Source organism: Microcebus murinus, chromosome 14 (genome assembly GCF_040939455.1).
Source record: "Microcebus murinus isolate Inina chromosome 14, M.murinus_Inina_mat1.0, whole genome shotgun sequence".
NCBI lineage: Eukaryota > Metazoa > Chordata > Mammalia > Primates > Cheirogaleidae > Microcebus > Microcebus murinus.
This window is the reverse complement of record NC_134117.1, coordinates 26,173,305-26,245,393: the sequence shown is the minus strand read 5'-3', so window position 1 is coordinate 26,245,393 and position 72,089 is coordinate 26,173,305. Positions and strand designations below refer to the sequence as shown.

Here is a 72,089-nt window from a genome sequence, read left to right as displayed (position 1 = left end):
AGGACTCCCGCAGGTCAGCAGAAACAAGCACCGCCCCTGAGGGCTTTTTCTGGGCTGCTGCCACCTACCCCTCGCTGGCTCCAGGCTCCTGCTTCTCAGGTGAAGCAGCTACATCCCACCTGCAGCGGGGCCTGATGGGGTGGGGTGAAGGGTGCAGGGAGCGTGTGGGAAGGGAAGAGAATGAAGGGAGGGGAAAGAAAGACCCACGAAAGGAAGGGTCATGGGGCAGATCATTGAGTGGTGAGGGGAGGAATGAGAGAAAGTGGAAAAATAAAGTCTGTATAAATAGTGGAATTTAACTTCTGGGAGGAGGGAGAGGATTGAAGTTTGTTTAGGCATCTGCCCAGGGGGGATGTTTCCTCATCATTTAATAGCCAGAAGGAGTTAGTGTTGAAGTAGACGGGCTATTCCAGGCAGAGGTGGGCGTGATGGATGCAGGGCGTGCGTAGGGACGGCGTGAGTGAGACAGAGGGTTCTCGAATGCGAAGATGATGCTCACGACGCAGGAACTGTGGCTTCTCCAGTTCTGATGGCAGACTCGTCCCAAGCTGCGCTGTCCCACTTTTTAGATCCTTGCTTTCGAGATGGCTGCTTGGGTTTAGGGGTGTTTTCTGTGGCCATGGAAAAAATGAATCTCATAGGCTTACTCATGACTAGACTCAATGTGGTTTGGATGCTATGCTGCCTTGGGTCTATGCTGAGTTACACTTCTAGCATGTTTAGATCATAAAATTGGGAAACTAAGTGCACACACACACACACACCCTTATGTCCAAAACATGCAGCCACTAGAACCAGCCAGGCTCTTCCCTGCTGCACAGCTCTTGGGCTTGCTTTTCCTGGAACTTTCACTCCTATTCGTTGTAAGCCTTCCTTCTTCTTACCCTTCACATCTCAGCCCAAATATCACCTCTCAGATAAATCTTCCCTAATTGTACGACCCCAAAATTCTCCTAGCATTTCCTATCTCAGCACCTCTTCCCAGATACTAATTTTCAAAAATGTATTTGTGCATTATATTAACTTGTTTATTCTTCGACTCTCCCTCCAAATCCCTCCAACTACAAAAAGGTGGGAACCATGTCTCTCTGGTTCCCCCACTTTCTCCCCGAATCTTAACACAGGGTCTGATTCACAAATGGGACTCAACTATTGGTCAGAAATAAAGAAAGAAGAAAATTCACTGCTCTGTGCTACTGCTGTGATCCCTTTCTACCCACAGAGCACTCCTGACACCAAATGTGCGTGTTTTTTCCACACCAACAACCAATTCTCCAACTTTCCAGACACTGAGTGTCTAGCAATTCAATTTAACTGACACTACGGACGACAGTCACAAGTCTAGGCCTCTCATACTTCTGACAAACTAGCAATAATGTGAGGGGTCGAGTCATTGCACACCTACAAGGCCCCGCACCCCCCGTGAAGCCGGAAGCAACATCCGGCTTCTAGAAACTGTTGCTTGCTTGCCTGTGCCATGGAAACTGTTGCTTGCTTGTGCCAACTTTGCATTGTTCGAACCCCTGTATAGTGGGGCTACCAGCCAACCAATCATATTAAAGGTCAATGCATGATCCATGCGTGATCACCCACTGCATAGCGTATGCACCATAGGGATAAAAGGCACGCTGCAATCCCGGTCGGGGTCCTTGCCTACCAGAATGGCCACTGCGTTGGTGCTCAAGGCTTGGACCCTGGCTAGCCAGAAAATAAACTCCTCTTGTGTGTTTGCATCCTCGGTGTCTCTGTCTCTCTGTTGGGTAGGGTGGTGAGAAGTAGTCGACTCCCAACAATAAATTGGGGCTTTTAGGCCTCCTTGGGTTTGATAATTTGCTACAATGGCTCACAAAACTCAGGGAAGTGCTTCACTGTTACCAACCTGTTAATTATAGTGAAAATAAGCAATTCAAAATCTAAGCTATTGGAACTCTAAATTATTTTGAACTTTAAAGGAATGTGATTATGGGGCCTGAGTCATGTGACAGGCAGCACTAACCTGTGTTTCTCTAATTATAGATTGGCCTTCTTTCTTATCTGCATTGTTTTGTAAAATGTTGTAAACACCGGGGAAGACCCCTTCCCTATCCAGTGTTGATCTTTAGAGATTAACCTTCCTTTTAACTTTCTCACACAGACTTCATGGTGATAGATCACATTGTCTTAAAATGGAATGTTAAATACACTCTTTTAAATTGGAAAGAAAATGAAAACCAGCTATGAAGAAAAGAAAACTAATTCGTTGTAACTCTTAAACCAGCGTTGTATTGAAGATGTTGTAATCTTGTTAAATTTCTTTGTTAAAGTCTTTTCCCCCTATAAGCTAGAATTTAATCCATTTCTCTGGAGTCTGTATGCCCTAGAATGGCCATTCCCAGCTTTTTGCCTAAATAAATTTTTTAAAACAGGATTCTGATCCTTTCGATTATTTCAGGTTGACGTTATCAAGGATGCAAATGAACAGCCAGAGGAAAAGGCACGTAGGGTGGGGTCCAGAAGGGTTCAGAGCACAGGGGCGTCTGGCCCTGCAGAGTCGGGGGGTGCCACTCTGCAGGCATGTGGCCAAAGTCACCAACCTGGAGGCTCTCCCAACCCTTTCTTTTAGGATTTTTTATGTAGGCTTCATTATGTAGGCGTGATTGAATAAATCATTGGCCATTGGTGATTAAGTCGATCTCCAGCCCTTCTCCCCTTCCTAGAGGTAGAGGGAAAAGTGAAGTATCCAACCGTCTAATCATAGGATTGGATCCTCAGGCAACCAGCCCCATCCTGAGGCTGTTTAGGGGCATGTGTAATTGAAAGTCAGGAGCTTGCTATGAACAACAAAAGATGATCCTATTGTCCCATCACTCAAGGATTTAGGAGGGTTTTAGAAGCTTTATGCCAGAAGACAACCAAATACATATTTCTTATTAGGTCACAATATCACACTCTGAATTCATTTCCTGGATCTTTAACAGAAACAAGCTTGACACCATTCTATTGGGATCTTATTGTTTTAAAATAAATGTTCAAATTGTGGGTGACTGTGTTTGGCTATTTGAGAAGGCTCCTGCTCTACTTTTTCTTCAAAGTGTTCTAAAGGTGGACAGCAGAGGTTAGGATGTTACACATTGCTTGTTGATTTTGATCCTTTGGGAAAGGGATTCGATCCCCCATTGGAAGAAGAGCCCTCCTGTCTAAAGAGTGTCTGGGCACCCTACTGTTCCTCTTGCTTTAGGGTGTGTGCCAATGCTGCACGTCCGCTGAAGGAGCACAGGGAACCTCACCCCAGGGTGCGGCTCCCTGGTACACTGAGTATTTTAAGTTAAAGCCCCTTAGAGATCAACAGATGCTAGAAGAGTCATCTACTGGGTAAAGTTGACTGCACCTGCCCTCTCATTTAAAAAGTGTTGTACGTTGTGTCGTTTTCTCATGTTTTGTTTTATGTGTATTCACTTGAGATGGGAGCATGGCAGCTATGCCACTCTTTGATATTCTACCTAATTTACCAAAAGAAAATTGAAATAGTTTATAAACGGTTTTCTATTGCAGTGTAATAAATTAGCGCACATTTATAGGCTTGAAACCACACAAATGTATCATCTCATCATCTCCGTTGCTCAGGACTCCGGATCCTCCGCTTAGGTCTCACACGGCTCCCCTCAAGGTGTTGACCCAAACTCACTCAGATTGTTGGCAGAGTTCATTTCCGTGTGGCCGTATGACTGTGGTCCTTGTGTTCTTGCCAGCTGTTGATCGGGGACCTCCCTCAGCTCCTAGAGGCTGCTCCTCTTCATAGGCAGTTCATACCCCAGCTATCCGCTTTCCTCCCCCGGGGGCCAGCCAGAGAAAAAGCTCTGCTTCTAAAGGGCTCACCTGATTAGGCCAGGCCCACCTGAGATCATGTGTCTGTAGATTTACTCAAAATCAACTGGGTTGAGGCCTTAATTACACCTACAAAATCCTTTTGTCTTATAACAGATGATAAGAGTGATATCTCATCATATTTACAGATTTCATCCACATGCAAGGGAAAAGGATTATACAAGGTTATTGGGAGTCATGTGAGAATTCTATCATGGTTTCTAATAAAAAATAGATGTGAAAAACTATTAATACTATGTAAAAGAAGAAAAATAATGAAAGAGGCAAGAAGGAGAAAAAATGTGAAAGTGATCTTGGAGATGACTCACTCAGCAAACACACGTGATGTGTTTATATGTGCCGGCCACTATTGTGAGGGCCGGGCACACAAAGGTGCGAAGACAGGGTGGTCACAACTGCCAGAGCAGAAACCTCTGTGGGAACCAGTACCAGGGCCAGAAGTCAGTAGGTGTCATCCTGTCTGAAAACTGGAAATTCTCCTCTTTCAAGTGAGGAGGGGAGTTACTGGGTCACAAAATCTTCAACTTGGAAGGAAAAATACCAGGAAGAACAAGGAACTAATAAAGCTCTTCCAGTATATGAGGTTAGAAAAAAAAAGAAAAGAAATGGAAAAGACAGGGAGGGTGGGCTTGGTCCAGCCTCTCAGGAGAGTGCTTCACTTCCAAACGCCTCTTCGCATGCCTAACTCAGACTCCCTGGCTTACCGCGGGCCAGCCTGAGGGATGATCCTCTGGGAGAGTGTGGGGCAGGAGCTGCCTTCCCTTCCCTAATGATTTATAAAGTTACCACCTTCAATCTCCACAAACTCCAAGTAAGGTATATATTGTTTCTATTTTTTCCCAGGTGAGTACCTATGACTCAGAGAAGCTAATGTATTTGCTCAAGGTCACACAGCAAATGAGGAACAGAGTCAGAGTCTAAAACCTGTGCCCTTAATGATGGTGTTCTACCCCTTCAGCATGGCATTCTCTGCAGAAGATTTCCTCCTTAAAATAAAATTCTAGATATAAAATAGAAAGGGCACCAGCCAGGAAAATGCTGAGCCCACAGTCGGAGGACCTTCTTTCTTGCCTTGTTGTCCCTGCCCACCCTCCCACCGCCACCCTGCTGGTTCTGATTCCACAGCCCTGCTTGGTTGGCAGTGAGGAATTTTCATATGGTCACAACCAGACCATGTATATTCTGTCTAATATTCTGTCTGTATAATGGATCGCCTCCAGCTTGAGTGAACTGTACTCAGGATAGTCTTTGGGGTTTGGTTTGAAAACCTGCATCTCCTTTAATGCTTAAAACCCTCAGAGGGCGGGCAGGAGGGATCTGACCGAGAACACTGAAGGCTCAAAGAAGGCAGAGGAGCGGCCGGAGCTGACGGGACTTACTCTGGAGTTGCCTGGTGTCTCCCCACCGCCGTCGCCATGCCTGGGCTCAGGCCCCCTTCTCGCCTGGCTGTCAGCAGTCTCCTCACTGACCCTCCAGCCTCAGTCTCCCCCTGCCCCAGCCAGCTCTTCAGGCAGCAGCTGGAGCCATCATTCCAAATCCGATTCTGCACTCCCCTCAGAAGAACCCTTCAATGGCTTTGTTTTCCTCAGGATAAAGTCCAAACTCTGCGATATAGTTCAAAGGTCTTTCATGATTTGGTCCCTCCCCACCCACTGGCCTTGGCTTCTGGCTCCTCACTTGGCTACCGCCACACTGAATTTCTTGCAGCTCCCTCAGCAAGCCACAAAGCTTCCAAGAGCCCCGATACTTGCAGTGTCCTCAGCCTAACTATTGTCTCCCCGTTTCTTTCCACCTGGCCAATTCCTCTACTGACCTCACTATGTCTCACCTTAGACTCCACTAGTTCTGGGATCCCTTTCCTGACCTTGCCAAGACAGCCCTTCCCACTGGCTCTGGCCCCCTACCCCAGAGTGCTGGGATGACAGGTGTCAGCCACCCCACCGTGCCTGGCCTTCACCTCTTATTTTTCGACGAGTATAAGAATACAGTTAGCCCTCCGTATCTGCGGGTTCTCATTCAACCAACCACAGACCAAAAATATTCAGAAAAAATACAATTAAAAAAATACACATTTTAAAATATTGTATAACAGCATAGTTATTACATAGCTTTTATGCTGAATTAGGTGTGATAAGTAATTTGGAGATGATTTAAAGCATATGGCAGGATATGTATAGGTTATATGCAAATACTATCCCATTCTATAAAAGGAACTTGAGCAAGCTCAGATTTTGGTGTCCACGTGGTACGCGAGGTGGGTCCTGGACCCAGTGTCCCGTGGATACCGAGGGATGGCTATACAGTCATGAGGCACTTAACAGCGGGGATGCGTTCTGAGAAATGTGTCGTTAGGCGGCTTTGCTGTGCGAGCATCTGAGAGTGCACTTACACGCACCTAGATGGCGTAGCCTACTACACACCTAGGCTCTGTGGTGTCGCCTACTGCTCCTGGGCTACAAACCTGTACTGTACATTACTGTTCTGAATACTGTAGGCGATCGTAACACCATGGTAAGTTTGTGTGTATCTAAACATAGAAAAGGCACAGTAAAAACACAGTATTGTAATCTTATGGGACCACCATCATACACGCAGTCTGCCGTTGACTGAAGTGTCATTATGCCGTGCACCGCTGTATTATTAGAGGAGCTAAACTGCTCAGTGGCAAGAAAGGGCTGTGCTAATTAGAGGTCCTGGTGGCAGGGGAGCAGGCGGGGGAGACTGGAGCCTGCCCTGTCTAACGGAGGCTGAGCCCTGAAATGGGGTGCATGGTAAAGAACCCCCACCATGCCCTGGGGAGAGGGGACTCAGGAACCCCCATGTGCCCAATGAGGATTTATGAACTTGTGTGCTGCGAAGGGTGTGATGAAAGACTACACATCCCTTTAAAATCTTTAGTAACATCTACTTTGCTCAATAACGCACTTTTCATACAAATGGGTTCTTTCTGGGCAGCTCAGCGAGGTGGAGAGTGCCATTCCACACAGGCGTCTGCATCATACTTACACATCCAGAAAATGCCTTGAAAGACGCATATTGTTTAAAATGCCCATGTGCAGAGACGGGTAGCCATGGACTAGGTATTTGCGGGTCAAGTCTTTCTCTTCCCGAGACGCCGTTGGCTACTGCTGAAGTGATCCTGGATGGTGGGTCTCCTCAGCATTTCAGTCGTCGTTCAGAAATCTGCCCTGAGCACTTACCATGTCGCAAGCTCTGTGCTCTCCCGGAGAAGGAGGGGCCGACCAGCCAGAGCCCGTCCCTGGATGCGGTGCGGCCTGGCACGGAGCCTCCACCGCTCCCAGAATGGGAGAACCTGCCAGAACACTGCTGGACGCGGGCACCCCTGCATCGGTTTTCATAGACTCTGATTCCCTAACGATGGCCTAGAGAGGGCTCACCCCTGGGACAGACGGACACCATTCTGAATTGTTCTGAATATGTTTATATTTAAATATGTCCCAGATAATAAAATAGATAGAATGCTCCACCGGACCTGAGAGCAGGAGCGAGGGCTGCCCGGCACAGCGGGGTTCAGGCAGGGCCTCTGCGGGGCTGCTTCACCTCCATTTCTTTCTTTCTGGCACCCCTGGGCTGCACCTTCACTCTGACCCTACGTCCCCCGCTGGGTGCTCTCTTCACAGGGCTTGCTTGAGCCATGCTCCTCTTGAGGTGGAAGTTAACCTGGGAGGGAAAAAGCAGAAGCTAGGAGACCAGTTTGGCCCCTCTTTCACCACAGTTCTGGGATCCAACGGCAGGAAACTAGGGAGAATTATTACAGCAATGACCCAGAGCAGTGCCAGTGGTGTCATATAGACTGGCTAATACTCCCCCCCAAATTAGTACTCGACTGACTACCGGTGATACAAGGGGTGCAGCTGGATGAACTTAATCTACGTTAATTTTATATGTATTTGAAAAAAGTTATATATGTACACATCAAGATTTCACCAATATTACTGCTTAGGACAAGAGCTGTGATTGATGGTGCTGTAATGACCCCTTTATGCTGCCAGGGTGACTCCCAGGTGCCGTGTTCAGGCATGTCAATGGGTGTCTCAGCCCTTCAGAACCAAACCTTCTGCCATAATTGTTTGGCAATATAGATAGCAGAGATGATATAGTATGGATTCAAACTCAAACTCTAAATTTCCACGTGCATTAATGCTTTCTCTCTGTGTCTGTCTGTCTGTCTCTCTCTCTGACTGGCCTCTCCCTAATGAATCCTTTCCATTCTGCATTGCAACTTCCTCCCTTCGGGCCATGGCATGCAGATGGAAGGATGCTTGACTGGGATATTCTGGGCGTGGAGGAGCTGCAGGGCCGTCCTGGCAGAGAAAGGAGAGGGAGCAGCAGAGGCCTAACCTCACTCCCCTGGGGCAGCCCTGGCTCTCCCCGCCCTTGGAGCAGCTGGAGTAGCTGGGAGTTAGAAATCATGCCGCTGCCTGAGAGGCCTCTCTGTGGGGTTGTTTCCTGCCCCTTCCACAAAAAGCCAACAGCTAGTTTTTCTGCTAGTTCCCCAAAGCAGGCAGGGGAGAATCAGAGGCAACTGCACCGTGTCGTTTCCTATTTCCTATTTAGTAATGTAGGAACCTAGGAAAGGAAAAAAAGACAGAGAGAAAGAAGACAGACAACAAAATGAGACAAGGACAGAGGAAAATGGAAGGAGCAGCAGCATCTAGAAGGCCATGGGGAAAGCAAAGAGAACACTGGGCCCTGGGAGATATTGTAAAGCACCTTAATTGTAACATGAAAACCCTATAGTAAACAATCCTGTTTTCTTTTTTCCTTCCCAAGCCAGATGGATACCTGCTTTAGAATGGGAAGGACCTAGACTCCTCTGTGATCCATAAACAGATTCTTAGTTGTTACTGTATCTGGGAATTGTATCCAAATAACAGATATTTCCCCTCTGAGTTATATTTGACATAATGATGGGTTACGTTAATTTATTTAAAGGATATATGAAAAAGGAGATAAAATTCTTTGAAACAGAGTGTCTTTGTTACTCAGGAGGATGTGCAGTTGATTGAATTTGGCATGGACTAGACATGCTTGTAATGCAAGACTTATGTATACAGCTTCTTACCGGTCATTTGATTTTAGGATATAACAAGCAAATAGGGGAACAGGATACCTCAATTGGAAAATTGGGATCAGCTAACAGGCTACAATGGAAGATTTATTTTTTGCTTTCTGCATCTGCAAGTAGAAGTAATTTATAACATTCAGGAGTTGGGTGTAGAGGAACTGGGGGAGGGGGAGCAGGAACCATCTAGAAATTTCAAAGGAATTTTCAAAGGACTTAAAAAATAACTCTTTACCCTGATCCTTGTGTTAAAATAAGGAATTATGAACATGGGCTGTAAGCTGAGCATGAGGCCCTGCAACACCCTGGCTAAGGAGGCAGCCCGAGAGCCTGACACAGGTTCAAATCCTGGCTGCCACCACTCACTGAGTGACACTGTACAAGTTTCTCATCTCTAAATTTCAGTTTCTGCAGCCACAAATGGGGATACTTACAGGGCTGTTGTGAAGGTTAAATGATATAATTCTAGAAAGCTCTCATATAGTGTCTGATACATAATGGTTATTCAATAAGTAGTACCTATTACCATATTTAAAAAGACAAGCCATATGACTTGACTGCATTGTACATTAGCTTTAAGGATTGTGTAGAGAAGGAAGTAGACAGAGTGGAGAGGCCCTAGGAAAGAGCTTACTTGTGGGAAATAAGGTCTGCAGATGCTCATTAAATAGACTGCCTCATTATTTTGTTCTCCTTTGAGAAATCTGAGGATTATGTCCATAGTATCTGAGCCCCTTTATCTTTGGGTTCCCAACCTAATATGACCCAAACTGAAAAGGTCCAGGCTGTAAATTAAAGTTCTTTGCTTCTCATTCCATCTTTAAAAGAAAACCCCGGAGAGGAGCAGACAGCAAGGCTGTCCAGGCACACTGGGCGCCAGAAGGGGTGGCAAAGCGCCCCCTGGTGGCTGCTCTTGCTGATGGCACAGAAGAGTGCAAGCCGTGGGAACTGAGCCCATGTATCTGGGCAAGGTCTCTGGGATTTATAAACTAACATTTGTTGAATGCTTTCTATGTGGCAGTCATTGTACTAAATGCTTCATGTACACCTTATGATTTCAACCTCTTGTGAAGGAGGCACAGTTATCACCAATTTACAGCGGAAGAAACCAAGGATGAGAGAGATTAGGTAATTTGTCCAATGTCTGTGGGCAAACGAGCTGGATTTAGAACTAGACAGTGCTTTAAATCACTACACTATGTTAAACAGGAGAAAGAGAAAAAGCCAAAAGGCAGTGGGGAAGGATATAATAGGAGAGTGACAGAAGAAAAATTAGGATATGAAAGCAATGATTTTTTTTAAATAAAATAGTCGAAGGGTAAGCCAGGCAAAGATTAGAAGTATGCAAGCAGTTGTTTAAGACGTCATATAAGAGATCGTCACAGTGCTCTGCAATGCTCAGCCTCACTCACCAGTATTGGTTCCCCAGGACCCACGGTCACACTCACTGTCTCTGGGTCAAACCCAGGTGCTGTGGCAGTGACAATGTAGGTACCTGGAAGCAGCAGCCGGAAGTAATCACCGTGGTCACCTAAAAGTCACAGGGATTTTTAACTCAGCTTTGTAACTTAAAACTTGCCCCAAATGGAAACTTGATTTTAAAAATGATCTGGGAGTTTTAGCTGACCACAACCTTGGTTTTTCTTAATAGTGTAATGAAACTGGAAAATATCTAAGTCATTTGTAGGCCATTTTAATAGAATTATAGGCCTCAGTTCCTAGGAAGTAAGGGTTTTACTGGGCAGTGCACTGAAAGTATTGGGTTTAATTCTAGACCCTGTATTTTAATGCAAACTCACATCCAGTAAAGGATCACTAGGAGAGAAGAAAGGTTGAAAGATCTGTGAGTGTTCTGCCTGATATACTACATGAGATCTCTGTTTTGATGTTTGAAAGGCCACTATGAAGAAATAATGTCTATCTAAAGAAATAAGAATGAGAGCTATGGGTTTAAGTTGCAGGGAAGCATATTTTGCTAGACAGAAGTAAAAACTATTGTGATAAACATTGCTGTAAAAAAAAAAGAAACGGACTGCTTTATGAAATTATGAGCACTCAAGCAGAGACCGACTGAGTCAGGGGCTCTGGAAAAGCTACACAGTTGTGCAGTGCACAATCCGCACTAAGGGACATAGAGGCCTTGCGTTGGGTAAACAGCTGTTAGTGGTGCTGTGTGTGTGTACTCCTATATCCAGTGGGAAGGCTGGACTAGATGATCTGGTCCTGAGAATCCTATTTTTAGTTTTTTGAGACAGAGTCTTGCTCTGTTGCCCAGGCTAGAGTGCAGTGGTGTCATCATAGCTCACTGCAGCCTCAAACTCCTGGGCTCAAGTGATCCTATTGCCTCAGTCCCTCAGTAGCTGGGACTACAGGCACGTGCCACCATGCCCAGCTAATTTTTTAATTTTTTTGTAGAGATGGAGTCTGGCTATTGCCTGGGCTTGTCTTGAACTCCAGACCCCAAGCAATCCTTCTACCTTGGCCTCCCAAAGTGCTAGGATTACAGGCATGAGCCACTGTGCCTGGCCTGAGAATCCTATTTTTAATATTTCTTCTACCACCTTCAAAAATATGCCAAGGGAAAATAAAATTCAAAAGAAACTTGTTTTTCCATGACAGGGGTTTAGTATTTTGGCTAATGACTTTCCATCCCTGTAGAATCAGTCATGACAGTGCCTTTAGAATTTAAGTATATAGCAATGAATAATTGAAATAATAAATTCAATAAAGAACCAGACAGGCAATAATGTGGAAGTCTTTTTTCTGTCCCCTAATAAATGTCTGTAATTGTTTTAAAGCACTTCAGCAAAGGTGGGGTGTTACTATGCATATTTTGGATGATTTAAGCTATATACCAGGAGATGTCATTTTCTTAACTAGGAGTGCACACCAAGGAATGGGTAGCCAGTGTTGTATCAAAAAGGCCCCACTCCAGATGCAGCTATGAGGGGTTCATCCATCTTTATCTCTATGCTTTGCTAAATAACATAATGAATATTAGCAATGGGTTTTTTCACTGATGAAATGAGCAGTTTGTTGATTTAGCATAATGGGCTGTGGAAGTGGGCACTTATTGGTGAAATGAATAGTGGTGTTCAATATATGTTGCCTGGCTAGGATGTTTTGGAGACATTCCTCACCTTTCCTTGAACAGCGTACAATCTAGCAAGTTCAGAAGCCTGTGCTCTCTAGGGATGGTGCCTAAGGTTTGATCCTATACAGTCCTGGGTCTAGCCGTTGGGCTGGAGAATTCTGTCTGATGGCTGTGAGGTTACAGAACTCAGCCTTTAGAATGTTGCCTTTGCCTTGAAGGAATCTTTCACGTAAGATGCATTCAGATCTCTTCAAAGAACAGAAAGCTGAGAGTTCTTCCAGCTTAAACACATTGCATGAACTGTAAGATGCCTGCTTGGTAATAAACGCTTGTGTAGTCAAATTTGGTTGAGCCTTGCTGGTACTGAGGTTGTGGGGAGTTAGGCAAATCTCACCTCCCCCTAACCATTGGTAGCTACTGTTAGACATTAAAAACAAAACAAACAAAAACTCCTAAGAGTTGTGGATGATTAAATTGAGCTTGGTCAGTTTGCAACACCGTTCTGCCATGAGATAATTCTGTACCCTTCTAGGCAGTTCCAGGTAGCTCCAAGAAGATCTGCCTCCACCATCAATCTTGCACTGCAGTAAGATGATATTAATAGAAAGAATCTTGCTAACTTTTCCCCAGTGGGGGTGTAGCAAAATGCCTGAGTCAGGGACAAGGCTAAACATCAATTTTACAGTCCTCTTTCTACCCCATTTCATAGCAATATGTGAACTATTAATAGCCTCAAGCTGAGAAAATACCCCTAGAAAAGTTGTATGCAATAGTGACTCCTTAAGGCTGATGAGAAGCTACATTTACATTGGTTTTTTTCCTGGTTCTTGCCTCTCAGGATTGCTTGCTTCAGAAGAGAAAGATTTTCCATTTAAATAACTTGGTTGTTTGATCTAGCCTCCTAATTTACTCTCCCCTTCTATTACCCTTCTTGCCTCCAATCCCCCATCCCCAGTGTCCCTGATATCCTGCTAGTCTTACTGGCCTAAAAATTGCCCCCCTGATTATGCTGAAGAAGGAAGTAGTGAAAGATTTCTTCCCACCCCCTAAGTAGCAGCCACTGACCTGAAGTGACATCATGGTTAATCCCACTGACAGAAATGACAGCCCCTGCAAGATTATTATAATTTTCATCAAGCACCATTCCCTTGATGCCATGGTGAACCTGTAGGAAAAAGTTTATAGCATACAGTTATGATCATAGCACATTCATACACTGGTTTTGAGTCTCGAAGCCCTGTCTCCTATGTTCTTGCATTTGGTCTTCACAAGATCATGGATTGACCCCTTAACTGGTCTCTTTGCCCCTCCTCCCACTCCAATAATCTTTTCTCAGTAGAGCAGCCAGAGTGATCCTGCTAACGCCTGAGTCAAATATGGCACCATTCTACTCAATACCCAATTCACTCAGAGCAAAAGCTAAAGTTCCTGTGATGATCTGTCTGTAAAGCTACATATTGGCTCGCTGATGTCCTCTCCTACTACTCTCTCTCTCCCTTACTTCTGAGATTATTCCAGCCACAGTGGTGTCTTGGCTTTGTATTTTTTAAAATTAAAATACACACAACATAAAATTTACCATTTTAAGTGTATGGTACAGTGTTATTAAATACATTTGTAATGTGCAACCATTACCACCATCCATCTCCATCACTGTTTTCATCTTGAAAACCTGAAACCCTATAAACATTAAACAATAACTCTCCATTTCCTCCTCTCCCCTGCCCCTGGCAACCACCATTCTACTTTCTGTCTCTATGAATTTGATTACTCTACTAGCCTCATATAAGTGGAATCATATAGTATTTGTCTTTTTGTAAGTGGCTTATTTCACTCAGCACATGTCCTTAAGGTTTATGCATCGTATAGCATGTGTCAGAATTTCCTTCTTTGTTAAGGATGAATAATATTCCCTTGTGTGTATATACCACATTTTGTTTATACATTCATCTGCCAATGGACACTGGTTGCTTCCACTTTTTGGCTATTGTAAATAATGCTGCTATGAACATGGAATATCTCTTTGAGACCCTACTTTTGGTTCTCTTGGATATATACCCAAAGTGGTATTGCTGGATCCTATGGTAACTATATTTTTAATTTTTTGAGAAACTGCCATACTGTTTTCCATAGCAGCTTCTCCATTTTACATTCCTACCAACAGTGCACAAGGGTTCTAATTTCTCCATCTTCACTAACACTTACTAATTCCTGGGGTTTTTGATAGCAGCCATCCAGATGGATGTGAGGTGGATTTCATTGTGGTTTTGACTTGCATTTCCCTAATGATTAGTGATGCTGAGCATCTTTTCATGTGCTTATTGCTGGCTTTACATTTGCTGTGTGTCTCTTTCAGGGAATGCTCTCTCCCCCCACCCCCCCCAGATAGCTGCATAGTTCTCTCCCTCTCCTCCTTGAAATCTTTGTTTAAATGTCACCTTCTCTGTAAGAGTTTCTTCATAGCATTTGTCCTTTAACATGTTATAAATTGTACTTTATTATTTTGTGTATTGTCTGTCTCTCCTTACTCAAATGTAAGTTCCACATGGATGGATATTTGTTTGTTTACTCATAACTCCCAGCATTGTAGTACAGTTTCTGACAGATAGTTGTGCTCAATAATGTTGAATGAATAAATCTCATTGGTAGAAGAAGCCCAGATCTATTGCACTGAGTCAGAGTCAAAGTCAGGTCTGAGCCACATAAAACACTTTCTCTGCCATTAGAAAACACTTCTCTTTTTGTAAAAGGTTAAAAAATACGATTAAGTTAAAAAATATGATTTTACCTGTTCCAAGAATTGGATTAGGGCTTCCCGGTTACCCAGCCACTCCCGCTGTAATTCCTCTTGGCCGGGAAACTTGTTGCAACTCAGTTCCAGTGTGATCTCAAAGCAGTTGGTATGGAGATAATTAAAGTCTTGCATTCCTAGGGGAAAGGGGGTAGTGGCAGATTGTATCACCAGGCTCTTGCCCAAATGCCCCATCTCATCTCTCTTTAATCACAAATTCTCCACCCCCTATCACCTTCTCTTATATCACTTGACCTCATTTAATTCTCTCCTCCAGTAAACCTTTCCCCAAGTTCCCAGTTCACATGCCTTTCTCTCTTTCCAGTTTTCTCTCTTCATAAATGCCCATTTTCCCATCTCCATCTTCTACGTTTTTTTCCATTTCATGATTTAATTTCACTCCTTGTTCCTTTTATCATTTCCAAAGTCTGCTTATCAGCTATGCCTTAATAGTAGACTACGTACATGTACTGCTTTCAAGAGAATAGATTTTCCCTTTGAACTACAATGCTCTTCAGACCTGGGAGGTTAGAGAGGAGATGAATACCTTGCTTTCACATCCCTCCTCCTACCTGAGAACACAACATTAATCTGAAAATAGTTATCCCAGAAAAATAAATTCTTGACAAAGCAGAAGGCAGCCAGCCATATTTTATTTTTTTCTCCACCAAACCTCGCCTGCTCTGATCTTCTATATCATTCAATTATTCAGTTGAATCAATTACTTTTTTTTTTTTTTGACACAATCTCACTCTGTTGCCTGGGCTAGAGTGCAGAGGTATCATCACATCTCACTGCAACCTCAAGCTCCTGGGCTCAAGCTATCCTCTTGCCTCAGCCTCCTGAGTAGCTGGGATTACAGGAGCATGCCACCATGCCTGGCTAATTTTTTCTACTTTTTGTAGAGATGGCGTCTCGTTCTTGCTCAGGCTGGTCTCGAACTCCTGCCCTCAAGCAACCCTTAAGCCTCAGCCTCCCAGAGTGCTAGGTTTATAGGCATGAGCCATTGTACCCAGCCTGAATCAATTACTTTCTAATATGTTTCTGATTATTAGGATCATGTTTACATTATAAATTCATTTGGGTTAAAAATTATCCATTTATATATGTCTACACTACCCAAGGTGATACACAGATTCAATGCAATCGCTATTAAAATACCAAGGTTCGGTGCTCACGCCTATAATTCCAGCAATTTGGGAGCCTGAGGTGCAAGAATCACTTGAGGCCAAGAGTTTGAGACAAGCCTAGGCAACATAGTGAGACCCTTTCTCTATAAAAAATTTAAAAATTAGCTGGTTGTAGTGACATGCATCTGTAGTCACAGCTACTTGGGAGACTGAAGCAGGAGGATCACTTGAGCCCATCGAGGTTACAGTGAGCTATGATTGGGCCACTGCGCTCCAGCCTGAGTGACAGTCACTCTATCTCTTAAAAAAAAAACAATGACTTTTTGTAGAAACAGAAAACTCATGTGGAATTTCAAGGGACCCCAAATATCCAAAATAGTCTTGAAAAAGAACAAAGCTAGAGGACTCACACGTCCCGATTTCAAAACTTACTACAAAACTATAGTCATGAAAACACTGTGGTACTGAATAAAGACAGACATATGGATTGGTGGAACAGAAAAGAGCCCAGAAACTCTTATGGTGATATATGGTCATATATGATCAAATGACTTTTGACAAAGGTGCCAAGACCAATCAATGGGGAAAAGACAGTGTTTTCAACAAATAGTGCTGGGAAAACTGGCTATCCAAATGGGAATTGAATCAAATTGGATCGTTATCTAACACCATATACAAAACTTAACTCAAGATGGATCAGAGACCTAAAGACCCAAAACTATAAAAATCTTAGAAGAAAAAAAAGCTCATTGCATCAGATTTGGCAATTACTTCTTGAATATGATACCAAAGGCACAGGCAACAAAAGAAAATATAGCGGATTGGACTTCATGTAAATTGAAAAATTCTGTGCATCAAGAGGCCACATCAGCCAGGCATGGTCACTCACCCCTATAATCCTAGCACTCTGGGAAGGCAAGGCAGGAACATTGATTGAGTTCAGGAGTTTGAGACCCCATCTCTACTAAAAATAGAAAAATTAGCAGGGCATCGTGGCGTGTGCCTATAGTCCCGCCTACTTAGAAGGCTAAGGCAGGAGAAATGCTTGAGCCCAGGAGTTGGAGGTTGCAGTGAGCTACGATGATGCCACTGTACTCTACCTAGGGTGACACAGTGAGAATCTGTCTAAAAAAAAAAAAAAAAAGCCACATCAACAGAATAAAAAGGTGAGAAATGGGAAAAATGGCAAAATGGGAGAAAATAGTTGTGAATCATGTCTGATAAGGGGTTAATATCCAGAATATATAGAGAGAACTTCTAAAACTCAACAACAATGAGAAAACAACTTTATTTAAAAACAGGGCAAAGGATCTGAATAGACATTTCTCCAAGAAGATATACAAATGGCCAGCAAGCACATGAAAAGATGCTCAGCATCACTAGCAAAATGCAAATCAAAACCACAATGTGATAGCACCTCACATCCATCAGGATAGCTCCTATCAAAAAACCCCAGAAATTAGCAAGTATTTGTGAGGATGGAGAAATTGGAGCTCTTGTGCTCTGTTGGTGGGAATGTAAAATAGTGCAGCTGCTATGGAAAATTGCATGGCAGTTTCTCAAAAAGTTAAAAACAGAATTACCACAGGATCTAGCAATACCACTTTTGGGTATATATCCAAAAAACTGAAAGCAGGGTCTCAAAGAGATATTTGCATAGCCATGTTCATAGCAGCATTATTTACAATAGCCAAAAAGTGGAAACAACCTGTGCCCATTGGCAGGCGAATGTATAAACAAATGTGGTATATACACACAAGGGAATATTATTCATCCTTAACAAAGAAGGAAATTCTGACACATGCTACAACACGGATAAACCTTGAAGACCTTATCCTAAATGAAATAAGCCATTCACGAAAAGACAAATACTGTGTTATTCCACTTTTATGAGATACTTACAGCAGTCAATATCATAAAGACAGAAGATAGAATGGTGGTTGCCAGGGGATGGGGGGAGAAAGGAATGGAGAGTTATTATTTAGTCGGTATATAGTTTCAGGTTTTCAAGATGAAAAGAGTTATGGAGATGGATGGTGGTGATGGTTGCACAACATTACAAATGTATTAAAAATAACACTGAACCACACACTTAAAATGGTTAAGATGGCTATCTTTTATGTGTATTTTTACCACAATAAAAATTGAAAACAATTATCCATTTCATTAACTTTCAGTTGTCTTTAAGCTGATGAGTCAAGCAGCTGATACAGAAAGAAAAGGGGAAGGTGGAGAACTATAACTACAGCCTGTTATAGTGGTTCTCTCCCTGCATTAGAATTATCTGGAAGGCTGAGCCTTCCATTAAAATACAGATTTCTGGGTCTTATCCCCAGAGTTTCTGATTTAGTAGGTATCAGGTAGGGCCCCAAATGTACGTTCTAATAAGTTCCCAGGTGATGCTGATGATGCTGGTCAAGAGACCGCATTGTTGGAACAATCATTTTGCTTGGTTCAATGGCCTTGGGACTGTACCAGTTTAATTTAGGGCAATGATTCTCGGTGGAGGCATCGGCCAGGCTGCCTCAGGGGATGGGAGGGAAAGGAAGGAGAGAGGAAAAAAGAATTATAACTTGAAAAAGTATATTTGATATTTTCAATTTGGTGGACAAAAAAATCTATTGCTTTCCTAACATTATACAAACTAAAAAAGGGAAAGTTCAACAAAATCTTCTTGCCTTGTGTTCAAATGATTTTTGGCCACAACAAACCTACATTTCCAACACCTGGTGACTCCTTAGCTTGTTCCTGTCCACTCTCCACAGGCCAACCACCAACTCAGCTCTCACCAATCTGCTACCTGGGCCATGGCCAGGTCAGATTTGAGAGGATGGGGAAAGACAGATGCTAGACGGCGATTCCTAAGAGAACCTGGCTTCCTGCTTCAGTCTCTTCTCTCACCTTAGGTTCCCTGTCCATTGAAGGTTCACAAACAAAGGTCCTGCCTTGACCCGTGGTCATGGTGAAGGCCCAGGGACTAGAGGGAGAAGCCTCTTGCTGGAGGTTTCTGCTCTTTGAGGCTACATTCTTAATGCCACAAGACTCAACATCCACGGCAAACTCTTGCTTACTACGAGGGATGGGCAGTCAGGCTACAGACAGCACATCTCTGGGGAGCCTGTTGTGCCCAGCCCAGCCCCTCTGCTCATCTGTTCCTATGTGGAGCATACTTCTGTACTACTTTTAAAAAACCTAACATTTATAACCCAAGGATTTCTATATACTTTATGTATAGTATTTTATGTAATACTTACATCAAAATTATGAGGTAAGTACTACTATTCTTTTTCCCCTTTTTTAGTGACTTGAAAAGGTACTTTATTCTGACCTACAGACGAAGAAATCAAAGCACAGAGAGGTTAAGTAATTTCCCTGAAGCCACATGACTGGCAAGTGGGCAAGTCAGGTTTCAACCCAATTTACTCTCAGATCTCACACCCTGAACTGCTTGGCTACATTGTTTTCCTCCTGTGCCCTGATCTATTGTGTAAACCACCAGTTTCACAGGACCACAAGGCGTCTCTATCTTAGTTTCAAACAATCACAAAAAGACATTAAATGCCAACCTGAATCTCTACTCTACTTCAGTACAGAATTCTATAGTGTTCCACCATTTCTCTGAGAAAATTGGGGATTTAGGAGAAATGAGCACTATTCTACGTCAGCTTGAGCAGCCCCAGGACTGTCCTTACCCTTGCTGAGAGAATACCAGGAAGCCCCATTGGTGATGCCATCTGGGAAGTAATCCCCACAGTTCCAGCCCTGGTGCATCCATCCGTGTGCATAGGAGTAGACCTTGGCCAGCTAAAGGAAGAGCAGGCAGAAAATGACCTCGAGTCTTTCCATCTTCTAGGCAAAGCTCCCACTCAGAACTTGGGTAAAGTCAAGAAGCCCTGCTACGTACAAACAGCTGGTTATTTGTATTAGTGAAAGAAAATATGACCAGGGATAGAGAGATTGTGTGTGTGTGTGTGTGTTAGACTGGAGTCAGGAGATCTGTACTCTGATTTTTTCACTATCTTGGGGCTAAGTTTTTTCCTGTGCAATGTGAGGGATGGCAGTAGATGATATAGAAGGTCCTTCTAGTTGCACCATTTTCTACCCAAATTTTGTAAAAAAAAAATCAAGGAGCAAGTAAGACAGGACTTCTCCAGCAAAAGTACTGTGTGTTGGGAGGTGTCAGGTGTATGCTAGAGGACCACCCTATAAACCTCCTTCATTACTATTTTATAATAGTGGACAAAATGAGATTAATGGAGGATAAAATATAATATACTTGCTTTGCAAAGCAACAACTACTGTTAGTCTCTATGTAGTTCATTAATTGATGAATCAATAATAATTGTTTATATCAATATATTATTAATATATCACTATATATATTAATATGTTAGTATATAATGAAATAACATTTATAATTTAGCTTGTATATTTTATAATATAATAATTATAATTTATTATATTATAAAATATACAATATCTATTTTTACATTATTAATATAAAATTAATAATATATTAATTTTATTCTATTATTTTGAACTATTATTTAAACCTTTTTCATATGCCTAGCCTATTTTCATTAATATGAACATATTCTCATAAAATTGTAAATTAGACACCACCAAAATTCACATTTAATGCCATTAGTCTTTTGGTATTTTTCTTTCTTTTTTTTTTTATTGGATGGAGGCAGCTTATGGTTTTGGTATATTTCTTGCTTGTCATTAGCTTAAGTATTTTCTACACTGTGGTAATTATACTATAAAGCTTTCCTTTTTATTTACTTTTTCATGAATTTATGGCTTATCACTCAAAACAAAATGTAATTTACTAGCCTGTAAGCTCCTCGCTCGCAGCAGGCTGTGTTTTCAATTTTTGTGGACTTGTCCTCACGGGGTCCCGTGCTACTGACATGAAGCTCATCTCCTGAGCCCCCGGGTCCCCTGCCAGTCTGCATACCTTCTGGAAAAGCTTGTCATCGGGCGTGGGGGAGTTGGCAGCGCTGCGGAAGCCGCGGACCCGATGCTCCAGGGACTTGTCGTAGGGGTAATTGGCCACCACCGCCCCTCCGTGGAGATTGGCTGAAAGGACAAAGTTGAAGGAGCGCATCCACTGGATCACCGCCTGCGTCTCGGGCTCCACCTGCGAGGAGGAGAGGAGGAGAGGCTGGTGGCGAAGGTGCGGCTGGAGGTGCCAAAAGGCCGTTGGAATGAGTCTTTGAGGAAGTGGCCTGCGGGGACAGCATGTCTGACTAAAACGGAGTCCTACCAGATATGACGAGTGTAGGTGGGGAAATTTTGACCTTTGAAATGATAGTTTCAACAGTTGAGTGTATAGAACCTTTGATTACTTCTTTGTGTGGAATTCCAGTATACAAAATGGGTCAAAACAGAGCATTTAGGGCAGTGAAACTCCTCTTATGATAGTGGATACACATCACCACATTTGCCCAAACCCAAAGAACTTACAACACTGAGAAAGCACCAACGTAAACTACCGACATTGAGTGTTAACGATGAGCCCAGGTAGGTTCACTGACGGTAACAAATGTACCATCGGGTGCGGGACCTTGATGGTGGTGTGGGCAAAGGAGGGCAGGGAATATAGAGGAACTCTCTGCACTTTTTGTGCAGTTTTGAGGTGAACCTAAAACTACTCTAAAAAAATAAAGTCTATTGAGAGAGAGAGAAAGAGAAGTTCTCTAGGGAGAGGGGTGCCGTGATTGGAGAGCTCAGAGCCCCAGCTTGGCCTCTCTCTGGTCCCTCGGAAAGGATTTCCCAATTGGCTCACTGCTCCAGTGCCTTATAAGGCATCTCTGCAGAAATTTAGGGCTGCAGTAAATAACTCTGGAAAATGCTGGTTTACAGTAATGGTTTTCAACCTCCCTTTTCCCCAACACATCTGCTGCAATGTTGACATGTGGAACACACTCCTGTGGTCATAGCCAAATGTCGTAGGTTCGACATACCGTCAAATGGGCCAGTCTCGGCTAAGTAGTGAAATTCCTCCCTCTGCCTTGCATGTGAGTGAAAGTATTCTAAAGAAAGCCTTGAATCCACATGGACTTGCAGAATAAGTAAATAATTTAAAGTCTCATGGTTGGGGGATGGGTGAAAAAAAGAAAAAAAGAGTAAATAATTTACAGACTTCAGTATTTTTCCTCCTCTCAGGATGAACATGCAGGCCGGGCGCGGTGGCTCACGCCTGTAATCCTAGCACTCTGGGAGGCCGAGGCAGGCGGATTACTCGAGGTCAGGAGTTTGAAACCAGCCTGAGCAAGAGCAAGACCCACCTCTACTAAAAATAGAAAGAAATTAATTGGCCAACTAATATATATAGAAAAAAGTTAGCCGGGTATGGTGGCACATGCCTGTAGTCCCAGCTACTCAGGAGGCTGAGGCACCAGGATCGCTTGAGCCCAGGAGTTTGAGGTTGCTGTGAGCTAGGCTGACGCCACGGCACTCACTCTAGCCTGGACAACAAAGCGAGACTCTGTCTCAAAAAAAAAAAAAAAAATGGATGGACATGCTTAGAGATTATGTGGGGTTAACGTGTCAATGGCTCCTCCTGGACCAAAGGTCAGCTCTGAAGGCCCCATCTTTTCCATCCCAGGGGGACTGGATGAACAGGGTTGAGTCTCACTCAATTGGAATGGATGGAATAGCAAGGGCACCAGTCCTGGTCTGTGGCCAGGGCTCAGATGCTTTGAAGCAGCCCTTTCTTCATGTCCTAAGCCTCTATCAGATCAACGGCAGCTTCTCACTGTTCCTCTTCCTTGAGGCTGTTCCATAAAGGGCAAGAGAGACTTCTCCTTGTCTTTTTTCTTCTATGATTTAGAGATAGGACTGAATGGGAGCCTAATTGTTATTGACTCGATTACCTTATTTTACTTAGAGAAATAAGTTGAATAAATCAGAACATTCTTTGGGCTGGATATGCTGATTAGTACCAAGTTATTTTCTTTCTTTTTTTTTTTTTTTTTTCTGCTCATTAGCTTGCTTGGAACCAAGTTATTTTCGATTTATTATTTACTTGAGGCAAAAGGACAGTTGCTATCAGAAATATAACATGTCAGCATGACTTTTGCATCATTTTCAAGGGGAAAAAAGCAGAATATTTTGTCTAGGAAACTCCCAATTAAAAGGCTTACACTGCTTTACATTTTTTGTCCCCAGTCGCTAAGTTTAGATATTCACAAATGGAACTTTTAGAATCGTCCTACACAGCGTAGAAACCAGCAGTAGCAGTGATGCTCCGAGGATGACAGCAGCTGTGCCCAGGAGCAGGCCCACCCGCAGGATGAAGCCATTCCCGTTCCCTAGGGTGGCCTTACGGGCCTCCGGGAGAGTGAGGCTGGGGTCCTGTGAGAGAGTAGGGGAGCCAAGGGAGGGTATGGCAAAGTGGTCAAGGGTCATATAGGAAGGGAAGAGGAACAACTGTATGGGCTGGACGCCCTGAACCTCTTTCTGCAGTCACGTGCCCCACCCTGAGTTACACCCCTGGCTGAATCTCCTTCTATAGCTGACTGTTGATGAGCACACAGTTCATCACCTGTAAGAGAGACTTCTCTATAGAATGCTAGAGTTCTCTGTCCATGGCCTACTGTAGTAGAAAGAAACGCTGCAATGAGAATCAGAAGGCCTGAGTTTTAATTCTGATTCCATCAACTACTAGCTCTGTGAACTTAAATTATTTTATCTTTAAGTGTAATAGCTATAAAACAGAGATGGGTAACACTGCTTGATGCCTTCATGTCTTCACCACAGAGTACTATGAGGAACTGGCTATGAAAGAATTTTGTTGGGCTGGCACAGTGGCTCACACCTAGAATTCCAGCACTTTGGCTTAGGTGAGAGGATTGCTTGAGGCCAGGAGTTCGAGACCAGCCTGGACAACATAGTTAGACTTATTCTCTAAAAAAAGTTGAAAAATTAGTCGGGCATGGTGGCATGAGTCTGGAGTCCTAGCTACTTAGGAAGCTAAAGTGTAGGGATTGCTTGCGCCCAGGAGTTCAAGGTTACAGTGAGCTACGATCGTGCCACTGCACTCCAGCCTGAGCGACAGAGTGAGACCCTGCCTCCAAAAAAAACAATTGTTAAATATCATGCAACTGAATGATACTGTTTTCACCTCCTTTGCCACCATCACCACTAACAATAAACCTTTAGTGAGCATGTGCCCCATGGAGGGCTGTACCCTGGGAAAAGAAAAAATACAAAGAAGCTTAAGATACAGTTACCATTGCTCTAGACAGATTAACATGGAAAAGAGTTAATGCTTAATTCTTGCTTATTTAGTTGATGTGAAGATTCCTTAGCAATCTTTCTGCAAGAAATTCCAGATGCTGATTTACCTGTTTCTGTTTGCAAATTTTGTCTCCTACCTGACTCTTCCAGTTGTCTGGAAGGGGCAAGTGGTGGTTGGGACCGCCGTACTTCTCATTGTAGTAGATGTAGGTATTGAGGTCAGGGAAGTTTCGGTTCAGGTCCACTCCATTTGCATTGTTCCTGCCAACCAGATACCCAGATGAGTTTGGGCCCTAGGGGGGAAATGAAAAGATGAAAGATGAAGGTTTCAGACTAAATTCTATATTTGAAGAGCATTATATAGTTATTTTTAGTTATTAGCTTAATCTATCAAATGATTTAGCATTTTCTTACTTAACTTATCCAAAGTCCCAGTGGTGCAGCTTAAGTTTCCCTGCAGACCATGTGCTGGAGGTGGAGATCCCCAGAGAAGCCCTAACAAGAGTGGGTTGTTTCAGGTTAATGGGATCCCCAATTTTCCAATGAACAGCTTCACTGAGGTATAACTTATATACCATAAAATTCACTCATTTTAAGTTTATACTTTAAAGAATTTTAGTGTGCTTATAGAGTTGTATAACTATCATCACAATCTAATTTTAGAACTTTTTTTTTTTTGAGACAGAGTCTCACTCTCTTGCCTAGGCTAGAGTGCCATGGCATCAGCCTAGCTCACAGCAACCTCAAACTCCTGGGCTCAAGCAATCCTTCTGCCTCAGCCTCCTGAGGAGCTGGGGCTACAGGCATGTGCCACCATGCCCAGCTAATTTTTTCTATACATTTTTAGTTGGCCAATTCATTTCTTTCTATTTTTAGTAGAGACAGGGTCTCGCTCTTGCTCAGGCTGGTCTTGAACTCCTGACCTTGAGCAATCTGTCCACCTCGGCCTCCCGGAGTGCTAGGATTACAGGTGTGAACCACCACGCCTGGCCTAGAACATTTTTATCACCCTAAATAGAAACCTCATTTCCATTTGCAGTCACTCCTCCTTTTCACTCCAGCCCCAGGCAGTCATTTCTGTCTCCATTGCTTTGCCCTTTCTGGACATGTCATGTAAGTGGGATCACACATTATGTGTTCTTTTGTGTTTTTTCTTTTCACTGGGCATGTTTTTGAGGTTCATCCATGTTGTAGCATGTATCAGTACTTTATTCCTTTTGATTGCTGAAGAGTTCCATTATATGATTTACCACCTTTTGTTTATCCATTTACCAGTTGATGGACTGTGTTAGTTTCCTAGGGCTGCCGTAACATTTACCACAAACCAGCTGGCTTATAATAACAGAAATTTATTCTCACACAGTTCTAGATGCTAGAAGTCTGAAATCAAGGTGTCAGCAGGGCCATGCTCTCTGAAGTCCCCCTCTTTGTCTCTTTCAGCTTCTGGTGGCTGAAGGCAATCCATGGTGCTCCTTGGCTTGTAGATGCATCACTCTAATTTCTGCTCTTTCACATGGCTTTCTCCCCAGTATAAGCATCTCCATTTATAAATGTCTTTTTTTTAATAAGACACCAGTCATAATGGATTTAGAGCCCACCCTAATCCAGTTTGACATCATCTTAATCAAATCTGCAAAATCCCTCAGTTGGCCCTTTGTATCCATGGGTTCCACACCCATGGATTCAACTAACTGCAGAGCAAAAAATGTAGTTAGGCTTACAATGGTTGGATCTGTATTGAACATATATATTTTTTTCTTGTCCTTCTTCCCTAAACAATACAGCATAACAACTGTTTACATAGCATTTACATTGTATTAGGTATATTAAGTAATCCAGAGATGTTTTAAAGTACAGGAGAGGATGTGTATAGGCTATATACAAATACTATGCCATTTTATATAAAGCACTTGAGCATCCACAGATGTTGGTATCAATGGAGGGTCCTGGAACCAATCCCCAAAACATACTGAGGGATGACTGCATATTTTCAAATAAGGTCACATGCACAGGTTTCAGGAAAATATGAATCTGGGGGAGGATACTATTCAACCCACTGTTCAATGTGGACATTTGGGTTGTTTCCATGTTTTGGCTATTGTGAAGAATGTTGCTCTAAACGTTCACATACAAGTCTTTGTGTGGGCGTATGTCTCATTTCCTTTGGGTAGACCCTTATACATAGGGCTGCTGGATCATAAATTAAGTCTATGTTTAACTTTTTTAGAAACTGCTAACCTGTTTTCCAAAGTGGTTGTACCATGGAAACCCACCCCTCCCATTTTTAAAAAACATTTAGGATCCTTACTTATCTTTCTTCTGAGCAGTATCAACTTTCTGGATCCCTTAATTTCTCTGCTTATACTTCAAATTTTATCATTTATTTGCTCATGTATTCTTTCACTCATTCGGTCATCCATTTAGTCAACCAGCATTTACTTAAGTCCTTCTCTATTCAAAGCTCTCTGATAGACACTGTGGAAAGAGATAAATGAGACATTATTCTAGCCTTCTAGGAATTCATAGTATACATGGGGCGAGAGACAGATAAATACATGAAAATTAAATACATAAAGTGATAGAGATATGTTAAGGGGCTCATGAAAAATCGAAATCCCATTTAATGTTTTGTGTGGCATTGGAGAAGGGAAATAGTGTCCACTGGAGCCCTGAGCGGGTAGAGCCCAAATTGTTGCCTTCTCCTGGAAGTGAATGAATTGATGCTGGGAAGCTAAAACTCACAGATGTACTACTGCTCTCATATTTTTCCTTTTCTTTTTTTTTTTTTCTAACCAATAAGACATGGCAGATCATGTTTTTTTCTGACAAATTCATTATTGTTCTAAGATTTCTTCTTTTCTATGGCATCCCATTTGTATCTTATTTTTAGATTGTGTTGAAAACATTTTTTTAAGTTCTTTGAAGTTGTCTATATCAATTCTGTTCCAGTGGAAAACATTCATATGATTTCTCAGTTCGGTATACACTTCTGTGACATAATGACTTTCTTTATGCTTCCAGGTTTTTTTCACTGCCTGTTCATTCATATCAAGGTAGCTCTTGAACATTAACTGCTACGGGCTTCATCAGTTGATTTACCAGGCGTGCTGGGCAATGGTTAGGCTGGCAGGAAGGGGCTTCCCCTAACAGAAGGTTCCCATAAATAGGGTTGGTGATGTATTGGTTTCCTATTACTGCTTTAACAAATTATCACAAACTTAGTGGCTTAAAACAGCACGAGTTTATTATCCTATAGTTTTGGAGGTCAGAAGACTGAAACAGGTCTCAGGGACTAAAAGCAAGGTGTCCATGGGGTTGTATTCCTTCCAAGGGCTCTAGGGGAATATGTTTCCTGATTTTTCCAGCTTCTAGAGGCCATCCACATTCCTTGGCTTGTGGTCCTTTCTTCCATTTTCAAAGCCAGCAGTGTAACATCTTCAAATCTCACTAACTCTGACCTTTGGCCTCCCTCTTCCACATTTAAAGAACCCTTGTGATTGATCACACTGGACCCACCCAAATAATACAGGATATTTTAAGGTCAACTGATTAGCAACATTGACTCCATCTGCAACTTTAATTTCCTCTGGACAAACAACATATCATATTCATAAGTTCTGGAGATTAGTACATGGTCATACTTGAGTGGCCATTATTCTGCCTACCTACAAGTGGCTTTAAAGTCTGGTGGTCAGGCAGGTGTCCCCTGCACAGCCATGCAGACATGTTTCTTCTGGGCATGGCAAGTAGCTTTGGGAGTCTGAGAACTTTTTTTTTTTTTTTTTTTTGAGACAGAGTCTCACTTTGTTGCCCAGGCTAGAGTGAGTGCCGTGGCATCAGCCTAGCTCACAGCAACCTCAAACTCCTGGGCTTAAGCAATCCTACTGCCTCAGCCTCCCGAGTAGCTGAGACTACAGGCATGCGCCACCATGCCCGGCTAATTTTTTCTCTATATATTAGCTGGCCAATTAATTTCTTTCTATTTATAATAGAGACGGGGTCTTGCTCAGGCTGGTTTCAAACTCCTGACCTCGAGCGATCCGCCCACCTCGGCCTCCCAGAGTGCTAGGATTATAGGCGTGAGCCACCGTGCCCGGCCGGGAGTCTGAGAACTTGATGGGTCCTCTATTGGGTTCAGTTCAAGATCTGCTCCCTCTGAGTAAGAGCACAGCAGGTGAGTAGAGGTGACCAGCTTCCCAGAGATGGTCCTAAGGTTGGGTGGGTGGGCTGGGCTTTCTCCACTCCCCCAAACTCCATATATTGCCAAGGATGTGGGCAAGAGTGAGCTGGTTCTCAGCTGCCCCACTGCAATACGGGAAAGGGCTAACAGAAGCAAGGAAGACAGGCTGGGATTCAGCCCTGCACCTCTTTCTAATTTTCCTGCTCTTTGAAAACCTGTGATTCTGATACACAGTCACAAAGAAGAACCATTGGTTTAAAGTTAGGTACATTTAATTTTTTTTTTTTTGAGAGAGGGTCTCGCTTTGTTGCCCAGGCTAGAGTGCCGTGGCGCCAGCCTAGCTCACAGCAACCTCAAACTCCTGGGCTCAAGCGATCCTTCTGCTTCAGCCTCCTGAGGAGCTGGGACTACAGGCATGTGCCACCATGCCTGTCTAATTTTTTCTATATATTTTTGGTTGGCCAATTAATTAATTATTATTTTTTTTTAAGTAGAGATGGGGGTCTCGCTTTTGCTCAAGCTGGTTTCAAACTCCTGACCTTGAGCAATCCGCCCGCCTCAGCCTCCCAGAGTGCTAGGATTACATGCATGAGCCACCGCACCTGGCTGAAATTTTGAATTTATGTTAAGAAATAAAGTAAAAAGCCCACAGACATTTTTTCTTATCTGTCCCATTGCAATATAACTCTGGAATAAAGAATGGAAAGACTGAATACTATGCTAGTGGAGGAAAAACCCTACGGAAATAAGACAAAGTATGAAGAATCTGGAATTAGCCCCTTGTGCCTTCATTCCATGGAAAGCTGTTCTCCCACAAATGCAAATGAAAACGTGGTCTGGAGGGGAGGAGGGTGTTTAGGGTATGAAGCTGAAAGCTCAAGAAAGGAGGCATATTTTGCAATATCCTTTGCAATATCCCATCTGTTTAGTATTTTCCAGTTTACACAGTGTGTCACAGACAGCGCCACATTGATCCTCACGATAAAACCCTGAGGTCAGCTGGAAAGTGGTTGCGGGAACAGTGGCTCAGAGACAGCCCACATTTATTGCCTAAGGTGCCACAGAACCGAACCCCAATCTTCATCCTTTTTTATGTTTCTGTTGGCATTCTTCCCCCTCTCTCGGCCATTTTATCTTTTATTTTTGATACATTTTTGACTTACATTTACAGTAGGACAGAGAGAGCATCTTGTCTACTGGCTTTTACTTTATTTCCTGAGATGGCCCTGTTCCCTCCACGGCATATGTCCCCAGGACGACAGTACCTTGGCGGCCGCCACCTCGTAGCCGTCGGGGTTCATGGACGGCAGGACGTGGATGCGCGTGTCCTGCACCAGCCGCGCGACGCGCCGGTTCCCGTTGCGGAACTCCTCGCACAGGAACTCGCACAGCTGCAGCAGCAGCTCGCGGCCCAGCACCTCGTTGCCGTGCATGTTCCCCACGTACTTGACTTCCGGTTCCACTGCAAGCGAGAGATGCACGTGCAGCAAGAGAAAAGATGGGGAAGCTTGGAAGTGCCACTGACACCTAACCTTGCAAAGGGACCTTTCTCCTCCTTTTTGAAGACTATAAGAAAATTTCACTGGGTCTTCGAAAGATCCCTGAGCCCCTTCCTAACCAATTGCAATTACAAAAGTTACAAAAATTCATGCCAGGCACAATAGTGAGTACTATTTATTGGACCCCCACGGTGTACTAGGCATTTATGTTCATTACTGTTAATCGTCACGGAAACCTGTAAAGTGGGCATGACTAGCCTCGAGGTGAGGGTTCGAGGAACAGAGGAGGCTAAGTAACTTACCTGAGGTTGCCTCGCTAATGACTGATGCGCACCACGCCCAGGCGGCACGTTCCATCCGTTTACAGCGCAGGCTGCTTCTCAGAGACAAACCTTCCAGGATAAGGATGGTTCCTCCCAAAAACCTGCTATCATCATGTGCTCTAGGTTATAGCTCAACAGTTGCTAATCATCCCAGTGGAAAACTTAACTTTCTTGGCCCTTAGGAAACTAAAATCTGCCCTTCACATCTGAGGAGGACAAGTCTCAAAGCACAGAACAGGGAAGCCACTGTGTCTGACACCTTGGACTTCTCTCCTGCCACCTCAACTGGCTACTGGAGGTGAGATCTGAGGATCTTAAAAGAGCCTCTGGAATCACTTAAAGAAAATCATTCTTGTCCCCCTTTTAAAAGGAAGGAGATAACCTGGAATTTGTCATGCTAAAAAATAAAAAAATAATGAAAATAAATAAATAAAAGGAAGGAGAAAAGCTCTTGCCAAGTGTTTTCTTTTCCACCTAACTCTGACTCTCCACCCTTCATCCCACCTCCCCACTTCTAGGCCCAGTTCAAATGTCATTTACTCTGTGAAGCCATCTTGGGTTCTCCTTGCCAGCAGTGAGCTTGCTTCCGGCTTCCTAGCTTTCACCTATCTTTGCACATGTTCTATTTCCTTGACTGGCCCTGGCGTTAGCAATGCATATACTTTTTAATCTTATTTAGGACACACTCTATTGTTACATATTTTAATCTACCTACAGCAATCTTTTCCAAAGGAATGCTTGTAACCCACAATGATCATGTGGTCAATTTTCCATAATGCGTATTCTTTCATCTTAGTGTACTTCTTTAATCTTAGAGTATGTCTTTCTTACTTTACTTGGATTTAAAATTTCCTTTCTTTTAGGAAAGGATGGGGACGGTAGATGGAAGATAGTTATACTGCCATATACTGGCATATACTTTTCAGTAAAACAAAATTTGGAAAATATGTTTGTTTTCTCTAATCTTTCTTATTAAATTAAAAAAAAAAACCTTCTCTATGAAATCCAAAAGTCTGGGAACCTCTGCCCTATAGAACCTAGCACAGTGTCACACACTTAGTAGGTGTTCGGTATCAAATTCTTTGGCACTACTTTCAATATATCCAGAATACAACCACTTCTCATAATAACCACTGCTATCATTTGGTTCAAGCCCCTGCACCCTCATGCCTGGATTATTGCAGTAAATCTTCCACTTTCTGTCTCTGCATCTGCCCAGCCCCATTAAAGTCTGTTCTCCTGAGTCAGGGATTGGCAAAAATTTTTCTGTAAAGGTCTAGATAGTAAATCCCTTATGCTTTGTGGGCTATATTGTCTCTGTCACAGATACTCAACTCTTCCATCGAAAGCAACTACAGGCAAAACAAAGTGAATGGGCACGACTACATTCCAATAAAACTTCATCTACCAAAACAGGTGGCTGGCCTGTGGGCTATAGTCTGCTAACCCCTGTTCTAAATGATCTTTTAAAAATTTAAGTCAGGCCGGGCGCGGTGGCTCACGCCTGTAATCCTAGCACTCTGGGAGGCCGAGGCGGGCGGATTGCTCAAGGTCAGGAGTTCAAAACCAGCCTGAGCGAGACCCCGTCTCTACCATAAAAATAGAAAGAAATTAATTGGCCAACTAATATATATAATATAAAAAAAAATCAGCCGGGCATGGTGGCTCGTGCCTGTAGTCCCAGCTACTCGGGAGGCTGAGGCAGGAGGATCGCTTGAGCCCAGGAGTTTGAGGTTGCTGTGAGCTAGGCTGACGCCACGGCACTCACTCTAGCCTAGGCAAGAAAGTGAGACTCTGTCTCAAAAAAAAAAAAAAAAAAAAAAATTTAAGTCAGATCATCCCTCTTCTGCTTAAAACTCTCCAATGGCTTCTCACTTTACTCAAAAGTAAAAGCCCAGGTCTTTACCAAGGCCTATAGGGCCCTGCAGGATCTACTGTTCCCAGGGTCCCCAGTCACATGGCTCTGACCTTGTCTCTGGCTCTCCCATTGTTCACTCTGCTGGAGCCACCGTGGCCCCTTGCTGCTCCTCACATGTGCCAAGCACGTTTCGGCTCCTGGAGCTCTGTGTTTGCCCTTTCCTCTGCTTGCCATCTTTCCCTCCCCTACACCAGCACAGCATGCTGATCCTTCAGATCTCTGCTCCGAAACCATCTCAGTGGAGAGCCTTTCATCAGTGACCTGCCTGCCCCTGGCCTCCACGTTTTCCCTATGGCATCTCTATTTTGTTGTCCTAATTTAGTTTTCTCTATGGTATTTATTCCATCTGACATAATATGCATTCACTTAGTTGTCCATTTATTGGCAGTCTTACCCCACTAGAATCCAGGCCCATGAGGGCAGGGTCTTTGTTTTATTCTCTGCTGTACTTCCAGAGTCTACAAAAGTGCTTGCATATTGCGTAGGTGATGAGTATTTGTGGAATGAATGAATGAAAGGAATGAATGGGTGAACAGCTAAAGTTATAGGGCTTCAGAGAAAAGAGGGGTCAGTGAGGCCTACAGTTAAATGAAAAAGCTTTAAGGATGACCTTGAATGCTAGAAAGTACAGGAGCACCAAGAAGGGAGATATGGAGTTGGGGGCTAACCCCATAATCTGCATTAACATCTGCAAGCTTCCACAATGGATGTACGATGTGATTAGAAGCAGGCTTTTTGCTGTGCAAGGGCAGCTTCAATGCAAGGCAATTATTCCCGTTAACCACATAACTTTCTTTGAGCCTCCTCTTTGTAATTTTCTGAAGTTGCCATGGCCAGTCCGTTGGGTGCGAAGTTTTTAAAGCAGGAGAGTGAGATTATATCAGTATTTAGGAAAATTATTCAGGCATCTGTGTGCCAAATGGAAGGTTCAAAGAGTGGCAGTTAGGAGTCAGGAGACCAGTTAGGAATTCAGTGCAATAATCTGGGTGGGCTGTGAAAGAGTCTAGGCTAGGGTTGGGGGTGTGAAAGTGGAGAGGTAAAGAGAGATTGAAGTTGACAATTTGAGGGTTAAACTGACTTAACTTGGAACTCTTGACCTTGAGCAATCCGCCCACCTCAGCCTCCCAGAGTGTTAGGATTACAGGCGTGAGCCACTGCGCTCGGCCAAAACTGACTTAACTTGAATATCAGTTCAGTTGTTATAAGTAAAGCAGTGAAAAAGTAGGGACAACTTAGAGGTCCATCAATACACGAACAGTGACCAGGTGTGATGGTTCACGCCTGTAATCCTAGCACTCTAGGAGGCCAAGGCAGGCAGATCGCTCAAGGTCAGGAGTTTGAAACCAGCCTGAGCAAGAGCAAAAGACCCCGTCTCTACTAAAAATAGAAATAAATTAATTGGCCAACTAAAAATATATAGAAAAAATTAGCTGGGCATGGTGGCGCATGCCTGTAGTCCCAGCTATTCAGGAGACTGAGGCAGGAGGATCACTTGACTCCAGGAGTTTGAGGTTGCTGTGAGCTAGGCTGACACCACGGCACTCTAGCCTGGGTAACAGAGTGAGACTCTGTCTCAAAAATAAATGAATAAATAAAAATATAGGAACAGTTAAATACAATCATGCAGTGAGATATTATGTAGCCAAAAAATGAAGATGTAAATCTACATTTACAGACAGATGCTATTGAAAACAGACTATGAAATGAAAAGAGCAGCTATAGTATGATCCCATATTTATAAAAGCAATTATATGTGTTTATGTGAGGGGGTTTAAATATGCATAGAAAAAAGTCTGGAAGGTTATACATCAATATGCTAACAACGGTTGTCTGTGAGTGGTGGGATTATGTGAGTTTTATTATTATTTATTATCTAATTTCTAACTTTTAATCCAAACATGGATTGCATTTATAATAGAAACAAATTAACCAAAAAGAATCCAGTAAATAAAACTAATACAACAGCCTCCACCTTTCTCTAGGATATCACACCGTCATTCCCCGAAGAGATATCTCTAAATACTTCTAAGTTTCCTGGCACAACGAGAAGAGCTCATTGTTTCTGCTTATGTCTCCAGAGCCATCAGATCATGAAAGAACTAATATTAAGGTGAAAAAAAGAGAAATGGAGAGAAGGAAGGGGGATGGGACCTGAGCAGGGAGGAACACTCACCTTTTACCATGAAGGTTTGAGCAAACAGAACCTGGCGCCTGAATTGGGCCTGCAGCTGCTCTGAAGGGCAGTCTGAGAGCTAAGAGAGAAACACTTAGCCCAGGCCGAGAAAGAGGTAAACTATAGAGGTGGAGGGTTGCTCAGACCTCCCAAGAAACGACCCCAATAACTGGATTTGTCGGAGGAACGAGTCCTGCCCCACACACCCCAGCAGCTGCTCAGGACTTACAGGGCTCGTGGAATCCAGGGTAGTCACTGATCTCCAGCACGTAGAGGTGTCTCCCCTGCACGCTGCGCCCGATGCTGTAGACCCGCGTGATTTGGGGGCATTCGTTGTGCACCTTGTATAGCGTGCGCACAAGGTCATCATAGCGGTGGTGGCGAAAGGTTACCGGGGCAACCAACTTGAAGAGAAGGAGGTGGAGGAAGACTGAGAGCAGCTCTGACATCTTGCTGGGCTTGTTGAAAGAGAGCCACTGAAGGGCACTCCACCTCTCCAGACAGCCTGGCCTCTTCACCAGCCAGGAAATCCCAGGGGGCGAGAACCTGCTCTGCCTGGTCTCCCGCCAGTAAACACCAGTGTGACAGAGCCTGGAAGGAAGTTCACAACTGTCTGTCCCACGCTGGAAATTATTTATGTAGCTCTGGAATAGTCATTCGTGTCTCCTCTCTCATTTCTCTTCCTCTCCCAACCAAGGAAAACCTTTGGAAAGGTTTTTGCATTTCACGAATTCTGGTTTACTGGTTAACTGAACTGTAAACAAGCTTGAATAAGTAGCTTATTTTAACCCTTCGATTACCGGAGAGTTTTAAGCAAATTGGCCTGCATCTGTTCCTTTTATTACAACTTATGAAAAGAGGTCCCTGGCTCTTTTGATCCATTCCACGTGCTGGGGCCAGACTGTCTTTTGGAAACATGGCTCTATCTTGATCTTCTTTCCCTCAAAAATCTTTCAACAGATATTATTAAGAAAATGAAAAAAATAAGCCTCAGACTGGGCGGAAATAATTAGAAATCACATATCAGATAATATATCCATAATACCTAAAGAACCTTTACAACATGATAAGACAACCCAATTAAAAAAGTGGGCAAAAGATTTGAATAGACATTTAAAAATGGGTAAAAGATATGAATAGACATTTCACCAAAGTAGATATAGGAATGGCTAGTAAAGCACATTTAAAGATGTTCAACATCATTAGTCATGAAGGAAAGGCAGATTAAAACCATGAGATATCACTTTACCTCTACTAGCATGGCTATAATAAAAAAGATCAACAATACAAGTCTTGGTGAGAATAGGGAGAAACTGGAACACTCATATATTGTTTATGGGAATGTAAAATGGTACAACAACTTTGGAAAAAAGTTTGGCAGTTTTTTAAAAGGTTAAATATATACCTACTATATAACAGAGCAATTTCACTCCTAGGTATCTACCCAAGAGAAATGGAACATACATCCACACACAAAACGTGTACATGAATGTCCATAGCAAGTATCGTTTACAATAGACAAAAAGTGGAAACAACCCACATGTCCATTAACTGCTAAATGGATAAATAAAATATGGTATATCCATATAATGGAATATTATTTGACAATAAAAAGGAGCTAAGTACTGATACATTGTACATGGGTACTATGTCCAGTGAAAGAAGCCAGACCCAAAAGACGACATATTGTGTAACTTACTTCATATGAACTGTTTAGAAAAGGCAAATATATAGAGACAGAAAGTAGATTAGAGGTTGCCTAGGACTGGGAGTGGAAATGTGGAGTATAACTATAAATGGACACAAAATTTCTTTTTAGGGTGATATAGAAATGTTCTAAAATTAGAAGTGGTGATGGTGATGGTTATACAACTCTGTAAATATACTAAAATTCTTTGAATTCCATGCTTAAAACAGGTGAATTTTATGGTATGCAAATTATATCTCAATACAGCCATTTCAAAAAGGAAATAAAAGCAATTAAGTAGAGCCCCCAAAGAATTACACATAAATTTACCATACAACCCAACTATTTCATTCCTGGGTACCTATCCAGTAGAACAAAGACTTGCACACAAACATGTTCATAGCACATTATTCATAATAGCCAAAAAGTGGAAACTACCCAAATGTCTATTGACTGGTGAAGAGATAAATGAAACGTGGCATATTCATACCACTGATGCTATCCAGCAATAAAGAGGAATAAATACTAGCACATGCTACAATGTGGATGGACTTCAAACACACTATGCTAAGTGAAAGCAGCCAGACATGAAAAAAAATCACGTATTGTATATGATTCCATTTATATGAAATGAACTACAAAGTAAATCTACAGAGACAGAAACTAAAACAGTGTTTGCCTGGGTTTGGGGATAGGACTTAACTGTAAACGGGCATGAGGGATCTTACTGGAGTCATGGATGTTCTGACACTAGATGATAGTGATGGCTGCACAACTTGGGAAATTTACTATTAATAAAAATAATTTAATTGTAAACTTTAAAGGGGTGAATTTTGTGGCATGTAAATTACACCTCAATAATGCTGTTTTTAAAAGAACCAAAGCTTCAATGGATCTTTAATGCACTATAGTATAGAATTAAAATGACTCAGATGCCCTTCACGTCCTTCCTACGAGGCCCATTTGTGCCTTGTCATCCTGCCCCTCACTCCAGTGCAGCCCTGTCGCTCTGTCTACTGTCTTCAGAACATGCTCTCAGTGCTGCCCTCCTGCTTTTGTCCATGCTGTTTCCCTAGGCAGCTCAACCCAGCTCTGAATCTTGGGTCTTCTTCACCACCCCTTGCAGTTGCTGCGACAGTCAGTCTTTGCATCTCCAGTTCTTCTCCCTGTGCCTCTTGTGCTGGGCATCAGGTGTCGGATGGAGTGCAGCCCTGCTGGCACCTATTCCTGCCTCCAGGATGATCTTCAGCCTCTAGCACAGAGCTGGGCACAGGTGCTCAATGTTTGTTGAATGAATGAATGAATGAATGAATGGAGTAGATGAACCCATTATTGACTTCCTCCTTGCATCCTACTGCTCTGTCTTTAGCAAATGTTCCCTAGAAAATCCTATGCTTTTTATAACCAGTCAGTTATTCCCTCTTGGATATATTGGGTGAGCACTATAAGCCAGGCCAGTCTGGCTCACAGACAGTCCAGGGGGTTGGCCCAAGATAAGTACTAAATTGGCAGTACTGATAGAACCGTCACCTATACCCACTACTAAAATCTCATGATTTCTTGAGGTAATCCTGTCTCCCCAGGTGGTGAAGGCAGGAATCGAGAGAGACAGCTGAGAGGGCATCATTAAGGCTGTCACACATTAAGCCCTTGATCTAGGACAATATCTATGGTCACTACTGAGGGCTTGGCTTGTGACTCCAGATAACCCCCAACTGTTTCTCTGTAGGAAGAATGCCCATTTTTCTGGCAAATGTGTCTATGGTTCTTTATGGAGACCTTGCTCATGCTAAACAGATGGATCCCATTCTCTAAGAGAGGGATGCCCCTCCCTACCTGTTTGCACTGTGGGGTCTTGTAATCAGAGAAAACCCTCCGTAAACAGGAAATATCAGGGCTGAGGTTGGGATGCCTGCCCTGGAATTCCACATAGAGTACCAGAGTGAACGCCCTGAAGCCAGAGGGCATACAAAGCCCCTCAAAGCAACTAGGAGTAAAAGGTGCATGGGCTTGAGTGTCTGAGGGATATTATTTTTAATCCAAGTACACAACCTTTCTTAGGCCACTTGACCTTGGGCAAGTGACTTAACTTTTCTAAACTTCAGTTAGGAGGAAATACATCTCCTCCCTCATGGGTTGTTGGGTGGATCAAATAAGATGATGTATGTACAGCCTTTGCACAGTGCCTGGCACATAGTAAGGGCTCAGTAAATATTACTCATAGTAGCAATTGTAGCAGCAACATCATTAAGCATCTACTCTGTACTAGAGACCATGCTAGGTTATGGGAATTCAATTCATTCATTTAACAACTACATATAAAACCTTTACTCCTAAAGGCCAAAGGCTTTGCATATAATATCCTTTTTGATCTAGAACAAAACCAACAAAGATCCTGTGCATGTATGTGGTGCTTATATTCTAGCAAAGACACAAGCACCAAAGGGCAGTCTCTCTCCTCAAAGACACAGACAAGCAAACACAATGCTGAGGGAGGAGTGATGGGTGTAACCATGTGGGATTATCACACAGGTTCACCTAACCTAGTTTTGGGGGGTCAGGGAGGGCTTGCTGGAGGATAGTGGGAGTTGAACCGGATGATTTCTAGTGTCCTTTCTCCCCCTGTGGTAGGCATAGTAATGGCCCTCCCAGAGGTGTCCACGTTCTAATCCCTGGAACCTGTGAAATGTTACATTACCTGGCAAGGGGGAATGAAGTTTGCTGATAAAATTAAAGTTGCTAATAAGCTGGTCTTGACATGAAGAGATCATTCTGGATTACCCAGACGGGCCCTATGCAATCACAAGTGTCCTTGTGCGTGGAGAAGGAGGCAGGAGAGTCAGAGTCAGAGCAATGATATACAAGAAAGACTCGACCAGCCACTGCTGCCGTGAAGATGCAGGAAGAGGGGTCACTGGTGGAGGACCGTGAGCACCCTCTAACTGCTGTGAAAGGCCTCAGAAAGGAATGCAGTTCTGCCAGCACCTTGATTTCAGTCCAGTGACACCCATGTCAGACTTCTGATCTCTAAAACTTTAAGATAACAAATTTATGTAGTTTTAAGCCACCAGCTTTGTACTCATTTTTTACCATAGCAATCAGAAAGGAAGACACTCACAAATACCTTAAGTCTGGGGCTCTCTGGGGAGGCTTGAGCTGAAAGCTTAATTGCCTGACTTCCTCCCAGGGTCTGGACTGCAGTCTTGGGAAGCCAGCCCTGCAGATGGCTGTGTAGGCCTAGATCAAAGGGCACTCCCAGAGTTCTCCTGGTTTCTTTTCTTCACCCTAATTTTATTTTTTTTAATTTAATTTTATTTTTGAGACAGAGTCTCACTCCGTTGCCCAGGCTAGAGTGCCGTGGCATCAGCCTAGCTCACAGCAACCTCAAACTCCTGGGCTCAAGCAATCCTCCTGCCTCAGCCTCCCAAGTAGCTGGGACTACAGGCATGTGCCACCATGCCCAGCCAATTAATTTCTTTCTATTTTTAGTAGAGGCAGGGGGAGGAGGGGTGTCTCTCTCTTGCTTAGGCTGGTTTTGAACTCCCGACCTTGAGCAATCGGCCCATCTTGGCCTCCCAGAGTGCTGGGATTATAGGCGTGAGCCACCTCGCCTGGCCTCTTCACCCTAATTTTAGGCAGTTCCTTCTTTCTAGGTTCTCAGTGTCCTCACAGCTGTCCCTGCCTAGACCAACACTTCTCTACTCTACCTTAGGCAAATATCAATCATGCTTTACAATTCTATGTTGCCTTATAAAGTATCAGCTACTTCCTTATTTATACCTCAGCAGCCCAGGGAGGAAGGCACTGTCATTCCATTTTAGAGGAGACATTTCGCAGACTCACATAACTAGTTAAGTAGTGGAGGAGGGCCTGGACTCTATGCCCTCTGGCACAGTTAGCTCGATACCCTACTCGACTCGTTCCAGTGGGTACACATATGGAACAAACCAGAGAAATGTGAGCAAAGAGAGTACAGTAAAAATTGAACAGTGTTGGGAGGAGGAGGAAGGATACTCAATCTCAAGTGGAGAGGTGGGGGCAATCGTCCTTTTTCCTTCTATCACTGTTCCCTAGACCCTAGACAGAGGAGAGAGGAGGATGGGAAAGGTAGAGAGTGAGAGTGAGCGCAGCCCAGGTTAGGCAAATGAACCAACTTGCCCAACCCAGACCTCCGGTTACCCTAGTTTTACAATTTCTTTCTGTGTATCCTACAGCAGTAATTTTGCAGAGCAGCCTTGCTGTAATTTAATCCTGCTCAAGAATGCCAGTTGACTGGACCTATAACCAAACCAAGAGTTCAGCTCAATTCAAATCACCAGTCATTCTTTGAGTGTGACGAAAGTGTAGAGCAGAGGGAACCTGGCCAAGCCTAGGGAGTCAGTCCTCGAGCAGACCAAGCCCTTTTCAGTTCTCTTTCCCGTGCATCTCACACTTCCTAGCCCAGCGCAGTGATCAATGGCACTGAGAGATCTTCCCGAATCATCCCGTCTAAAGAGACCTCCCCTGGTTCTGCCCAGTCTCCTCATCCCGCTTGTTTCCAACAGGATGTTAGACAGTCTGTAAGTACTTGTTTATTTGTCTCCTTGTTTCCTCATTTATAGGCTGTCTGTCCCAATAGAAGAGAAGCTCAAGGAAGGCCAAGACTAAATTATCTGCTCACCACTTAATCCGAGTACAGTGTACTGAATAAATTAAAATACAAATGATGTTACGTATGAACTGAGATCTGAGATCTGAGTGAGGAGATGTTAACCAGATGCAGGTGCAGGGAGGAGTGGGGGTGGAGCGGGGGCAGTTTGTGAGAGGGAAGAGTGTGTTGGTCCCTCCTGATTTCACCCTGACCTGCTAGAGTTGGCCCAGGTCTGTCCTTGAATTTCTTCTCTTTTCATGCACCTCCTCCCTGATGATCACCTACAAATCCCACTATAGCTGATAACTCTCGAAAGCCTCTATCTTGCTTCTACTTCTCTGAGTTACAGAACTTACGTCCCACCACCTACCTCCCATCGCTGCTAGATCTCCAGCAGGCACCCAGGCCCAACGCCACACACCCGCCTCCTGTCCCCGGGGTCGGGGTCGCAGAGTCCGACAGGGACAAACTGCATCCTATTTACATATGTGAGAACCGCTAAAATTTAAATGATTTACCCAGATCACATAGTTTTCAATTGGCAAATGTGGAGGCTAAACTGGCTTTCCGACTCCAAAGTCTGAGACCTTTCTACGTCACGGTAATGCCTCCTTCATCTCTGCCTGTATATGTTGTGAAAACTGCCTCCCATCTGGTCTCATTCTTCCTGCTATCTGAAAAATAGTTCTTAAAAAATGAATTCATAGGCTTGTGTCAAAATGAAATACCTTCGTTGTAAAAATGCAGATAACATAGACAAGTACAAAGAGAAACATAAAATATTATCCCTTACTCTGTCATCTGGGAATAACCACTGATATCAATTGGTGAATATTAATCTTATAAGGATACTGTTAATATTTGCTGCTTCTCTCCTTTGCTTCCCCAAATTAGCAAATATTACCACAATTAATGCAATTTCTTAGGCCAAAACTTAGGACCCATCCACAATCCTTTTCTCTCTCTCTCTCTCTCTCTCTCTCTTTTTTTTAGAGAGAGTCTCATCTCCACCCTGGCTACAGTGTAGTGGCGTCATCACAGCTGACTGCAACCTCAAACTCCTGGGCCCAAGCAATCCTCCTGCTTCAACCTCTTGAGTAGCTGGGACTACAGGCATGCATTACCAAGCTCAGTTAATTTTTCTATTTTTTGTACAGATAGGATTTAGCTATATTGCCCAGGGTGGCCTCAAGTGACACTCCCATCTCAGCCTTCCAAAGTGCTAGGATTACAGGTGTGAGTGATGGGGCCTGGCCCACAATCCTTCTCTGTATCTCAAGCCCCATATCTGCAAGTTATACTGACTCTGCTTGGAAATACATTGGAATCTGACAACTTCTCCCAGCTTGACCCCTGTCTTCATAGTCTATGCCACTGTATATTTCTTGTTTGGATAATGACCATAGCCTTCTGAATATTCCCTATTTCCATTTTTGCCCCATCAGTTTTATTCTCTACAAAGTGTCTAAAAACACATAAATCAGCCTGGGTGCAGTGGCTTACACCTGTAATCCTAGCACTCTGGGAGGCTGAGGCCGGAGGATCGCTTGAGGTCAGGAGTTCGAGACCAGCCTGAACAAGAGGGAGACCCCGTCCCTACTAAAAATAGATAAAATTAGCTGGGCCTGGTAGTGTGTGCCTGTAGTCCCAGCTACTCAGGAGGCTGAAGCAGGAGAATTGCTTGAGCCCAGGAGTTTGAGGTTTCAGGGAGCTGTGATGATGCCACTGCACTCTAGCCAGGGTGACAAAGTGATAGTCTGTCTCAAAAAAAAAAGATGAAAAAGGAAAAAAAACAAAAAACAAATTCTTTTCCTACTCAAAGTATTTCAGTGAGTTCTCACCATACTTAGAATAAAAAATTCTTACAATGACATAAAAGTCTAGTAAATACCAGTCACAATGTCCTTCTTTCTATTCCTTGAACATATCAAACTCATTTCTGCCCCAGGGTCTTTACACTTGCCATTTTCTCTGCCAGAAATGCTCTTCTCAATGTTTTCATGGCTTTTCCATTTCCATCACTTAAGTCCATGCTCAAATACCACCACCTTCAAGTGGCTGGCCCTGACCGCCCTCTCAAAACCAGTCCCCAAATGCTACCCCTTATTATTCTCTTCCCATTAACTTCTTTTTCATAACACTTACCATTACCAGAATGCATACTATATAATTATTTGTTTCTCTTTTCTCTGTCTGTGTCCCTCACTAAAATAAATGTAAGTTGCATGGAAGCAAGGATTACTGTTTGTTTTATCCACCCCTCTGACCCAGTGCTTAGAACAATACCTTGCCCATACTAGATCCTCGATAAATGCTTTAAAAGGATTAATGACACATGTTACAACATGGATGAACCTTGAAAACATTACACTAAGTGAAAGAAGCAAGACACAAAAGACCACTTAGTGTATGATGTTACTTATGTGAAATGCTCAGCATAGGCAAATCTATAGAGACAGAAAGTAGATTAGTGGTTGCCTAGGGCTAGGGCATTGGGAGGTTTGGGGAATGATGGGTTAGGGGCACAGAGTTCCTTTTTTGGGGTGATAAAATTATTTAAAATAGTGGTGATATTGCATAACTGTGAATATACTACAAGCCATCAAGTGGTACACTTTAAATGGGTGAATTTTGTGGCATGTGAATTACACATTTCAATAAAGCTGTTTAAAAAAGGGCAAACTTTCCAGTTTCACATACCACTTCCACTTACATCCCATAGACTAGAACTTACAGCCTTGCCTATGTGCAAGGAAAGCAGACAATATAGTTCTTTATCCAAGACAACCATGTGCCCAGCTAAAAATCAGAGGTTTATTATGATAGAATGACATTGCAGAACACTGGCATCTCTGCCCACCCTTAGTGAGACCGTAGAGCATGTGAGTTCACCCACAAGGATCACTGGACGGACTTCTCAAGAACATGACACTTAATTTTAGGGAAACTGATCTCTTTCCCAGGGATGTGTTGGTTCTATGTCCTTACATATTTTGGATCAAAAATCACTTCATTTGGCAGTCATTCTTCACAGTTTTGTTTTTACAACTTTTTTCCTTGTTCAATTGAAAGTGGAAGTTTCTTTTATATTTTTCACTTATTTTGCTTTCAGTTGGTTTCAAGAGTTGGAAGTGGATTCAAAATGCCCTTTCCCACTATCTGTAACTTGAATTTGCCAGAATAAGTATTCTTGAACATATTTTCTTCTAAACTTAGCCCTGTACAATCCTTTGGGAGTTTCCTCTACTTTTTGCATCTAACCCAACCTCCAGGGCTGGATGTTCAATGCTGTCTACAAACTGCTCACTCCTCCTCTCGAGACAAACTCCCCTCACCATCCCCCTCCCCCACCCCACCCTATCTGCTCCAGTCACGCATCACATTTCTTTTTTTTTTTTGGAGACAGAGTCTCACTCTCTTGCCTGGGCTACTGTGCCGTGGCGTGGTGTCAGCCTTGCTCACAGCAACCTCAAACTCCTGGGCTCAAGCGATCTTCCTGCCTCAGCCTCCCAAGTAGCTGGGACTACAGGCATGCGCCACCATGCCTGGTTAATTTTTTCTATATATTTTTAGTTGGCCAATTAATTTCTATTTTTAGTAGAGACGGGGGTCTCGCTCTTGCTCAGGCTGGTCTCGAACTCCTGAGCTCAAGCAATCCGCCCGCCTCGGCTTCCTAGAGTGCTAGGATTACAGGTGTGAGCCACCACACCCGGCCACATCTCACATTTTGATAAAAGTTTCATATAAACTGTAGAGTCCTGTGCATCTGGTAGTTGTATTTCTTATCTTCTTATTGCTTTGGCTTTACCCCTTTGCCTGTCCCTTAGGGACAGCAAATGCAACCTGACTGAGTCTAAATGCAGTGTCTCTCCTCACCCCCCAGCCCCATAGCTGCTCCTCTTGGGAAATGGCACCACCTGTTGCCCAAGTCAAAAAACTGTGGGAGCCATTCTAACTAAGTGCTTCCTTCTCACTCCTGTCAAACCAAACCTTTACTTATTCAGTGTTCTGCTTGATCCTCACAGCTGGCCCTCGCTTGTCCCCTCTGCTGCTGCCACCTCAGTCTGCTCTGTCCGTCCTGCCTGGATCACTGCAACAGCCTCCCATCGGTCTTCCTGCCCGGGATTCCGCCCCCTGCCACTGCACATGCCACACTGCCACCACTGGGATCTTTCTTCAATGCAAACCACATCTTGTCTCCTCTTGCCTCTCCCTTCACTGTTTAGCTCATTTAATTGGTTCTCCCTTCTCCTCGGTTAAGTCCAAACTTCTTTACACGGCAAAGGCCCTCCAGGCCCTTAAGTCTCCGGCCTCCCCAGCATCAGATCTCCTCCTCACCGGCGCACTCCCTCCTCCTAGCCACACCCAGCCACCTGCAATTTTTCAAAAGCCTCTGAGTGTTTGAACATCTTCTCTCCCTCTGTTTGGAAAAGTTAGTTGATTCATAGTTGTGTTTCAAACATAAGTTCAAGCATCATTGTCTCTAAACCTTTCCGATCTCTTTCCCCTGGTCTGATTTCAGTGTCCTTCCTTTGTGTTTCTGTAAAATTCTGTGCATTCTGTGCAACTTCTCCACAAATGTTACATTGTGCTATAATTGTTGGCTTATTTGTGTGTCTTCCCTGATTAAAATATAAGTTACTGAAGGACAGGGATCCTATCTTATTTGTTTCTGGATTCCCCCAGCCCCTAGCGTATACATGGCATGTAACAGGTATTCTTGTTGAAAAGCAATAATAAATAATACACTATCTCCTCTGCATTTACATTTTGTTGACTTTAAAAAAGGGCAGGAAATGACTACGTGGAATTTCAGAAAACTAGGCTCTACCATATGCCCACTAACCTTACTCCAACAGGACAATCATTGGTTCAGTGGCATGTTGACTCAGGTTGCCCTCTGGCCAATGGAAAATGTGATGGCATGGACTCTGAATCTAGTCTGTGTACCAGCGTTGCCTAATCTGTAAATAGCCTGTACCAGTGTAATCCTCCTTGTCGGGAATAAACTGGTTATTTCTGAGTTTGGAAAAACTAATGTGATGTGTGTTTACTGACATGATATCAATGAGGATATCAGGGTGTCAGGCAGAAGGTTAACTGGGAAAAGGAGCCTGCCTCTAAATGATCTGGTCATTTAGCATGAAGAGACTACTACATATCAGACTTTGAGTAGCCCATTAACTGGGCCAGTAATGGGCTATGGGTCTAAATGTAGTAGGAGAACTATATTTTATTGATTCCAAGGTGCTCTTTATTTTACATTTTAATGTCTCTGAAACTGGAATGTACCTTAAAACAGATGGCATCTTAAATTTAAAGAAGTATAGCATTATAAGAAAATATAAGAGAAATCCGGCTGGCCACGGTAGCTCATGCCTGTAATCCTAGCACTTTGGAAGGCCAAGGTGGGAGGATTGCTCTAGCCCAGCAGTTCAGGACCAGCCTGAGTAAGAATGAGACCCCATCTTTACAAAAAATAGAAAAATTAGCCAGGCATGGTGGCACATGCCTGTAGTCCCAGCAATAGGTATAGCTGCAGTCTTGAACTCCTGGGCTCAAGCAATCCTCCTGCCTCAGTCTCCCTAATAGCTGGGACTATAGGTGCACTCCACCACCCCAGCTACTTTTCCTAAATTTTGTAGAGATATCCCTGGTAAAGGCCTTTTGTGAGCCTGGTCTTGGTGCTGCTGGAACACAGTTTACAAAGAACTATAAAGTCTGTAAAAATATTGTTTGTAACTTAGAGTTTTCAAGGCCTAGCTCCTTTTTGTGAAGGGATTTGTAGATTTAAAAAAATGTCCTTCCACTTTTTAGTGAGTAGTATTTCTGTTCTAGGCAGTATCTAAAATGAAGAAGTAGACTATTTCTGGGAGGGGGGAGAGGGTGGCAGGAAAACAATTACTTTGATTTGAATGGTTAAAAGAGAAAAGTTCTTCTTTTATCTGGGAATAAGGCGCAGCTTGTAGGGTGGTGGGATATTGATAAACCCAGTAGCGATGGGCTTGATATCTAGTTCCTTTGGATCCACCAGGGGCTTCAGGGAAAAGTTTTGCAGAATGGTGGTGAAGAACAGGAACAGCTCCATGAGGGCCAGGCTCTCTCCAACACAGGCCCGTTTTCCTAGGAGGAGGAAACACTTCTGTTAGTTTTCTTCATGTTCAGATTCAATATGCCTCTAAAAGCCATTGAAAACACTGATCAGAAAGGGACTCTCACAAACTACTAGAGGTCCATCTGTATAGTTTTTCTAGTGGAATATTTGTCGATACATAATCAAAACACTCCAAAGAAATTTTCACTCATCAATAATTCTCCTTCTGGGGATCTATTTACAGGAAATAGACATTCACCTATGATAATGTCACTTTGCATCATAATTTATGCATTGATGAATTAGATGAAACCTAGACATCCATCTACAATAGATTGGTTGAATAAATCACTGTGCCTCTATCATATAATGCAAAACCTAAATATGTTTATATGAAAGACTAATACCACAGACTTTTATCATAGTATACTAAGAGCAGCTTATCAAATGGATTGTACAGAATAAACCAAATTTTATTTTTAAAAATACATTATATATATTTAGACCTTTTAAAAAGTATATACATCACAGCTTAACTACCTTCCAAAAAAAATAAATAAATAAAAAAAAATAAAAAGTATATACAGTAAAATAATAACAGTGATTATCTCTGTATGGTGAAATTACAGATAATTTTTATTTTCTACTCTTTTTTGCTTTTCTGTATTTTCCATTTTTATATTGAACGTTTATTATCATTGTAATTAGAAAACATAATGAATATTAGTTTTGAAAATACTAATAAAATGAACGCATAAGACAACAAGGAAAAAGAACACATGCTGGCCAATCCTAAATCACATCTGCGTCCTTCTGGGACACTGTGACTAGGAGCCAAGCAGCTCTTGTACCGAGAAGAGATGTGTGTGGGGCTTCAAATCTCAGAGAGGAAGAAGGAAGATGCTGTAGCCCAGGCTTTGATGGCCTCTGGCTCTAAGAACCAGCAACTTAGCAACAGTTAAGAAAGAAACCTGAACACTTTGTTTTAGAAAAGTCAATATTAAAACAAGGAGATCAACAGAGAAGTTTGCAAAAGCAAATCCCTTTGTCATCTGGTAACATGTGACATATGAATTGGATCGACTGGCGTTGGTTTCTTTAAAAACTGGCATTATACTCAATTACCAAACAATCAAACAATCCCTGGATAGGACTTACCTATTGGTGAACAGACTTAAAGGGATCCACCCAGAATTGGGAGGTTGTAAGTTTGATCGATTGACTTTGCTGTTATCAGTGGATTACTTACGTGTACCATACATTCAGTGACGCTAAAAAGTTTGTCAAAATATGCATGTGTGTGGTCTGGATGGATTTATTTGTATTTACCAAGGGAAAAAGGCACGAAGTACTCTGTTTTCTTGAAGCAGCCATTTTTATCCAGAAAGTGTCCTGGGTCAAACCTCTCTGGGTTGGGAAACTCCTTGCAATCCAACAAGATCGAAGATAATGATGGCAATACAGTAGTGCCCTGGAATCGAGAAATGGAGAGTGCAGTGGCACTTTATTATGCTTAGTTTGGGTTCATAAACAAGTCGAACATGCTTGAGGACTGAGCACTTTTAAGCTTGCCTTATGAGTGATTTTCTCAAGTTATGGCTATTTTATACACACTATCATATAATACTTTTATCTAGTAGTAAGATGGTTCTCTGTGGGAAGATGTGCAATAACTTATTAATGTTGAAAACTTGGGTCTTGTAACCCATAGTGTCTAGATATGAGCTTTACTGGAATTGCTGCCTCAAATCAGAAGAGCCTGCTTTTGCACTATTTTTTTCTTTCTGGATTCAGGTGTGAATGAAAGAAAATGAGATCCAGAAACTTGGATTTATTGACTCAAACCCTCCCTTATAAAATGGGGCAGGGTAGCAATGAGAACAACAACAAACTTTCCTCCTTGCCTCATAAGATTTTTGTGAGGTGAGACTTAAATGACAAAATAATAATGATAACTACCACTTATATTGGACATTTCACATTTGTCTGACACTGAGCTTAGTTGTTTACAAATATCATTTAATTTTCATATTAAATATAGTAAATAGGTGCATTTTTTGTTCACATTATATAAATGAGAAAATTGAGGTTCAGAAAGAATAAATAGGCCAGGCACGGTGGCTCACACCTGTAACCCTAGCTTTTGAAAGGTTGAGGAGGATCCCTTGAGGCCAGGAGTTCAAGACCAACCTGGGCAAGAATGAGACTCCATCTCTACAAACAATAGAAAAATTAGCTGGGCATGGTGGCACGCACCTATAGTCCCAGCTATTTGGGAGGCTGAGGCAGGAGGATCACTTGAACCCAGGAGTTTGTGGTTGCAGTGAGCTATGATGACACCACTGCACTCTACCCTGGGCAACAGAGCAAGAATCTGTTTCCCAAAAAAAAGAAAGAAGGAAGAAGAAGAAGAAATTACTTGCCTAAGGTTATACTTTTGGGAAATGGCATAGTTAGAATTTGAACCAAATTCTATCTGATCATAAAGCACCCCTGTTTAAGTGAAAGTTTCCTTTTTCCATTTTTACTTTATTTTCTATTTCCTTAAACATTATTTGTACCATTATTGGAGCTGGTAATACATGCACATGGTATACAATACCAAAAAGTGTATACAAGGGTAAAAAGTGAAAATAAGCCTCCTTATACAGTGTACTCATCACCTTGTTATCTTCTTGATGTAATCATGTTACCAATTTATGATATATCATCTGGGAGATATCTTATGGATTAAAACACACACACACACACACACACACACACACACACAGCCCCCACTGTTTTCACAGAAATGGTATCATTCTATAGTGTTCTATAACTTAGTATTCTACTTTATATAAATATCAACTTTAACAGTCCTTTATTAATGGACATTCAGGGATTTTCTAGTCTTTAAATATCAAAAATATTGCTGCAATAAATATTCATATTTTGGGGAAAACACACACAAAGGATAAATTCCTAGTAGTGAAACTACTCTTCAAGTCTTATGTGTGTTTTGAATTTTGATAGATACTGCTACATTGCCTTCCATTGAGGTTTTACCAATTTGCACTATTAGAAAGAATATGGTTTTTTTTAAACATCCTGCCAACATATTAAAAGACAAATAAAAACATGTTCTTTTATAATTTTTATTTTCAATATATTTTATTTTGTGAGTATATTTTTACATGTTTAAAGAAATTTGCAATTACTTATAATTTGCAATTATTCAAATTTTAATTTTGTTTTCCTTGTGCTATATCTATTGGTTTGGGGGTTTGTTACTGACTGTAGGACTTCATTTTATTTTTCAGGAATTAATCTTTTGCTCTTATATGCTATGCAAAATTTTCTCTCAGTTTGCCATTTGTCTTTTTCATTTGTTTCCTTTTCTAGGCAGATTTTTATTATTTGCTTGTAACCAAATTCATCCATTTTTGAATTTATGGCCCTCTTGTTCCTCTTTTCTTTGGTCTATGTTAGAAAATCTTTTGTCACTCCGAAATTTAAAAAAAAAAATTGCTTTTATCCCTAGTGCTATTACAATTTAATATTCTATGTGCCCATATTTAAGCCACAAAGAATAAATTTTCTTGTAAGGTGTGAGGCAGGAATCTGTTATTTTTTTCCCTGGGAGTTTTCCAACCTCTATTAAATAATCCATATTTTCTCTCAAGGTTAAAGGCAAAAGGTCACCTTTATCATGTAGCAAGTTTCCATATATAATAAGGTTTATTTCTAGATTTTATTTGATCTGTCTGCTTATTCAAAAAGCTACAATATATTGCTTTAATAACCATGGCTTTCTATTATGTTTTAATATTTGGAAGGATTTGTCCTTGATTATTCTTTATTTTTAAATTTTCTTTTTTTTTTCTTTTAATTTCATTTTCTTTTTCTTTTTTTTATTTTTCAAAGTAGAGACCTGAAAATGAGTTTCTATTTTTAAATTTTCCATATTGAATTTGGGATCTGTTTAGTCCAGAAAAATATCTGATTGATATTTTCATTTAGATCTTATAAATGTATAGGTTGATTTTGGGATAACTTCTATCTTCCTACCCAAGGAAAGAATAAATCTTTTAATTTATTCAAAATTTTATATCTCTCATTAACATCTTAAAATTTTCTTTCTTTAAATATTTCAAGTCTTTAAAATTCTAAAATCTTACAAATTTCTCTTGGCATTGTCTTCTGAAAATGAAAAAAAAACAACAAAATAAAATCTTGCAAATTTGTTATGTTTATTCCCAAATATTTTATCCTTGCCATTTTTATTAATGAAAACTTTTCTTTATATTTTTAAAAATAGTTTTTATTTTTATATAGTTTTTATTTTATATAGCACCTGACTGATTTTTTTTTACTAATAAATTTGTACTCAACCACCGTATATTTCTTATTTTGCAATGGTGCTGCAGTTAATTTTCTTGTGTTTTCCAGGTACAATTATATCATCTACAAATTTTGCTTTCATCTTTTAAATTCTTTATCTCTTCCTACTTTTTTCTAATTCTAGTTGAATAATATCGGTAATGGTGGATAGCCTTATCTTATTACTGACATTAATGGAAATGCTTCCAGTCTTTCATCAATAAACATTATCTAGGAGATATATTTTTTTTGGCCAAATGAGGTATTCATCTATTCCTATTTTACTAAAGGTTAAAAAAAAATCAAGAATGGATGTTGAATATTATCAAAAGCATTTTCTGTACATGAGGTTATCGTGTGATTTCTTCTCCCCCCAAATTCGATTTATACTGTGAATTTTCTTAAGGTGGATTTCCAAGTGTTGAATCATTCCCATGTCCCTGATTATCTTCCTGTGTTAGTGGTGTAGTATTTTTAATATAATGCTGGACCGATGTGTTAATAAACTTTTGTGTTGATATTTTTAAGTAAGATAGGGAGTTGTTTCATTTTGCAGTAATTTGGTCAGGTTTGGCCCCTTTTCATCCTCCTCTCTGCTCTGGAGCTGTTTAAATGTAAAGCCCAAACCCTTAATCCCTGTGTAAGACTGACTGCATCCTAGTGTACATCTGTCAGGGATAGCAATGTCCCAAATGTCCTAGTAAAACTGATCCTGGGAGGAGAAGATTAAGATTAAAGGAGGTTACTGGGAATAGCAAGGGCCATAAACAAACAAACATACAAAAACCAGGAGGCGAGACTTTGCTTGATTACCCTAGAGCTGTAGGTATATTTTCCATCTCTTCCCCTCCCCCTCCTTTTTAAAATCCATCATGAAAAATTGGATTTTCATTCCCATGAGATTCTTTTTTTTTTTTTTTTTTTGAGACAGAGTCTCACTTTGTTGCCCAGGCTAGAGTGAGTGCCATGGCGTCAGCCTAGCTCACAGCAACCTCAAACTCCTGGGCTCAAGCGATCCTTCTGCCTCAGCCTCCCGAGTAGCTGGGACTATAGGCATGCACCACCATGCCCGGCTAATTTTTTCTCTATATATTTGTTGGTCAATTAATTTCTTTCTATTTATAGTAGAGACAGGGTCTCACTCTTGCCCAGGCTGGTTTTTGAACTCCTGACCTCGAGCAATCCGCCCGCCTCGGCCTCCCAGAGTGTTAGGATTACAGGCATGAGCCACTGCGCCCGGCCCCCATGAGATTCTTATTAATGGAAATCACTGCCCTCCCAAAACATTTGATATGAAATTGGGAAGGGGCCTTGGAAGCCCCAGGTCAGCCTCTCCCATTCTAGGAAGGCCGAGACAGGGTCCCAGAGGTGACAGTATGATCTGAAGGTGCACTGCAAGGCTGTGACAGATTTCAAACTCTGGGCGTGTGACCCTAGCCTCATGCTTTCTTTGACTCTCAATGTCCCTCTTGCACCACAGAACTGAGAAGCCCCTCATGGTCCCCACGCCAAGGTACCATGATGCCCCTTCTATCCCAGTCAGCGTTCTCAGACACATTTTACCTTGGGGATGATGTACTGTCTGAATTTTGTGTCCTGGGTCACAGCATGGGGCATATTAGAAGGAAGGAGGGTGATGTATCTTTGTATCTCATGCAACATGGCCTCTGTATAGGGCAGCTTCACCCTGTCCTTCATAGAGGGGATCAGGTTGCGTCCAATCACACGATCAATTTCTTCATGAACTTTGGCTGCAGAGACATGAATCATGAATGAGACCTGGAAATGCTCTAGAAATGCTTGTAATGTGCAACAGAAAGTGACCTAGAAAAGGCTCCCAAGGTCAAAGGCATGTTGTTAAGCAGGCCATTGCTCTGCTCCTGATGGGATTTCTATTCTCTGTTTTGCTGTAAACACCAAGGACTTTGCTGCAGGAAACACAAAGGCTGGGTCAGGTGTGTCCTCAGCCTCTTCCCTTAATTGGTTTGTTCTCCTATACGGGTGAGGAGACGATCTATGCGGCAGGGCTTATGGCCTATTCCCTGATTCCTGGCAATGCAGCTGTAGAAAGAAAATGCTTAATGTTCACTCTAGTGGGAGCATCTTCCTCGTCCACTTCACCTTCTCTCCTATGAGTTTTGTGGGAATGGTAAACACCATTTTTCTGAGCAATGTAAACACTGACTTCTTACAGCCCATGCTCGGAGAATATGCTTGAGATTATCCAGCTACTACAATTTCGTTTTTGAATTTCAATTCAAAACCATATCAGAGCTAAAAATCTGGGAAAATAGAAATCTGCAAGATGAGATAGCTTGTTTGAGGTCATGCGATCAGGCTCAGGATGAGAACCCTACGTGGAATCCATGTGCCCCTCATCCAATCAGGTCTTAGTCCTGGGTATCGCATCTCACATATAAGATTTGGCATTTAGAAGCTTCTCTCTGTTTTTAAACTTAAATGAAAGCTTTTGAGTTCTTAAAGGTCTCTTTTCCTCATCAGTACTATCAGACATAATTCTGATCTACAAAAGCAAAGCCACAACGAGTGGTCCTTTGCATGGTGTTTATGAAGCAGCTCAGAGAAAGTGAAGCATCATGGATGGCAGCATCATGAACCACACCCTCCTCCAGGCCAAGATCTCATCTTTTATTTGGTAGCTAGCAAATGTGCTGTACCTTCCACCTCTGGGTGCTTCAGTAGGAGCAGGAGCCCAAATCTCAGGGTGATACTGGTTGTCTCTGTCCCTGCTGTAAACAAACCACTTCCACAGACTGCCAAGTTCTCCAAGTTGAACTCAGACTCGGGGTTGAGTTTCTCCTGAGTAGGGTAAAGTTAATGGCTAAATAAGTTAGAGAGAAGGCAATGGCTTATCAAAACTCCACAGTCACACCCCTTCACTATAAATAAGACTCATTTTGCACACTGTAGAATGGGGAATAAAAAAATCAGCCATTGAGTTGAATGGGTTCAAATCCTAGGTTAACCAATGCACAGGTGTGTGCACTTGGCAAGTTACTTGATCTCCTTTCTCAGTTTCATCACTTGTAAAACTGGGACCAAACCCAGAACATATCCATAGGGTTATTACAAATATTAAAAAAGTTAATGGAGGGGAAGCTCTTAGAACAAGGCCTCACATATACAACTACTTGATGAATGTTCTCTTATTCTAGTTAATGAAACAAACTAGATGGTAAGCTCTATGTGACACAATGCAGAGAAGCTCACTGGTTCATGACTGGTCTGTTTCTATCACGTACACAGATATTGACACTCCCAGCCCCACCCACTTTCATATAACACTCACCATTATTAATAGCATTTCTGATATGAAGACTGTACTTGTAGAGTTGGACATTTTGACTCACAATTTTTTTACATGGGATCTACCACACGTGTAGAAAATAAATTGATCCAGGACTTAAAAATGGTGAGTTAGCTTTCTATTTTAAAACGACTTTATCAAAGAATAGGGATTGTCTTCTTTTGTTGTCATCAAAACAGTAAATGCGCTTAGAATTTGTTGAATAAATGAATGTTTAATGATATAAAATGAATCAAGTTAATAACAGCTCCCATATTTCACTATATTTAAATACTTTCTATTGCTGATTGCTTTTTGGTAGGCTTTTAATACCACTGTTTTTTTTGTTTTTTTTTTTTTTTTTTTGAGACAGAGTCTCGCTTTGTTGTCCAGGCTAGAGTGAGTGCCGTGGCGTCAGCCTAGCTCACAGCAACCTCAAACTCCTGGGCTCGAGCGATCCTTCTGCCTCAGCCTCCCGAGTAGCTGGGACTACAGGCATGCGCCACCATGCCCGGCTAATTTTTTTATATACATATCAGTTGGCCAATTAATTTCTTTTCTATTTTATAGTAGAGACGGGGTCTTGCTCTTGCTCAGGCTGGTTTTGAACTCCTGACCTTGAGCAATCCGCCCGCCTCGGCCTCCCAGAGAGCTAGGATTACAGGCATGAGCCACCGCGCCGGGCCAATACCACTGTTTTTTAAATTTGAGGATAGTATGAGGCTACTTGTATTAAAAATTTATAAAGAAATATTTTTGAAGCTCTGAATTAAGTTTTTCTTCACTCAATTTCTTTATGCCAGGTTCCTCCTGCTCATTTCAAAATGGGATGATTTCTGCACATGAAAGTCCAAATTCTTAAGCACATTATCAATTCCTACCTATAGTCCTTCCTGCCTTTATCTAGAGTGAAGAATACTGAGCATTTAAAATAACTGCCTCATGGCCAGGCACATGCCTATAATCCTGTAAGCACTCTGGGAGGCTGAGGCCGGAGGATTGCTTGAGGTTGGGAGTTTGAGACAAGCCTGAGCAAGAGCGAGATCCCCATCTCTACTAAAAATAGAAAAAATTAGTCAGGCATGGTGGCGCACACCTGTAGTCCCAGCTACTCAGGAGGCTGAGGCAGGAGGATCGCCTGAGCCCAGGAGTCTGAGGTTACTGTGAGGTAGGCTGATGCCAAAGCACTCTAGCCCAGGCAACAGAATGAAACTCTGTCTCATTCATAAATAAATAAATAAAATAAAATAACTCCCTCACAACAAAAAGTCCAACTGGATATTATAAAAATCTTTGATGGTGAAGAGAGTTGAGGAGAAAATAGAAGTATCAATATATATTTTATTTATGTTCTGTGTAATCTAAGTAGGTTGGTCTCTACCATTCTATTTAACTCTTAAATTAAATAGAATTTAATTGTTAATACAACCCAGATCTCTTATGTAGTAAGGTTATAGAGATTTAATATTAAAATAGGATAGAATAAAACTTGCAGGAAAGTAGGGACACTTCAGAAGTTTCTACCCACATTCTATTGATAGTTATCTTACAGGAAACTAGAAGTGGAGAGGAAGAGAAGTAGGAATGGTTTGAAATTCAGACATTGTGTATCAGCTTTCTATTTGTTCTTTCCGCCAGCCTAGTCCAGTGGATCTCAAGGCTTTGTTATGCATGATAACAACCATCCAGGGTCCTCTCTCAGTGTCCCCTGAACTGATGAATGGCACTGACTTCTGTCCAGTTAGGCAAGCAAGGGATGTAGCACCTCATCTCTTGCATTTCCCAACTTACCACCAACACTGTTAATTTTGCCTCCTGTATCTCTCTCTCATATCTATTCCCTTCTTTACTTCCGCCACCAGAGCTGATGGCCAGCATCTCTTCCTTGGACACTCAATAGCCTCATGTGGAAGATGCTGGGTGTCCTGCCCAGGTCCTTTTACTGGCTCAGGTCAACCATCTCCCAGTTGCTGTGGCTCACACCTACAAGTTGCTCCGGAAGAGTTCCTTGGGGCATGGTGCCACGTTGCCAGGAGATGCCTGAGAGTTGTTGGCTCTCAACACCTCCACCACTGGGGTGCCTGTTGCTAGTGGCTTATGGGTGCAGGGGACAAAAGCCCAGCTCCCTTGCCTCAGGACATGGCAAACTGCGGTGTAATTTATACTCTAGAGCCTCCTGTAGGATCAGGTGGAGACTAGATTACACGAACCCACATTTGTGTTTATCTTTTCCCCCTTCCCTGTCCTGTTTCTCTCATTCACATACGTACAAGTTTCTCCTGATGTGCTATCTTCATAAATCACCTTCATGTGAATGCCTGTTTTACGCTTTGCAACTAGGAAACCTGATCTAAGATAACTCCTAGCTGCTCTCTATGAATCCATAATTGATCTCTCCAATCTGTCTTCCACATCACAAATATCATCATTCCTTATACAATGCTGAGACCCTGCAGAAAATTTCCATTGATTTTAGGATAGAAAGGAAGCTGAGTGCCGTGGCCTCCCAGGCCCTGCTGCCCTGGCTTTCCTCCCATGCTCACCCCTCAAGCACGCTGCCTTCCTTTCTCTCCCTCCTATTCCCAAGTCTCCTTCTGCCTCAGGGCCTTTGCACATCTCGTTCTCCTGCTTGGTTTATTTTTCTCTACCATCTTCACATTGATAATCCCTATTCATCCTTCAGTTCTTAGCACCATTTATTGCTTATGCAGGGATGGACCCCATGGGCCTTGGGTTAGAAGCCCCTCCCTGGCTCACATTAGTTCCTGCCACATTCTCCCAGAGCGGCTTGTACTTCTCCTCTTAGCATGTCATTGTTACCACTTGTTTTAATGATCTTTGTGCTAGACTATAAGCTCCATTAAGACAAGGTTTATATTGCTATAAATTAGTAAATTTATTCAAAACCTTTTTATGTGCACCCTTAATAGTCTAGACCTCATGCTAGTTGCTGGTAATATAAGGTATGGAAAATGCACAGTGCCCCAGCCCTCTGGGAGTATATAGTACAGTAGAAAATATAGAAATAAATTAAATAAATACTTCACTAAGCAGTGACAAGTGCTATGAAAGAAAATTACAGGGTATTATCTGACTCATCATTTTATCCCCAAGCAAGTCTGATACACAGTGGGTACTAAATAAAAATTTTGAATGATTGAATTAATAACCTGGCTATGTTTTTTATTTCTCTTTTCCAGAGAAACATCTAGTCCTCTAAGAGTCCATCAGAATGAATAGGATATTTTGATGTATCTCCTTGGTAAGTAGTATGATTTTTAAATGCCTCTACTGATTCCAGGGAAATCTGTGAGAAGTAAAAGGAACATCAACATGGCCTTATACATGCTTTCTAAGGGAACCAGGCCTCAGAGAGCTTAAGAAGACTAAACAGGTTACTATTAATTGCTTGATATAATTGGCATATTTATGATGAAATTGAATGGTATTTTTCTTTAATTTATATATATTTGGGGGACCTTTACATAAACAGTGTGAATTTTAAAGGCCTCAAAAAAGTATTTTCAGATTTTGAGTTGTTACCTGTGTTTAAACATTAAATATTTCTTTCCTGTCTTGTTGGAGTTCTTTGTTCAGCAGCATTCTGAGGACTGGTGGCTGTGCTATAGTTGTTATTCAGTATGTTCAATACCACTCATGGTTAATGCTTTAGAATCCTTTATCCAGTGCCAATTTCAAAAGCCAAAATTGTTTCTATGTGAAGACACAATCAGTTTTTTATAGTGTATTGGTCTAAGACACATTATCTGGGAAGGCACTGTAGCAAAAATGGCTGGCTATGTAAGTGTAAATGGTCTGCACAGAACATGCATGTGTTTTATCCACCCCCAGATAAATATATATTCAGAAACATACCACCTGTGTATATATGTGTATGTATATGTGTATATATATAATATACATATATCACATAGCTCATCTTAAATATGTACTGAGAAATTTAAATGCTAATTAATGTTCAAGGGTAGGAAGTAATAGAAATACAAAGAAAAAAAGCCTTTGGGCTATTTTTGAATTTCCATTATTAATAACAGCAATGTACTCCATTGCCATAAACTGCCAAAGCACCAAGAATTACCTATGTGGCGTGATTCTGCTTTCACACACTTTTGTGGAGTGATAAAATACTGTATCAGGGAAGACTCTGTACCTGCTCCATCTTGCTGAGGAAGCAATCGATGAAGTCCCGAGGGTTATTAGGGTCCCAGGACTCTTGATGTTCCTTCACTTTTTCCAGAATAAAATATTTAAGATCATTAAGTCTTTTTGAGAATACTCTGTGCTTTCCAGGGAGATACTTTATGAGTGTTGGCCACAAATTGTAAGTCTAAAAATGAAAACAAGACAAAACAAAAATACATCAGAAATTCAGTTTGTGAGGAGACCAAGTTTCTGAGTGGAGAGCCTAAGGTCTGTGCTGTGTGGCCAGGCAGAATCCCTCCCTCCAGTCCGCAAGTGGAGAAGGGAGAATGATTGTCACATGCAGAAGAGCAGCCCCTTCCATCTCCTTGATGTCCCCCCTTGGCCATCCCCAGCATCGCAGAGGGGACACTGTGCTCAGGGCCTTCAAAGAAACATAAGCAACTGGGAATGCTCTGGCTTCTTCCTCTGTGAGTAAATCCATAGGGGCAAACCGAGGGCAAACTTTCACGGATGCTGGGCAAAGTGACAGTGCACTCATTCACTCAACATGCAGGGAGGGAAGGGGACAGTGCTCGTGTTGGCACTTGGTTTGTAGGGTAGGTCAGGGCAGCTCAGGGCAGCTCACAGCCCTTTGCTCTGCCTGCAGACGACCAGTGGGCCATGAGATCAACCACGAATGCAGATACCGCTGTGGCCTCACCTGGATCCAACGAGAGTTTACTTCCTTAAAATTTTCATTTAACAAATCCATCAGAAAGAGGAATGTCTCATTCTTGTACTGGAAATGCTCATTGAAGAGGATGGAGCAGATCACGTTGCAGGTTGCGCAGGCAAGGACGAACGTGGGGTCAACGGGCTGCGCTGATGTGAGAAAAGAACAGCTCTACTGTTGCATTAGGATTTCAAGACCTGGGCCTCCCCCCCAATCAGATTTGTACATACAGTTCGTTTTCCTCTAAACTTCCCCAAATTAGGACATAAGCATCTTGTAATAACACTATTAATAATCATATGTATATATATTATATAATGATACTATTATAATTAGTAATATGTATAAGTATTATGTTATAGCATATGATATTATATGCTATATAGTATTGTACTATACTATTAATAATGTATATTATTACATGAATGCTATTAATATAGCAGTATTAATAGCAACAAGTAATATTATGGAGCATTTACGATATGTTGGATACTATGTAAATGTGCATACTATGTCATCTTCATTCTGAGGTTTGATTTTTAGCCCCACTTTTCAGATGAGGAAAATGCGTCTTAGAAAAGTTAAGTAATTTGTCCAAATTTACACATCTAGTAAGGACTGAAGTTGGGAAATGAAAGCAGACAGAGGATTTCAGTGTCCTGACTTAGAGCTTTGGAGACTGTTTTCTTCTCATCCCCTTCCTCCTAGCCCCCTCCCTGATGAAGAGTGCAGATGATGGGCCACAGTGACTCCCCAGGGAGGGGCAGGGATTGGGCACTGTGTGCAGGAAGTCCACTCGCCCCAGGGCACAGTCAAGGGAATTCACACTCTGTCTTCCTGAACTCCTCCACCAGACACCGGGCTTCTTCTTGCACCCTCTCCTCCATGCTTCTCTTCCCCATTCCAAAGTTCCTCAGGATCATGAGGGAGAAGCGTCGCATCTGCTTCCACCTCTCTCCATTACTGAAAAGGAGCCCTAGAAAAGAAGCAAAGAACAGGAAAGTATTTGTATCATACAGTCCAGCTTTCCCTAAAGCTGCCCGCCTATGTCCATCCTGAATGGTTTCCAGTGCCCCTTATCAGTGATTAACAGCTTGCAATACGAAAGCACATGTTCTGTAGTTTGGATCAAAATTTTTGTCATTAAAAAATAAAATCCAAGCTCTCTGGTCAACAGGAGGCAGAAATGGTATAATTGGACAAGGAATTGTTGGCAGGTGCAGAATATTCTCAAGTACAGAGGGTCCTCTGCCTGGTTTTGTTAAAGATAGTCAAAACAGGCCAGTCACAGTGGCTCACACCTGTAATCCTAGCACTCTGGGAGGCCAGGGTGGGAGGACCGCTTGAGCTCAGGAGTTCAAAGTTGCAGTGAGATATGACTGTATCGCTGCACTCCAGCCTGGGCAATAGAGCGAGACCCTGTCTCTAAAAAAATAAATAAATAAAAATAATATTTTAATTTTCATTTAGTTAAAAATATGTTTTAATTTCCATGCACCTTCCTCTTTAACCCAGGGTTATTTAGAAGTATCTTGTTTAACTTCTAAATACTTGGGGATTTTCCTGATAGCTTTCTGTTATTGATTTCTACTTTTAGTCAATTATGATTTGATAACATAGTTTATATGAAATCTATTCTTTCAAATTTGTTAAGGTTTTTTGTGACTCAGAGTATGATCTGTCCTTGTGAATTTTCCATTTACACTTGAGAAGAATGAGTATTCTGCCTTTGCTTCTGCTGGGCCTTTAGCATGGAGGTTTAGCTAATCTAGCCTGCAGTTTGCCTGGATTTGAAGTTTGTTACCTCTGGTTACTCTCAGTGCATCTCAGACTTGGATTTCCTATAGTGAGACCTTGCTTTTGTGTCCCCACTTGGCTTTGGGTATTCCCTTTGCACTGTTTACTGAAGAGAGACTGTCCTTTGCATCTCTTCCAGCTGTATTCCATTGTTGTTTTATTTTTTTATCTCTTATTTTTCTAAATATAAGCAGGAATACAAAATCTATTGTTATTTTTAATCGAGGCTTTTTAGTGTAATGGAGCGGTAGTAAGAAGAAGAGGGGTGCTCTCTTTCTCATTAACCCTCAAACTCACGCAGGTAATGTGAACCAAGGCCTCAGGGGTTGTGGCCTCCCCAAGTGTCCCTGCCCCTTCTCCAGAGGTAACGCTGGACACAAGGCCTGTCACTGCCTCTCCCCTAGTGCAGCAGATTTCTATCCAAACCCTCAGGCTAGAGTTTTTCTGTCCTTTGTCCTGCAGATTAAGCCTTTTGCCTCTTAAGGCAGGTGGGGGAGATGTCTCTGCATGGACTTAGAGGAGTCCCTGCCATGGCCAATGTTCCCCCCAACAAGCAGCACCATAAGCTTCCTCAGGACTGTGCCTGAGGGTCCCTGTGGGTATCTGGTAGTGTACTGGAAGAAAAGCCTGCAGGAGGGGGCAAACCTCCTCATGTTCCCTCACGTTTGTGGCTCTCCCCAGAGCTTCACTGTACTTGCTAGCCCCCACTTGGCTGTTCATTAAACATTTCCCGTCTAATCACCTTCTAAGGTGCTGGGGTGGCATTTGTCCCAGCCGAGCAAATGTTCCAGCCCTCTATCTCATTGTAGGCTCTTGTCATTCCTAGTTTCTAGGTTACATGCTTGCTCTGAAACCTCAGGTCTCTGATGAGTTTAGGAAAATTTGTTAATTTACTGTTTTATATATATATATTTTGTATAAGCGGACAATGCTCTTCTAGCTTTTTACTTCTCCAAACTCAAACTGGAAGTCCTCAAATTGTACTTATCATAACACTCATAAATATTAAATATTTTCTGCCAGTGGAAAGAATATTTTATCCAAATGTAATAGCAATTGGGTACAGAGACAGACATACACACAGAGAGGATGTCATATGAACATGAAGGCAGAGTTCATGGTGATGCACCTACAAGCCAAAGAACCCCAAAGATTGCCAGAAAACCACCAGAATCCAGGGCAGAAGCATGGAACAGATTCTCCCTCACAGCTGCATAAGGAACCAACCCTGCAGACACCTTGATCTGAGACTTCTAGCCTCCCCAACTGTGAGACAATAAAGTTCTGCTGTGCTAAGCCACCAAATGGCAGCCCTAACATAGAAGGAAAACCAAACTAGCAATGAATAGTTCTCTTTTGTTATCTTCCAGAATGGAAAGTTTAGGGGAAGGAAGAGCTGAATTATCTGTTCCCATTACATGCAAGTAAGGAACACTAACAAGAATTTTATAGAAAGTTTAGAAACCAATTTTCTCAGAGTTACAAAATTGCAAGTTTTAGACCAATAATATTTTCCCTTTTCAGCTCAATCCAGCCCAGCAGACTCTCAGGGTTAAAAATTAATTTAAAAGGTCACACAGAGACAATGTAATCAAACTGTTTAGCAAAAGGGGAGGTAGCAGAGGGAAGGCTTAGTTAGTTGCTGCTTCTTTTTGAATTCATTTTTATTTTTCTTAAACTCAGTGGTGAGAATTGGTTGCTTCTTTAGTTGAACAAATGTACCTTGATCTTATAAGACAGACCAAAAATCACTTCTCTTGTAGCACTCAGCACACTGCATTATATTTAATTAATGATTCATAAATATGCTTTGAAAGAATTTAGTTTCTATTTTCCTGCAATATGCACTTATTTTAATTGGTTTGGAGGAGACTTTCAGGCTAACCTAACTTTTGATTTTGTGATATTTAATACATATAAAGCAATAAATATAATACATAAGTTTTGAAACATAATAAAATGAATTATCTGTAAACCTGTTATCCAACAAAAGAGCTAGAACATGACTAGTACCATTGTAGCTCCCTGTGCATCACCTCCCAGATCCAACTCTCTCTTCTCCATTCCCTAATAAACAGGCTGTCATTGAAAACAGTCTTTTTTTTTTTTTTGAGACAGGGTCTTGCTCCATCGTCACCCAGGCTAGAGTGCAGTGGTGTGGTCATAGTGTGGAGAAAAATCTAACCTGCCATTCTGCTTATGTAAACTCCGCTAGCTCAGCCCTACTCCCTTCCCCCGCCGGCGCCACTCTGTAACTTCTCGAAAACTGCTTGCCGTTAGTCCTTGGAACCTATTGACCAAGATTAGAAGTTCCTGATATTAGCCCATCTGGTACATGTTTGTGCAAGGTCAAAGCCCATGGAATTTCCCCCCACCCTGTGATCCCTAGCCACCTGCGTGTGGTTTCTGCCTATAAAAATCCTAAGGAAAAAAAGGCCAGCGCGGCAGCTTCCCTAGCTCGCTTGCCCCTGCGCTGCGCTGGAAAATAAATCCTCCTCTTGCTTTTGCATCAAGTCTCTGGACTCTGAGTCTTTTTTTAGGCGGTCTTTTTTTAGGCAGTCGTCTCTCCCCCACATGGGCTGTACATTTCTGCGGCCTAACAATAGCTCACTGCAACCTTGAATTCCTAGGCTCAAGCGATCCTCTTACCTCAGCCTCCCGAGTCGCTGAGACTACAGGTGTATGCCATTGTGCCTGGCTGAAAACACAGTCATTTCTTTGGCTGCCATTATGCCACTGTCTCCTGTGTACACTGGGAAACTACACCCCAACCATGGTTTTTCCAGCTCTCTACACCCTAAGATCTCTAGGTAACAATTCTCACTTCAAAAGCTTCTCAGATTGTTTTTAGCTCAGTTATATTCACAGAATTGACTTACAGGGAACTTTGAGTCTGTTTTTGATGTTCATATCTCAGTGGAGCTATCAGAGCATCTGTCATATAGTAAAAAAATTGTCTGATCTTTGTCCATAGTTCATGGGAGCTTTAAAACCCTTGGAATTTCCTGAGTGTTACAAGTGTCTTTGGATCATAGAGGACCACAAGGCTAACAAGGTGACTTGCGGTGAGTCCCTAGATAGTTTTACAATAGGGGGTAGCCATGCCGGAAAATCCAACTGTGTGTTTAGAGGGTTGGGGCTTTGAGCCAGGTGATATCAGCCTAAACTCTTGGTCTTCAGGGAGTAGAGGGGGCTGAAGATTGAGTTCATTCACACGGCCAATGAATTAATCAATCAAAAACTGGGCACTGAGGCTCAGGCAAGCTCATTGATGGGCCAAGAGGGTAACACGTTCCAATTCCTAGGCAAAGTATATAGAACTCTGCTTTGGGGAGTCTCCCAGACCTCACCCTATATGTTTTTTCATTTGTATCCCTTATATAATAAAACTCTATTTATAAGTTTACCACTTTTTTGAGTTCTGTGAGTTGTTCTAACAAATTATGGGACCTGAGGGAGTAATGGGAAACCCTGATTTTTAGTCAGTTGGTCAGAAATGTGGGTGATCTGGGGATAGTCTCGCTGGGTACCATGTCTTTAACCTAGGGAGTCTGTGCTAACTCTGGGCAGTTAGTGTCAGAATTACATTGCAGTACTGTAGTTGCTTCGTGCAGAACAGACACTCATTAAGTTAGTTAACCAGAATTTTTTGCTAAATATTCAGGTGCCAAAGAAAATTAACCTGTATTTTGAGTCAAACCATACCATATCCTTTCTGGGTATCATCAATAATTGGAAAACTTCCTCTGCCAAGGAATTCATCACCCTTATCCATCAGAGCTTCCTTCACCGCTTCATATCCATGTAAGACCACAGTAGGCCAGGGTCCAAAGTACAGGGTATAAACAGGGCCGTACTCTTTGGCCAACTGGAAGAGATGCAAGCACCTGCGTAAGAGCTATTGTGAAATCTGTTGGAGGCTTCGGGAGAGAATAAGTCATAATTTTACACTTGGCTTAGCCTTTGCTCCATCAATTCCGTTTTAAGAATTCAACCTGAGGTATCATCATGGACCATTCTTTCCTTCATTTACATATGCAATCATTCAAATACTTACCGAGCATCTTTGCAGTGTCTTTGCATCAGACCCTGTGCACAGCCCAGGATCCCTCAAGGGACATAAAGTCTAGTGAAAGTGGCGGGAATAAACAGCCAAACTATGATTGCAATACAAATTGAACATAATTCTACAAAGTGATAGAGTATATTGTGTTGGATGACAAAGGCAGAACTTAATAAAAGAGAGAAGTCAGAAAAGGAGTCTGTGCAGAGGTGATATCACAACTTACCTGAACAGAAACCTGCACAGGAACCAGTACCGGGGTAGGAAAACCTGGACTGTAATTGAAAAATTGCTGGAGGCTCAGGGTGAATAAGTCTAAGAGTTAAAAACTCCAGAAGGGCCCAGTCTTGGGAGGAGGAGCACATTTTTGTGAGTTTTACCTCCAGGAGCTCTATCAGGTTCTCACAGTATACTGGAGAAAAATCCCCTCAGGCTTCTGGCAGGGAGAGGGAGAAAGTAACCATTGTGAAATAGACTAGAGCATTCCCTTCTTCTTAACAATGTCTGCCCTCAAGAGAATATATTTTACCAGAGCCTAACCAATTAGGGTTTTATCAGCGCCTGACCAACCCCAAGGAAGGGAAATACCCAACTTCAGCCCTCTCTAGCCTTCCACGTGAAGGAAGGAAAATACTCCATTTCAGCTCTCTCCAGCCATTCTGTCCTTCTAATGGGTGGGGGGACTGAGAAGCACTTGTGAAGTTCACTGCCTATGGCTATAGGCACACTCAAAGACTGAGACACAGCCAGCACAGTGGCTCATGCCTATAATCCCAGCGTTTTAGGAAGCCAAGGTGGGAGGATCACTTGAGCCCAGGAGTTTGAGGCCAGCCTGGGCAACACAGTAAGACCCTGTATCGAAAAAAATAGAAAAATTAGCTGAGCATGGTGGCATATGCCTTTAATCCCAGCACTTTGGGAGGCCCAGATGGGAGGATTGCTTGAGGCCAGGAGTTTGAGCCCAGCCTAGACAACATAGTGAAACCCAATTTATACAAAAAATAAAAATAAAAATAATTAGCCAGGCATGGTGGTGCACACCTGTAATCCCAGCTACTCAGGAGGCTGAGGCAGGAGGATCGCTTGCACCCGGGAATTCAAGGTTACAGTGAGCTATTACTGTACCACTGTACTCTAGCCTGAGTGACAGAGAGAGACCCTGTCTCCAAAAATACAAAAGATTGAGCCATAATCATAGAATTGCAGAACGCTTACTCCATGTCCCCCACCCACCTCACCACACGTCCCTAATGGCTTATTTACCAGAGTTCCTTTTACCCAGTAAATCATGTCTAGCTTTCAACAAAAAATTATAAGGCAATAAAAAGCAAAAAATATGGTTTGAAGAGTTTGAGAAAGCACCAGAACCACACTCAGATATGGCAGAAATATTGGAATTATCAGACCATAAATTTAAAACAACTATAATTACTGTGTGAAGGGATCTAATGGAAAAAACAGATGACATGTAAGAACAGATGGGTAATGAAAGCAGAGAGAGAGAGAAATACTAATAAAGAATCAAAAAGAAATGTTAGAGCTCAAAAACACAGTAACAGAAACAAAGAATGTCTTTGATGGGCTCAAGAGTAGACTGGGCATGGCTGAGGAAAGAATCTCTGAGCTTGAGGATGTTATCAATAGAAACATCCAAAACTGAAAAGCAAAGAGAAAAATTCTGGGGAAAAAAGGGACATTACATTAACAAGAAAGAAAAATCACATAATCATATCAGTAGATACAAAAAAAGCACTTGAAAAAAATCCAACATCCATTCATGATAAAAACTTTCAGCAAATTAGGAATATAGGGGAACTTCTTCAAGTTGAAAAGAACATCTACAAAACCCCTCCACCTAACATCACACCTATTGGCGAGAAACTAGAAGTTTTCCTGCTAAGAATAGGAACAGGGCAGAGATATGCTCTCTCACCATTCCTTTTAACTGGAAGTCTTAGCTAATGCAATGAGACAAGAGGAAGAAATTAAAGGTATAGAGACTGAGAAGAAAGAAATAAAACTGTCTTTGCTCACAGATCATGATTGCCTATATAGAACATTTGAAAGAATCAAGCCATCCATAGTGGCCACACCTGTAATCTCAGCACTTTGGGAAGCTGAGGTGGGAGGATCACTTGAGGCCAGGAGTTTGAGACCAGCCTGGGCAACATAGCGAGATCCTGTTTCCACAAAAAGTTTAAAAAATTAGCTGGGCATGGTGGCACATGCATGTAGTTCCAGCTGCTTGGGAGGCAGAGGCAGGAGGATCACTAGAGCCCAGAAGTTTGAGGTAAGCTACAATGAAGCCTCTGCATTCTAGACTGGGCAACAGAGCAAGACCCTGTTTCAAAAACAAACAAAAAAACCACTCTTGGTTGCAGGATACAAGGTTAATTTACAAAAGTAATCACTTTCCTATATGCCAGCAATGAAAAAGTAGAATTTGAAATTAAAAACACAATACTATTTACATTAGCACCTCCAAAATGAAATACTTAGGTACAAATATAACAAAATATGTACAACATCTATGTGAAGAAAACTACAAAACTGACAAAGGAATTCAAAGAAGAACAAAATAAATGGAGAGATATTTCATGCTCATGGGTAGAAAGACTCAATATTGTCAAGATGTTAGTTCTTTCCAATTTCATCTATAGACTTAATGAATTCCAATCAAAATCATAGCAAGTTATTTTACAGATATCAACAAACTGATTGTAAAGTTTATGTAAAGAAGGAAAAGACACAGAATAGCCAACACAATATTGAAGGAGAACAAAGTTGGAAGACTAACACTATCCAGCTTCAAGACTTACTATAAAGCAAGGGTAATCAATAGATCAATGAAAAGAATAGAGAGCTCAGAAATAGACTCACATAAATATATTCAACTAATCTTTGACAAAGGAGCAAAAGCAATACAATGGATGAAAGAGTTTTTTAACAAATAGTGGTGGAAAAACTGGACATACACATGTAATAAAATGAATATAGACACAGACCTTACACCTTTCATAAATATTAACTCAAACAGGATCATAGACCTAATTGTAAACTATATTGCAAAACTATAAAAAGTCCTAGAAAACAGGAAAACATCCAGGTGACCTTGCATATGACAATTACTTTTTTTTTATTTTAGCATATTATGGGGGTACAAGTGTTAAGGTTACTTATATTGCCCATGTCCCCCTCCCCCCGACAATGACTTCTTAGATGCAATACAATAGAAGGGCATGATCCATGAAAGCAATAATTGATAAACTTCATTAAAATTAAAAACTTCTGCTCTGTGAAAAGCACTGTCAAGAAGATAAGAAGACAAGCCACAGATTAGGAGAAAAATCTTTGCAAATGACATATCTGATAAAGAATCAGATATGTTATCCAAAATATACAAAGAACCCTTAAAATTCAACAATGAGAAAATGCACAGCCCAGTTTAAAAAAGGGCAAAAGACCTGAAGAGATACTTTACCAAAAAAGATATATGGATGGTGCTATAATTTGAATGTTCCCTCCAAAAATCATGCTGAAATTTAATTGCCATTGTAGCAGTGTCAAGAGGTGGGACCTTTAAGAGATGAGGAAGAGGGCTAGTTATCATGGGGTGAGTTCATGATAAAAAGATGAAGCACAGTTCTTGCTTGCTATGTCTTGCATGCGTGTTTCCTGGCCACAGGATGTCTTCCACCACAGTATGATGCAGTAAGAAGGCCTTCACTAGATGTGATGCCCCTCCCAACCTTGAACTTCCCAGCCTCCAGAGCTGTGAGGCAAATAAACTTCTTTTCTTTATGAATTACCCAGTCTGTGGTATTCTGTAATAGTAGCAGAAAATGGTTTAAGACAGTGGCAAATATGCATATGAAAAGATACTCCACATCATATATTGTTAGGAAATTGCAAATTAAAACAACAATGAGCTACCATGTCTATTAGAGTGTCCAAAATCTAAAACACAGACACGACCTAATGCTGGCAAGGACGTGGAGCAGCAGAAACTCTCATTCATTGCTGGTGGGAACACAAAAAATGATACACTTTGGAAGCATATCACTTCCAAATGAAGCATTTTGGAAGACAGTTGGGCAGTTTCTTATAAAACTAAGCATACTTCCACCATATGATCCAGCAATTGCACTTCTATGTGTGTGTGCCCAAAGGAGTTACAACTTATGTTCACACAAAAACCTGCACATGGATATTTATAGCAGATTTATAATTTCCCAAATTTGGAAGCAACCAAGATGTTCTTTGGTAGGTAAATGAATAAACTATGGTATATCCAAATAATAGCATATTATTCAGTGCTAAAAAGAAATGGGCTACTAAATCATGAAAAGAAAATGAAAGAAGTCAATGTGAAAGGGCCACATACTGTATGAGTCCAACATATAAAATTCTGGAATAGATAAAACTATGAAGACAGCAAAAAGATCAGGGGTTGCCAGGGACCAGGGGGCAGGGAGAAATGAATAAACAGAGTACAGGGGATTTTCAGGGCAGTGAAACCATTCTGTTTGATAATATAGTGGTAGATACAACAGTGGTAGATACATTTTTCCAAAGCCACAGAATGTACAACACCATGAGTGAACCCCAGTGTAAACTATGGGCTCTGGGTGATGTTGACGTGTCAGTGTAGGTTCATCAATTTTAACAAATGTACCACTGTGGTGTGGGACGTCAATAGTGGGGTAGGTTGTACATATGTAGGGGCAAGAGGTTTATGAGAACTCTGTATTTTCTGATTTTTGCTGTGTGCCTAATGCTGCTCTAAATAATAGTCTATTTTTAAAAAGTTACTTCTAATTTTTTTTCCCCACAGCATTTATAATAGTTAAATGCTATATATATCTTACAGGTTGAGCACCTTTACTCCCCAAATCTGAAATCTGAATTGCTACAAAATTCAAAACTTTCTGAGTGCTGACATGATGCTACAAGTGGAAAATTTCACACCTGACCTCATATGAGTCACACTCACACTCAAAATGCAGTCAAAACTTCATTTCAAGCACAAAATTGTTAAAAATATTGTATAAAATTACCTTCAGGATATATGTGTAAGGTGCATATGAAACATAAATAAATTTTGTGATCATACTTGGGACCCATTCCTAACATGTCATTACATATATGCAAATATTCCAAAATACGAAAAAAATCCAAAATTAGAAATACTTCTGGTCTCAAACAATTTGGAGAAGGGATAGTCAACCTGCACTGACTTGTTTTGGTTTTGTCTGACTCTCATTACAAGAATTCTATAAGTTATGCAAGGGCAGGGTTCTTTTTTTTTTTTTTCCTCTTCTGCTCACTGCAGTATTTCCAGAGTCTAAAAGACATCTTGTCAAAAAGTATGGGCTCATTGAATGTTTATCTAATAAATTAGTGCTAAGGCTTATCATCAGAGAAATGTCCTGTATGGTTTCTTATGTCCTGGAGAATATGTTTTTGTACAGTGAATTTATGGAGACAATATCTTTTCCCGAAAGAGTATTTCCAAAGGTGTGAACGTCAGCCAGGGCCGCTGAGCTGGGCTGCATAAGAGCTGGTGGTTGGGAGGGGAGTGGGGACCCCTCTCTACGAGAGTCACAAAGCTTCCCATGGGGAAAAAAAAAAGCTTCCCATGGGGGAAAAAAAAAGCTTCCCATGGATTATTTAGTGTAAAATAATAGTAATAATATAAAAGGACATTTATTACATTTTCAGATTTCCTGGGCTTGCCTTTTGGTGTTATATGCTGGGGGAATTGGAAACCTTTCAATTAAAACATGTTCTGATCCTAGAATTTTCTCATTCACTAGAATATAACCAATATCTCAAGGCAGGTCAACACCCCTCACTACCTGCCCTAAAATGCTCCCATCCAGAAAGGAAGAGGATATCTGTCTTGTAATAGAAGAAATAAACACCCACAAGTATCTCCAAGATGAGTAGAACCAAGAAAGATTGAGGTGAGACTGCCGGCCCACAGTGGTCTGAGATGCAGAGCCTGGAGATGATCAGCCCCAGAACCAAAGCCCCTTACCTTGGAGAGAGATGCAGGGATGTCCTTGGGGTTTAGCTGCAGCATATTCCCAATGATGGGAAGGGGAGTTGGGCCAGGAGGGAGCCTTCCCCCTATTTGACTTTTCTTCCACACCAAAAGGAAAATCAGGCAAGTGACACAAATCACAAGAGCAAGAGTAGCGATTTTTAGCAACTCCATTTCAGTCCTTGATGTAAGCAACTGTCTGGATTGCTTGCTAGAAAGCAAAGGCTTGTGCAGGGTGTGTACCTTGCTGGGCAAAGGCTGGTCTGAGTTCTTCAACTTGAAAAAAAAAAATTGGAAGAGGTTTTGAGTTTGTTTACTTTGCTGAAGCTTGATATTAAGAAGGGTTTATATTTTTCCTCCCTCTTCTTCAGATAATCTGCAAATTTCTCTCTTTGATTTTCTAAGCATCTCCATTACATATACTTTTTTGTCTCAGCACATATAAATCTTCCTTTTTTTTTTTTAGCTTTCTGAAACTGTTCACATAATTAACTTCACAAATCAGAAAAATAGAACATACATTCTGAAATCTGATTTGGAAAAACACCACTGTCAGAGTTATCCTCCTCAAACATTATTTTTATCATGTCTTTCCATCAGTTGAAAGTCTACATCAAAAGACAAATGGATAAACAAAATGTAATGTATACATACAATGGAATATTATTCACCCCTAAGAAGAGATGAAATCCTAGTACATGGTAAAGCATGGATGAACCTTGAAAACACTGTGCTATGTGGAATAAGCCAGATCAAAAAAAGGACAAATATTCTATGATTCCACTTATATGAGGAATAGGCAATTCATAGACACAGAAAGTAGAATTTTAGAGGTAGGTTACTAGGGGTTGGGAGGGGGAGGGGATGGGAAGTTACTGTTTAATAGGTACAGAGTTTCTGTTTGGGATGTTGAAAAAATTCTGGA

General features: G+C 41.8%; 2 protein-coding genes across 3 annotated transcripts; both read right to left on the bottom strand.

Moving 5' to 3' along the window:
• Window positions 1-7,290: 7,290 nt before the first annotated feature.
• Window positions 7,291-35,016, bottom strand: CPN1 (carboxypeptidase N subunit 1). Of its 2 annotated transcripts, XM_012768386.2 has the most exons (9): window positions 34,535-35,015; window positions 29,658-29,854; window positions 24,350-24,505; window positions 20,926-21,108; window positions 19,658-19,769; window positions 14,833-14,972; window positions 13,110-13,209; window positions 10,363-10,481; window positions 7,291-7,545 (listed from the first exon to the last, which is right to left on the bottom strand). In XM_012768386.2, exons 1-9 carry the CDS (start codon window positions 34,752-34,754, stop codon window positions 7,396-7,398), a joined length of 1,377 nt encoding a protein of 458 aa, XP_012623840.1. In that variant the 5' UTR covers window positions 34,755-35,015; the 3' UTR covers window positions 7,291-7,395. The 2 variants fall into 2 exon arrangements, with proteins under 2 accessions (XP_012623840.1, XP_075865976.1); XM_076009861.1 differs by lacking the exon at window positions 10,363-10,481 and having other exon boundaries at window positions 7,448-7,545; window positions 34,535-35,016.
• Window positions 35,017-43,414: 8,398 nt separating this feature from the next.
• Window positions 43,415-71,502, bottom strand: CYP2C23 (cytochrome P450 family 2 subfamily C member 23). The gene is made up of 9 exons (XM_012768391.3): window positions 71,159-71,502; window positions 64,761-64,923; window positions 60,085-60,234; window positions 59,247-59,407; window positions 58,554-58,730; window positions 53,754-53,895; window positions 52,639-52,826; window positions 48,046-48,187; window positions 43,415-46,745 (listed from the first exon to the last, which is right to left on the bottom strand). Exons 1-9 carry the CDS (start codon window positions 71,336-71,338, stop codon window positions 46,564-46,566), a joined length of 1,485 nt encoding a protein of 494 aa, XP_012623845.1. The 5' UTR covers window positions 71,339-71,502; the 3' UTR covers window positions 43,415-46,563.
• Window positions 71,503-72,089: the final 587 nt, after the last annotated feature.

Bases quoted from the DNA above. Each gene is read 5' to 3' on its own strand.
- CPN1 (XM_012768386.2), bottom strand. From the start codon at position 34,754: ATGTCAGAGCTGCTCTCAGTCTTCCTCCACCTCCTTCTCTTCAAGTTG. The intron at 24,506-29,657 runs GTACTGTCGTCC...TTTCCCCCCTAG, and splicing joins ACGAGGTGGCGGCCGCCAAG to GGCCCAAACTCATCTGGGTA. The intron at 10,482-13,109 runs GTCAGTGGCTGC...TGTGACTTTTAG, and splicing joins TAACCATGATGTCACTTCAG to GTGACCACGGTGATTACTTC.
- CYP2C23 (XM_012768391.3), bottom strand. From the start codon at position 71,338: ATGGAGTTGCTAAAAATCGCTACTCTTGCTCTTGTGATTTGTGTCACT. The intron at 64,924-71,158 runs GTAAGGGGCTTT...CATCTCTTCCAG, and splicing joins TCCCTGCATCTCTCTCCAAG to TTGGCCAAAGAGTACGGCCC. The intron at 48,188-52,638 runs GTAAAATGTGTC...TCTCGATTCCAG, and splicing joins GACAGTACATCATCCCCAAG to GGCACTACTGTATTGCCATC.